Source organism: Eschrichtius robustus, chromosome 16 (genome assembly GCF_028021215.1).
Source record: "Eschrichtius robustus isolate mEscRob2 chromosome 16, mEscRob2.pri, whole genome shotgun sequence".
NCBI classification, from domain to species: Eukaryota; Metazoa; Chordata; class Mammalia; order Artiodactyla; family Eschrichtiidae; genus Eschrichtius; species Eschrichtius robustus.
The window spans coordinates 1,019,990-1,086,476 of record NC_090839.1 but is presented as its reverse complement, the minus strand read 5'-3'; the positions used below and the strand labels follow the sequence as shown (position 1 = coordinate 1,086,476).

At 62.2% G+C, this 66,487-nt stretch overlaps 5 protein-coding genes across 8 annotated transcripts in view; 3 read left to right on the top strand and 2 right to left on the bottom strand.

Moving 5' to 3' along the window:
- Positions 1-13,027, bottom strand: part of YTHDF1 (YTH N6-methyladenosine RNA binding protein F1) — a 14,943-nt gene extending 1,916 nt beyond the window's left edge. The window contains exons 1-4 of one of the 2 annotated variants that reach the window (XM_068524381.1): positions 12,917-13,027; positions 12,624-12,651; positions 11,491-11,570; positions 2,452-3,972 (exon numbers count right to left, since the gene is read on the bottom strand). In XM_068524381.1, coding sequence (XP_068380482.1) covers positions 2,452-3,972; positions 11,491-11,570; positions 12,624-12,651; positions 12,917-12,943 — 1,656 coding nt within the window. In that variant the 5' untranslated portion in view covers positions 12,944-13,027. The remainder of the gene's footprint in view (positions 1-2,451; positions 3,973-11,490; positions 11,571-12,623; positions 12,652-12,916) is intronic. The other variant, XM_068524382.1, reaches the window with a different exon arrangement.
- A 7,252-nt stretch (positions 13,028-20,279) lies between these two features.
- BIRC7 (baculoviral IAP repeat containing 7) lies at positions 20,280-26,503 on the top strand. Its single transcript, XM_068565842.1, has 9 exons — positions 20,280-20,351; positions 20,834-20,987; positions 22,569-22,667; positions 22,827-23,405; positions 24,091-24,190; positions 24,510-24,591; positions 24,697-24,742; positions 26,026-26,109; positions 26,259-26,503. Exons 1-9 carry the CDS (start codon positions 20,280-20,282, stop codon positions 26,501-26,503), a joined length of 1,461 nt encoding a protein of 486 aa, XP_068421943.1.
- A 3,041-nt stretch (positions 26,504-29,544) lies between these two features.
- NKAIN4 (sodium/potassium transporting ATPase interacting 4) lies at positions 29,545-42,434 on the bottom strand. Its single transcript, XM_068565841.1, has 6 exons — positions 42,381-42,434; positions 36,746-36,883; positions 35,688-35,768; positions 34,443-34,628; positions 30,732-30,792; positions 29,545-29,633 (listed from the first exon to the last, which is right to left on the bottom strand). Exons 1-6 carry the CDS (start codon positions 42,432-42,434, stop codon positions 29,545-29,547), a joined length of 609 nt encoding a protein of 202 aa, XP_068421942.1.
- A 69-nt stretch (positions 42,435-42,503) lies between these two features.
- On the top strand, positions 42,504-43,142 carry LOC137778650 (uncharacterized). Its single transcript, XM_068565840.1, has one exon. It carries the CDS (start codon positions 42,504-42,506, stop codon positions 43,140-43,142), a length of 639 nt encoding a protein of 212 aa, XP_068421941.1.
- Positions 43,143-53,325: 10,183 nt separating this feature from the next.
- ARFGAP1 (ARF GTPase activating protein 1) lies at positions 53,326-65,327 on the top strand. 3 transcript variants are annotated; one of them, XM_068565990.1, is made up of 14 exons: positions 53,326-53,479; positions 56,028-56,104; positions 56,250-56,313; positions 56,520-56,629; positions 56,814-56,985; positions 57,427-57,527; positions 58,306-58,392; positions 58,881-58,977; positions 59,821-59,877; positions 61,021-61,053; positions 62,481-62,537; positions 63,044-63,103; positions 63,660-63,736; positions 64,723-65,327. In XM_068565990.1, the coding sequence occupies exons 3-14, from the start codon at positions 56,254-56,256 to the stop codon at positions 65,069-65,071; spliced, it is 1,260 nt and encodes a 419-aa protein (XP_068422091.1). In that variant the 5' UTR covers positions 53,326-53,479; positions 56,028-56,104; positions 56,250-56,253; the 3' UTR covers positions 65,072-65,327. The 3 variants fall into 3 exon arrangements, with proteins under 3 accessions (XP_068422091.1, XP_068422090.1, XP_068422092.1); XM_068565989.1 differs by lacking the exon at positions 56,028-56,104; XM_068565991.1 differs by lacking the exons at positions 56,028-56,104; positions 59,821-59,877.
- The last annotated feature ends 1,160 nt before the right edge of the window (positions 65,328-66,487 follow it).

The window sequence follows — 66,487 nt, the reverse complement described above, 5'->3', positions numbered from 1 at the left end:
GCCCCAGAGCACGTGGGTGAGCCGGCCGGGCTGGGTGGGTGGATGGCCGCAGCTCCAAGAATTAACACTGCCTCCCCACCCTGCACTCTGACCTGGAAGGATTAGGAGCTCTGTGTTCTGCAGCCTCCGAGAAGGACCACAGCTACCACCCCTCCTGGAGAGCAATGCAAGCCTCTCTTTCCAGTTCCAAGTGGCTGCGGCTGGAGTGGTGCCGACGAGGGTGGGCACCTCCCAAAGCCCCGACTCCCTTCAACCATTACAAGGACCACCACCCGAGACTGTGACCGGCCTCTTCTCACAGCAAACCCAACAGAGGCGGCGCACTCCTAACCCTGTCTCTGCCCGGTTTTCCACTGAGCTGCCGTGCCTGTGCAGAGCTGACCCTGGACCGTGGCCAGTCCAGTCGTATGAGGGACTCTTCAGCTTGACTCTTACTGTCACTTAAAACCTGCACTATTTTAAGCGCCCTAAGGAGTGGCTGTTTCTACATTTAATACCCAGAGGCCTGCAGGGCTGGGTCTGACCCAGCTGCCACAGGACTTGGTGCTTCCCTAAGGAGCCAGCTGGCTTTCAGATGGACGGCTGAGGTGCAGGCCAGCCAGCACTCCTGCAGAACGGCAAGTACATCTTACCTTTCAACACGACGTGTTTCTAAGCATCATGATCATTTCAAAGCAATGGAGTCAAACTCCAGCTGATAAACAAAAGGACTTGTTGAGAGTCTCCAGGGCGGCCTTCTTGGTGACGGTGGCCTCGCCAGCAAGCTCAGGGTTTTAAGGGAGCTGCTCCCAAACTCATCTCAGTACACTTCTTTCTTAAGGACACACCCAACTCCTGCATGGAAAGCAGTGCCAGCTGCCGACTCCAGAATGAACCCTGGAGACAAGCATCCTGGTGGAAGTTTCTGGGGCCAAGTTGAGACCCACCCCCACTCCTCTACAGCCCAGCGAGCCTGAGAGAGGCCACCAGGACAGCAAGAGCTCGGGCTTCCAGAATATGAATTAATGGAACACTGACCCCTGTGGACAAAGGCTTTCAGCCCAGCTGGCTCGCGCACCTTTCCTCGCAGGCGCTCACCTGCTTCTGGAGCATTCGCTGCCCCAGGGGGAGGGAGGAGCAGCCCGGGGAAGCCTCACAGCGAAGCCGGCAAAGCGACAGAGGACACCCCGGCCGAGCCCCCTGCAGTAACACCTGGAAGCCTCGGCCCCGAGGGTCTGAGGGAGGGCTGCTCCTTCCTCCGCCCGTTCCTGACGTGCCAGCACCATCACGAGCAAGTTCTAGGTCACCAGCACCTTCAAACACCCACCGGGGCGGGGCAGAAGTTTACCCCTCAGCTCATCACAACCAGCAGAACCCCGGGCCACAGCACCTAAGACACCACACACGCAGAGCCGGCGCCCAGTCACCAGGGACGTCAAGTCTCGTGAGCATGATCTCCATCCTGTCCCCGCAAATCCAGCAACTCAGCGTTTCATTTTATACCCAATTTCGCAGCAACTGGAAACAAGCCCTTCTCCTTTCCGCCCAAGAGTGAGAGTGGGACCAACCTGCTTTCAAAGTTCTGCAAACTGTGAGCTGTTAGTTTTGTACAACTTTAAAACTGCTACCAGCACTGTGTTCTCTGTACATCCCGTTTACAAGCCTTTCTGCCGGAAAACACTCAGGACACTGAACTTCCCAGATGGGCAACGCTTTTTTTTCCTAATACAGAGGACTAAACAGGGGTTGAAAACCCATCTATTATCAACTGACGTTTCGTGAAAGAAAGAACATTTTAACACCAAACAAGCAGAAAGAATCTCAGGATGAACTCTCTTGAACAAAGTGGCTTTGCCAAGTGTGTCACAACGTCCTTATTTTTCCCATTTCCAGGCCAACTGACGGGTCTCTGAGCCCTGATCTCCTACAGAGCAGACTCACTCTGTGGGCTGTCACAGGAGGTTGGGACCCACTCAGAGACCCACCCAAGGGTTTTCGCTGTGACTCCAGATGCACACATTTCAGTTATGCACCGCCTGCATTCCAACCTCTCCCTCCCCCTGCCCTTCTACTAGACGAGCAAACTCAGGTTTCCAAAAACTGCAGGATATTGGGTTTTCGAGAGAGAAATAAGCAGCGACCCCTAGACCAGAGCGTCCCCACTGCTGAGGGCAACGCCCAGGGGGGCCCTCGGTGGGGACATCAGCCCCAGCAGCCTCGCCTGCCCACCCGGGGGCCACAGAACATTATTTCTAAGTGCTCCGGGCTGGACAAAGACGAGGAAGCGCTGTTCTAGAAAACACCGCGCTTCACAAGGAGAAGAAGAGCAAGTTACCCGCAGCTCCTTCACAGGAGCGTGTGCACCAGTGTTTCCTAACAACTGGAAAAGGACCCCGGGGTTCCGGGGTGACGACCACTCAAATGTCCCCCGTCCCCGCCAGCGACCACCCCAGCCCCGGGACCCAGGCTCACCTTGCGCACCACCTCCTCCTCCTCCTGGCGCTTCTCGTAGTGCGAGAAGTCGTCGAAGATGGAGGTGGTGTGCTTGTACGAGGCGATGATCCTCAGCACTTGCTTCGCCTTCTCCAGGGGCACCTCCTGGGTGTCACGGGAGTTGGTGACCGGCTTGTTGTCGTTGTTCTCCAGCCGGATGTGCCGGAGCTGGGTGTTGGGCACGTCCTTGACGAAGATCCACTTCACGTCGAACTTGCCCTTCCACTTGTCCTGGGACCAGACCCCGGCGCTGGTGCCGTAGTCCACGGCTGACTTCATCTCAGCCACCCCGCAGAAGTGGCCGCTGCCGTTGACGCTGAAGAGCAGGTAGACGGGCCCCTTGCTGCCCAGGGCGCGGAAGGCGCTGTCCAGGCGCCGGTTGCCGTGCTCCGTGCTGCACCAGAGGGAGTACTTGATGGAGCGGTGCACGTCGTCCTCCGAGTAGCTCTTGATGATGAACACGCGCCCGCTCTTCAGGTTCCAGTCAAACTCCCTGGGGTTGTAGCTGTGGGCGGCTTTCAGTTTTTCGAGGACGGGGTGGGACTCCGGGCTCAGGGCGGCGCTGGGCTGGGCGCTCCCGGGAGAGTTACTGTCGCCGCCGGTCCCCCCGCTCTGCCCGAACGCCGTGCTTCTGTTGCGAGGGGCGACCCAGCGGGTCTGGGGCGGCTGCTGGGGGCCCGGATGCTGTGCTGGGGCCGGAGGGGGAAGCTGGGCGGGAAGGGGCTGCACGGCCGGCTGGGGCTGGGGGGCCGCCTGGGGGGCCGGCTGGGGCTGCGGAGCCGGGGCCTTGGGCACGGGCCCCTTGTTGTCCCAGGTGCCAATGTCCATGTTATGCCTTATGGGCGGAGGAGGCAGCGCGCCCCCGACGGCGGGCCCGCTCTTCGCCTTCATCTTCGGCTGCAGTTTGGCGGGCTTGCTGGCGATGGCCGCCCACGAGGTCGGCTTCGACACCGGCATGGTCACGTTCGTCCCGCCGTTGCCGGAAAGGATGCCCGTCATCGCCACGCTGCTGACGACTGACCCCACCGTCTTGACTGCAGAGGTGGTGACATCCCCGATCTTCAGGCCCACCATGCCCTGCTCCAGGCTGTTCATTCCAGGGGCCTTGTTGAGGGTGTCGCTGTGAAAGCCCGTCTGTCCGTCCACGATCGTGCCGCCCAGGGAGCTCGGCGGGTAGGTGTAGCTGTTCCCGTAAGCTGAACTCTGAGCCTGCTGCCCCTGAGACCCACTCGTCCCCCAGGCCGAGAAGGCGGGGTTTTCGGGAAAAAAATTAAACCTGTGCTGATAGATGTTGCTCCCCAGGCCCCCAGGCTGCCCAAAAACAGCGTCGTGCATAAAATGATGGTCTCCGTTACTGAGCTGTCCGTAGGTGGTGAGGTATGGGATTGGAGGATCCCCTCCGGTAGACCATGGCGCCTCATTGAGGGAATAGGGAAATCCGATGGATGGTGGGTAATAGCTGGACAGGTAGGGGTCGGCCATTGAGGGGTAACTGTTACTCTGCGGAAACAAGCACGTGATGAGTTAGTCGTGCCCCGACACGGAGGAGGCGCTGCCACGTCAAGCGCGCCTACTTCAGCGCGGGCTGGTGGGGAACGGGCCTGTGCAGCACCGGCTCCCCTCCCAGGGGGCCCAGCCAGGACAGAGAGGGCGACGCCCAGACGACCCAGAGGCCACTCCAAACACAAAGGGTCCCTTGCAACTGATCTGGATTCAAGTTAGGCGACAGCAATCTTCTCAGCAAGCCCTCCACTGCACCTTGAAGAGTGACCCACTTCAAGAAACTCAGCCTGAGGAACAGCTCTCTGTCCCACTGGCAATAATGCTTACGCAGGACACTGACAGCAAGGGGAAGCACAGCGCAAAGTGAGAAAGCTTTAAAGAGGCAGCAGACACTTCCAACAGCAGCCACGAACTCAGGGCTACAGGCTTGCTGATGACTCACCTGGATGACCCCCAGGACTCCTGCCCCACCCCTACCCCTGAGCCCAAAGGGGTCTGGCCCCCTCAGTCCCCACCGTTTCCTGGGGCTCTCAGAGGGGAGCTGGCTACGGCAGGGAGACCCTTACTGAGAACGTGCCTCCGTGTGATGGCCGGAACCCCTGGGAGGAGTTTAAGTAGCTGCAGGGCCTCCCCTTGGAGGTGGCGGGGGGTGGGGGTGGGGGTGGGGTCTCAGGAAAGCTGCCCAGGGCCGGGTTTAGACCTGGGGTCAGCAGTTCTGGGAAGACGTCTCCTTGGAGAGAGACTCACCCAGGGGTCCTGGTCAGAACCGGGCCCGAGAGCGGAAAGGCTGTGAAGGAAAGCAAGAGCGGGGGCAAACGTGGAGTTCTCTGGTCCGATTTCTGCATAGCTCTCCCAAGTAACCAGAAAGTTCTACAAGCAGAGTGGCGGCTGGAGACCTCCTCCTCCAGCCCGCACCTGTCGTCCAGTCAGAGGACCCGCTGCCCTGGCCGGCAGAGGGTGGCTGGTGTCCCAGGTGACTGGAGGAGGCTCTGCTTCACTGGAATGAGAACAGGGAGTATCTCTGTGGAACCCTCAGAAGTCCCCGTGGAGGACAGGCCAGTTCCTCAGCACATCCCGGCCCAGCACGTGATGGTGCTGACCCAGGTACCCTCTGCCGGTCTCCACTGCCACCTCCTCCCTCCCTGTCCCATCCTAGGATTCTTGGGGCTTCAGGAATCACGTCTCCTTCCTGCTGGCTGCTCCACTTGACGGCAGACTATTCCAGAATCGCTTTTTAAATGTAGTAATAACTGTTTGCCTGTTAACACAAATCCTTGAGATTCTCAGGAGGTAGAAAAAGCCAGACAAGTGGCCGTCATCAGTGCTCTGAATGCAGGGGAGCCGCCTGAGCCACTGCCCTTGAAAGGATCTCAGTGACTCTGGCCCCCGCATTGTAGCCCCCCCCAGCCCCGCCTCCCTGCTTGCCTCCACCCACCCTGTGCCCGCGGGAGGGGCTGCTCTGAGGAGAGTAAGTCCCTGGGAGGCCAGGGTGGCGGACTTGCCCAGCGAGGTGGGGCAGCCCCAGGGGTGGAAGCCTCCAGCCTCTGACCTCGGCACCCACCGGCGCCTCAACAGCACAATGGGGACAAGCCTTCTGAAGGGAGGCCAGCACTCCCCTCCCGCATCAGCTGGGCACCCACCTCGGCAGTGCCGGGTCCACATCAACGCGTCCTCCCTCGCACACAAGGACCGCACTCGGCAGAAGAGAGGACCCAAGGGCTGCGTGGCCTCCGAACCACACAGCCACGAATCCAACCAGAGCCACGGGAGCACGGCCATGGCACACCGAGCCCACGGGGCCAGCACCTCACTTCTGACCCGCACTTCAGCCTTAAGCACAACAGGACTTCACTTAGAACACGAGACCACACGTACTATGTTAACCATGACACGTCCCTCAAGTCCACCCCAATCTCAATATTGATGGAGAAGCCCAACACCCTGGTCACACAGACCCCATCGTGCAGATGGGCAGTCCTCAGCCACCCCCAGCCAGGACTGTCCAGGGAAAGAGAAAGCGAGCCAGCCGCCACCCCTGAATCCTTCACCCAGCCACACGCAGGACCCAAGGCGGAGGCAGCCCTGGGAGGACTCCGACCTCTCCTCCCGCGACCTGTCAGTGCAGGCAGGTCACTGTGAGGAGAGCACCAGTGAGGCTGCAGCTCTTTACTGGAAAACCGTGAAGTAACCTGGGCTGCAGCCCTCCCTTGGACACTTAAATTCATACAAAAGGAACGAAGACGCCTCACTTCAAGCTCACAGGGGAAGAAGCTGTGGTTTACTAAGAAGATGCCACGTGCCACCCGCACCGCCATCCCCCGGGCTCCGAGCTGGCCCTGGCCGAGCCCTCCCGACGTCGTCTGTCCCCACCAGGCTGCGCGGTGCACGGCAGGCTGCGTGCAGTGACCTCCGGTGCTGGGAACTGAATCCATTTTCATCCCCATCTTACTGCCAACCCGTCTCCTACCACATCTGCCGGGTCTCCTTCCAAACTCCAAGAGTGAAGCACCGGAGTAACAGGCAAAGCTGCCAGGAACAGCAGGAGAACCCGTGGGGCCTTCCCTGCTGCGGTCCGCATCCCCCCCCCGCCACCGCCCCGCCACCGGGACTCCGGGCCCGCTGTCCGCAGTGCTCGGGCTGACTGTCCCAGCCCCGAGTCACAGCGAAACTGAACCGTGCCACTCCGAGAGCTGGGACACAAGGCCGCCAGTGGTGCCAGTGGTGCCGCAGGGTTTGGGCGCTGCTCGAGCTCACACCCAGCCCCTCAGAAGCCCGCCCAGCCGCGGCCTCAGGCTCTTCAGACGCCACGCTCCCCAGCTGGGCTCCTGCGACAGCAAACATGCCATCTCCTTAGTTAGCTGTGCAGCCCAGGTCAAGAGGCCCAAGTTCACCCGCCAGGGACGTGGGTGCAGAAACCAAAGGGATGACGACAAATCACGCACTTTCTCTCAGTGCGTTAATACTTCTGCGCAGAGGTATCGCAGGGCTAGTCAAAGGAGCAGCATAGAACAAACTCTTTTAAGGACGACGCAGATAAAACCATGCCCCCCGAAGACCACTTTCATGTGTGACACGTCTAACTGTAGTCTTTGTATAACTTAGGGACTCAAGAAAGGGAGGCTGACAGGTCTCCAAGGCAGAATTAGTCTAGTGACAGTAGAAAAGACACCCCCAAATGTTGGACTTTTAGGGTGCCTCCTTGTGACCAAGTCAAAAGCAATAAACAAAATGGGCACTCCAAACAAAATAAACTCAAATAGTCGTGACTGTTACCCGTAGATGACTTTCTTTGAAAAACCAAACGGGAAAACACGATAAACCCATAAACCTATTCTACAATTAAGTTTTTTATACTTAAAACAAAACTTAACCAGCCTTATAAAAAATCCTCGTGCCCAATGACCAGAACCACCTACTTGAAAGTTGGAACGTTTGATTCCTATATCCATTTTTCTGAGAAGAAGTTCTGAAATTACTCAAATGCTTTAAGTTTCACAAACAATAAAGTGACTCAGCCATTACAGTGACCACGAAGGGAGACTGGAGGGAGAGAGAGAAAGGCCAAGGCTTCAGAAGCCCAAGGCACGCGGGGCACCTCGTGTGTTGAGAAGCGTTTACGTGGGGGATGCAGGGGCTGGAATGAACTATGCAAGAGGGGAGGTACCAAGGGCAATTGTGAAAGCAGTGACAAAGTGACCCAGGGCTGAGGGCAGGCCCCCCCACGCCCACGGCTCCTGGGGAAAATCCTGGGGTGCGGCTGGCCGCTCGCTTTTCCTGGGCTTCAGGCTGCAGGTCAGGTCAGAGGAGACCACGGCTTCCGACACCCACACAATTTCTGCGCTTGTCTCCCGCCTTGAGGTGCGCGGCTCTGAGCAGCTTCACAGCGGTGAGCAGCGTGTCCCGATGCCACTCGGCGGCACCATCGCCGCGTCTGAGGACGCCCCCGGCTCCCAGACGCAGCCACAGGCAACCAGTGCCCGTGACCGAGTGCTCCCGCTGAGCCCCGCCCAGGCCCCCGGAGCCACCGTGGAGCAGCAGGAAGCCGCGGGCTGAGCTCCCCCAGGCTCTCTGCATGCGGCAGGCGCCGCGAGAAGGCGTCGATGCGTCCAGCTTTGTGCCGCTGGGTGAAAAGCCCACCCAAAACCTGACAGAAACCCTGGGTGACAGCTGAGCACCATTTTCAAGGAAGGAGCCTTCAGGGTGGCCAGACAGGAGCTTCTTGCCAAGAGAGCAGAGAGGCATACGTGTCAGCTCGAGCACGCAGGACGGACGGCATGTGAGAGACAGTGGACACAAGGTCTCGAAGAGATGCCACACTGACCCTCAAGTGGCGGAACATGCCCCAGCACTCCAGGCAGCTCTGCCCACCTCTCATCAGAGGACTCGACCAACAGCACGGCTTAAACCAACTACAAATGATCAGCCCTAGGACCTGAAACGAGTAAATTTATACAACATTCCTAAAAGGTGAATGCTTCTCATTACACTTAGAACACAGCTGAATTATTAAAGAGGAAAAACGAAAAAGGTGACTTTTCTCCTTTCTGTCTACGTCAGACGTGACCGGGCACGCTGACAAGGCTGCCGACAACTGAGCGCCTGAGTGCAGACGCAGAATCCCCGGCAACCCCTCCGTCCACACGCTCGGCCCGGCAGTCGGCCAGCAGCACCTACACCAAACTCAGAGGCGCTGTCTCCAAAACTCTGAGCAGGAACTTTCGGGGTCCTGGCAGTCTTTCCTTACCTTTCAGAGAAAAAAACAGACAACCAGAAAGCAGGCAGGCCCTTAGGAGGGCAAAGGCAGGGCAATCCAGCAGCATCAGAGCCCCACCCAGAGCCCCTGGGCCCCCCCCCTCCCCCGCCCCGTGCTTTTTCTCCCCCCATCATGTCCAAACAGCTGACTGAAGTGTACTTCAAGTCACAGAAGGGGATCCAGAGCTGCTACGTAAGCATGCTCCGGGGCGCCGCAAGGAAGGAAAACACGCCAGGAGCAAGGTCCCCAGGCCTTTCGGAGGGAAGCAGCACCCAGCCCGAGCAAAGCAGTCCTGTTAGAGTGCGGCACCAGTCAACTAACTGAAAGGCACGCTTTTAAATGCTTTCCAAGTCATCCGAAGCGTTAAGGCTTCACAGATCAGAATACCACAGTGTCTCCAACTGGCTACTACCAACCGCAGCTGGGTTAAGAAAAGGTAAGAAAGCAGCCCAGGGCTGACGGATATGCCCCCGATCTCCACGGCGGCGGCGACGGCTCCACAGGTGCGCATGCACGCCAGGGAAAGGCCCCATATAAAACCGTCCTCTTTAAACACGGGCAGTTCACCTCACGTCAACAACACCTCAGTAGAGGCTAAGCGCACAGACAGGAAGTGTGCGCTCACTGCTTCCTGCCACACCAATCTCCGCTCCGGCTTCCTCACTAGCAGTCTGGGCTGGACATCACGGCAGAGTCCACATCTAGAGGCAGTGACAATCTCAAGGGACTCTTGACTGCCTCACAGCCCATGTGAAGAAATGAGTGGCAAACACAGGGCCAAAGGACCCCGCCGCACACTTGGGTGAGAGGCACCGACCCTCAGTCCACAGCCTGGCTCTGCCACCAGGCACAGCAGAGCCTCTCTGGCCTTCAGGGTCCTCATCCGTACGACGAAAAGGCCAGGAAAACTAGGATCTAAGAGCCCTCCCGTGTTGCACGCTTCCTACACTCCGCAACAATTGGGCAGGGGCTTCCCTGGTGGCGCAGTTGTTGAGAATCTGCCTGCCAATGCAGGGGACACGGGTTCAAGCCGTGGTCTGGGAGGATCCCACATGCCGCGGAGCAACTAGGCCCGTGAGCCGCAAGTACTGAGCCCGCGCATCTGGAGCTTGTGCTCCACAACAAGAGAGGCCGCGACAGTGAGAGGCCCGCGCACCGCGATGAAGAGTGGCCCCCACTTGCTGCAACTAGAGAAAGCCCTCCACAGAAACGAAGACCCAACACAGCCAAAAATAAAATAAACAAATGAATGAATAAATAAAAACACAATTGGGCATTTCTGGAAGGTCTGTTCTCAATTAAGAGTTTTCTCAATAAGTTCACTCTTAAGTGATGTGCTGATTAATCATCTTGCTGACAAGTACACATTTTAACACACAGGATGAAGAGGCTATTTTAAGGCTGTCCACTGATAGCACCAACCCACCACGGTCCTTCCACACGGCTTCTCCAGCGTGAGCCAGCTGGGACTACTCCACTGACATCAGAAAGTCACCTACTCCATTTTTAAAGACATACTCCTGAGTAACAAAAGCTCCTACCTTACGAAAAAGTATTTCAAGTGAAGCAACCCCCTCCCTTTAATTTTTGGTTAAAATCAATACATAACACTGCTAAAACAAATCATGTAAGAGAAATAAGTAAGTCCACTTAACTTCCTGCCATCACCTCTGGCTGAAAGCCCATCACCGAGCAGTCCCTTGTCCTGCCCAGAGGAGGGGTGGGCCCTCAGGGGGCCCCTCTGAACAGGGTCTCTCAGGCTCCTCAGCTGCTGCCTTGCCAAGTGCAGCAGGAGGAGAAGAATGGAGAAAAGTTCTAAGACGTTCTACAGAAGGGCAGACTAGCTTCATTCCGCAGGGAAGAGGCAGGGCCTGATTTTGCTCTAAAGCAAACATACACTGCGCATTTTAAAAGCGGCAGATCTTTTGCTTAAACCTCAACTCCAACTAGCCCAGTGGTTTTATCCAGGACAATTTAGCCCCCCAGCAGACGTTTGCTGGGTATTTTTGGTTGTTATGCGGAGGGTGGTACGCATATACTAATGACACCTCACGGATGAAAGCCAGGGAGGCTGCTCAACATCCTACAGTGCCCCCCAAACAGAGAGTGTTTCTGTCCACAATCCCCTTAGTGCCAAAGCTGAGAAAGCCTGCAACACCTGAGAGAACAGGGGGCTACAACTCACTCAGGTACCGCCTGGAGCTCCTTGGGCACCATCTAGTCTCACCCTCCCCACAACTCTATCAGGAGCCACCTCTCCCAACTGTCCTGAGAAAAGGAAGCAAGCACAGAGAGGGCAAGCCATCGAAGAAGTACCAGTCAGCAGTGGTGTGAAGACCCTAAGGCCGGAGCCTCACTCCAGAGTCCCGCTCTAGCTGCTCCCAGACCAAAACTCCAACCACCCAGAGCTAAAAAAAGTCACCGGAAAACTTCAGAGAACTATGCGCACCGCACTCTGTCTAACGCAGGGCAGCACTCACCCACCAGCGCCGAGGCCGCGAGCATCCCGCGTGCCTGCCAGGCGCGTGGGGCGCCATTTCCTCCAGAGAGAAAACCAGCTTCCCCGCACTCAGGCCCCACCTTCAACGTGAAGCTGCTCTTCAACACAAGCCTTTGTCAGCCTCCTCCCTTATTTCTAGTACTTTATAGTCTGCTTCTCTGTTGTTTAGGATGATAAAGTCAGAAATACGCTCATAAAGGTTTACTACAAACCTCAGTCAAAATAAATATAAAAATGTTAAAGAAAAAAAGGATAAACTCACCTGGTTTGACTGTCCTGAAAGGTAGGGCTCAAAGTCATTGTCATGAACTGTATCCTTCTGATGCAAAGAACCATTTTGTACTAGAATGAGAAGTTGCAAAGTATTACCTTTGAATTTTTTAAAAATTATTTTTAATCACAGAAATTAAAAATAGTCAAGTTTATACCCATCAACTCCTACTAGAAATCACTTTTACTTAAAAAAGGGCACAGACATTACAGAACTGATACTTACACAACTAATTAGAAAGCTGATGCAAAACTTTCAATAATTTAGGTTACGTTTCTGATAAAAATTAATCGTACTTTGATAGATGTTGACAAAATAGAGGTGCAGACAAAATAATGCAAGGAACTCGTAACCAGGTTTTAGTAAAGATGATGTGGTCTGAGATCTATGTCTGCCAGACAGAGGACGGTGCTTCCCAAAGCCTGGCTACGTGGGCAGCAAAGCTGGGAAGCCTGCAACTGAACGACGCTTCCTAACTGTTATCTGGCTGTGCTCTTATTTTCCACTGTCACCACGCTCAGCCAGGAAAGGAAGGGAAAGGTAAATAAGTGCTGGGCCTTCTCCAATCTCAAAACATGATAACCGTATTTGGTTACACCCGAGTAACACACACACTAGTTCAAAACAGTCTTTGGAGTAAACATGAAGCGTCACCCGTTCTCCCAAGACGGAGTTTTGGGGGAGGACCCCAAGCCAGAGTATCCCAAGAGGCTCAAAATACACGGGCTTTACGACTGGGGTAAGGCGCCAGCGTACAGGGCCAAGGGCCAGCGGCCGCCCCAGGGCCAGTCCCACACCTGGGGCCGCAGACAGGCAGGTCGCTCGGCCCCGGGCCTCCTTCCCTTCCCCCACCCCAATCAACCAGCCTGCCGTGGGAGGGAGAGATGGAGTTACTCTCACCACCGATTTGCTTGTTTCTCCTTGAAAACTCCTTGTTTCCGACCTGTTACGTCTCCCCCAATATCACAGCCTAAAGTTTCATTTCCCCGAAGAGGAGGGAGAAAAACTCCCGCGGTTCTGGCTGCCGCTTCCAAGACCTCTCCTCCCCCCACACGCGCGCCCGGCTCTCGGCGAGCGCCGCCCCCTCCGCTCCCGGCCCGCACCGCCATCCGGACTTCGCTCACCTTTATTATCTTGTCCTTTTGTTCTCTGCTTCGCCGCAGGCCCAGACGCGCGGGCGGACAGCACCAGGGAAGAGGAGAACAAAGTTACCCATGAGAACCCCTCCCGGCGGGCGGCGCGCTCCGGCCCCAACGGGCCCGCGGTCCCGGGCGACGTCGGCCCGGCCCCGCGACGCCGACCCCCGCGACCCCGACCCGGGCCCCGCGACCCCGGCCCCCGCGACCCCGAGTTCCCGCTCCGCGAGCGGCCCCCGCGACCCCGGCACCCGGCCCCGCGACCCCGGCCCCACCGCTACCTGGGGGTCCACGCTGGTGGCCGACATGCTTCATGAACAGCCGGCGCGGTGCGGGGCCGGGGCGCCCGCCGGCTCGGGCCTCCCCGCGAGGCGGCCGGGCCTGTCACCCGCGCTCTCGCAGCCCCGGGCCCGCCGCCTCCTCCCCGGGCGCCGGCCGGGCGGCGGCGGCGGTGGCTGGGCGCGCGGGCCGCTCGCGGGCGGGCGCGGGACGGGACGCACTGACGAGGCGCAGACTCCAATGGCGGCAGCGGCGGCGGCAGCAGCTGCAGCGGCGGCGACAGCAGCGGCGACTACGGTGGCGGCGGCGGCGGCAGCGGGGACGAGGCTGCGCGACGTCAGCGAACGCGGGGCAGGCCGGGAGGTCGACGAGCCGCCACGCGCCGCGCCTGCGCGTCGCCGCCCGGCGGGACGGATCTCACGCCCGGGTCCCAGTCTCGCGCGGCAGGGCGGGGCGAGCCTGGGCCGTCACATGGGCGTGTCCAGTGGCGCCGCGGGGACCGCCCCGCAGGTGTGCATCTGTCGGACCTCGCGCCCGCAGCCGCAGCGGGGGCGGTGATGCTGCGGCCTCGTGGCGCGTGCAGGCGCAGACTGGCGCAGGTTGTGAGCCTGGTGGCACCCCCGCGCTGGTTCTTCAGATGTGAAGAAGCTTCAGCCAGCGAGTGCGGCCACCCACCGAAAGCCACTTATAGCCAGGCTGCAGTCCACTCTACCCCGAAGCTCGCCCCCAAACGCCCCTCCAACAGCCCTCGGAGGGGCGCCCAGGCCCTGAGCTTTGCGGTCCTCGGGGCAGCTCCTCCTGCGCTTCTGCAGCCTCCGTCCCCGCGGAGCCTTGGACTCGAGGTTCCCCGAGGGTGCTGCTGTGTGAGCACTCTCTTGGGTCTCCAAGGGGCTCCCCAGTTTATAATCATAGTTGCATGTTAGATTCTTGACCACAGGGAGGAAAAGAGTTCAGCCCTGCACATTGCCCTAGTCCAGGACCTGCTAGGGGCCTTTTGGTCTCTCCTCAGAGATGGACAGCCCCTTCCTGGCTCCACCTTCCTGCAGGGAGACCACTTCTCTCTCCCCACTCACTCCCAGCCCACCCCACACCAGGCCCCCAGCCTGGCTGCCCCTTCGGCCACTCCCCAACATGGCTTCCGGGTGGGTCCCTTTTCTTCTTTTCTGGCTCTGGCAGGTGTAACATCTTCACAAGGCCCAGATCTGCTGAATGTTGAAGGCCTGGAATGCTGGCTCTCTGCCTCTGTCAACACATGGCCTTCTCCCTGTGTTCTGCCTCTGAGTCTTCCTCCACTTATAAAGACACCATCATTGGATTTAGGGCCGCCCTAATCCAGTATGACCTCATCTTAACTTCATTCTATCTACAGAGATCCTATTTTCAAATAAGGTCACATTCACAGGTATCCTTTGGACAGGAATCTGGGGGGACACTATTCAACCAGTACAGGGATCACAAATAATGGCAACTGAAAAATTTGGAGGCGAGTTACAGGGGCTGAGCGGTGGAAGGAGTGGCCCCGGAAACCAGAGGCCTGCGGAGGTATGGCCACACTGGCCTGCTGGCCAGGGAAGGGGCAGGCAGGATCTGATAGCCACCACCTGGGCCCACCCCGGGCTGCCATCCTGCCAGCTGGGAAATATGGCAGTGGTCCTCACTGATCTCAGGGAGAGGGGCGTGTGAGGGCCGCTCAGAGCAGGAAGCATAGGCCCCCGGAGGCCCAATGTGGGGGCTCTGTGGGCCCAGCACAAGGGGCTGAGGCTCCCAGACCAGCCCTGGGGAAGCCTTTCCTCTGCCAGGCCTGAGGACACAGGAAGGGTGGAGTCACGGAGTCTGGAGCTGAGCTTCCTGTTACTGCAGAGGGTCACTGCCATGGTCCGGCCGTGAAGGGAGTGGGAGAAACTGCCCCGGCTCCTGGCACAGGGAGGGGGTGTGGGGCACTCAAGTGACGCTGGTCAGCTCAGGCTTTGGAACAGCACGGGGACTTCTGAGGCAGGGGCTGCCCGGCCCCGGGTCTGTGCTGGGACCAACAGGTTCTCCCCGCTGCCCAGAGCACTCCGCTCCTGCCCTCCCCCACCTGACCCCGGTCACCCTTCAGCTTTGGGGAGGAGCCAAGTCCATGCAGGCACGTAGCTCAGGGGTCGCCTGCCAGGTGTGTCCAGTGGCAGAGGGAGCCCACCCCATCCGGGGCCTTCCACCCTCAGGCACCCCCTCCCTGCCGTACGCAGCTGGGGTGGGATCGTCTAAACATTTCCAGCATTGATTTAAAGAGGTTTGATTTTCTATTTGTTTCACAGGCACGTAAGCACGTGGTGAAAAACCTCATCTAGGACTTCCCCAGCAGTCCAGTGGTTGGGACTCAGCACTTTCACTGCCATGGCCCAGGGTTCTATCCCTGGTCGGGGAACTAAGATCCCAGGAGCCACGCGGCGCGGCCAAAAAACAAACAAACCAACAAACCAAGAGCACCTCATCTACGTACTGAAAGGTACAAGGTGGGAGGCAGAAGGTCCTTCCCAGGCTGCGCCAGCCTCGCTGGCCCTGATGCACGCGCACATCTGTGCAGGGACACCTAGAGGGAGGTTCCCGCAGACAGATCACTGGGTCAGAGGGCACGCACATTGGCCACCTGCATGATGTTAGGTCTGGCAGGTCACCCCCAAGAGAGGCCTCTGGATTCACCGGCAAGGAGACCTTCTGCCGAGCTGGGGGTGGGGCTTAAAGGGTGCTGGCCCTGAGTTCAGGTGACCACCTGGCTGGAGCAAACTGCCCCCTGGGGGTTGGACAGGGCTCACCCAACAGCTGGCCTCCAGGGGCCTGCACACAAAGACACCTGGCCACCCGAGGGGTGACAGAGGTGCTCGTGCTGGCGCCAGCCACTCCCCGGTCCCTTTCTCACCTAAAGTCTCGGGGCTCATCCCTAATCAATGGCCTCCTTCCAGAAGCCACCCTCTCTGCACTTTCTCTGGAGCTGCTTCACACGCCACAAACCTGCTCACGTTCTCGGGCTCTTCCTGCGCCCCCGGCTCAGGAGTAACCTCGACGTGCCTCCGATAACTTACAGCACTTTACAGGTCTGAAACTGCCTCTCTTAAGTGTCTCATTGGGTCCCTAATTCCGTCAGTGTTAACCGAGCACGACCACGTGCCCTGCATGTGTGGGCTTCTGGGGGTACAGGCGGTCCCTGCCCCACAGAGCCCCTGAGGTGGGGGGATGCTTCACAGCCTGCAAAGTGCTGATTGCTTGATCGTTCATTGAGGGGAAGGCTCAAGGGCAGAGGATGCGCCTCATGCTGCCCCACGACCCAGAGGGGAGAGAGATGGGGGTAAACAGGGCACCTTGGATCAGAGCTCAGATGGAGCCAGGAGGGATGCCAGCCTGACCTGGGGAAGGCCTCTGGGGCCCATCCCAGAACTGAGGCTTAGGACAGGCAGACCCTCGCCAGCTAGGCCTGGGAGCCAGGGCGCAGAGCTGACTGCCCACCCACTGGAAGAGGAGCTCCCGCAGCCCGGGCCATGCCTGTGTCCACTGCTGGGTGCTGGGAAGACAGCTCGGTGTAGGGGAGGTGAACCATCTAACAGGTAGAGAGCAAACTGGTGAGATAGAAGCAGCTCTGGGTTCCTGGAGCTGCTAAGCCTCCCAGAAGGTAAAGCTTGCCCAGGCTGCACAGCTAGTCTGGGGCCGGCTGGAGGCACCCCTGGGCCCTGCCGCTTCCCTGGGGCCCCTGCAGCCCCCCCCGGCCCGTGCCGGTCATGCCCGTCAGCTCCCACCCTGCTTTTCCGGGAGCTGCACTTGTGGTGTCTGAGTTCCACTTGGTCAAGGGCACCTTCGGCCTCAGCAGCAAACCACCATCTGTCCCCAGAGACAGTGCCAGGTGGTTTGGGGCCCGGATGTCTCACAGCTGTGGGAGCGGGACGCACCCTGCTGGGTGGTTGATACAACAGCAGGGATTGAGTTGCTCTGCAGCTTCGTCCAACTCCGGGGGCATCGACCTTGGCAGTGAGAGGATGCAGGTGAGCTCCCGGCCCAGCGGGGCCGCCGCAGTGCAGGGTGAAAACCTGGGGCCTTGTTCCAGAAGCAGGAAGAGGCCTTGCCTCCCTTTCCTCCGCATCTTTCTCTGACCTGTGGTGGCGGTTATTATTTATTATTTGCTGTTTAATGTCAGGGGGCTCCCACAGAGGAACACAGACTGTCGTAGACCCCTGGGGCCCATCCCTGTCAATCAGTGTTCCTCTGTGTTCACCCCTAGACCCCTGCTGGGGCAAGGGTCAGTGATGGTCACTGGCTGGGGGACAGGGGAGTGGGCGGCCAAGAATCGGTCCTAGGGGAAGGGATATTGGGAGGCCCCAAGTCCCTGCCACGTGCCCCTTTGTCCCATTGGACGGCACTTTACAAAACGTACATTCAAAGACGAAGTATTAAGAATGTCGAGATGGTGACCACAGAGCTTTAACCGCCAAGCACCGGCTCACCTCAGTGCGGATCGAATGCCGTGAGGGCCCAGGACACCACAAGGACTCTCTGCTAGAGGTCCACAAAGATCGGGGACCACAGCAGCCAGTGTGGCCACAAAACGGGGGGGCGGCACTAGGAGAAGGAGCAGAGGGGCCAGTGTGACAAGACCGTGCAAGATGTATCAAGGGCTGCACATGGCCTGGAAAGGGAGGGGCCTCGATGGCTGGGCCGGGTGCCTGGGGAGGGTAGGTGGGTGGGGCGGGAATGAGGGTGAGCAGGGCCAGCCCTGGAGAGGGGACCGGCACCGGGAGGGGTCCTGGGGGCAGGTAAGGAGAATGGCGCCGGACAGCACAGCCCTCCTGTGGGAGGAGGGGAGCCCAGGGCCAGCAGCGACTGTCCTGGGACAGGAAAGGCTCTCCGCACGGCTCGCCCGCTGTCTCTTTGCATGCCAGCATCATCCCCCTCTGTCCGGTGACACGTCCTGCTAAACTCTGGCTGGGGTGGGCGCCTCACCTGGCCCACTCAGAGCCTGTGAGCCGCAGCCCAGGACAGCAGCTGGGTCCCCAGGGGTGCGATGCTTCCCGGGCCGCTGAGCTGTGAGTGCAGGAGCTGTCGGTGGCCACTCAGTGGACATTGTGGACCTTGCGGGTCTGAGACCAGAAGGCCACTGCTCAGCCTTCCCGCCTTTCCCTTCCCCGGGCCGTAATTCCCGTCTGCCCCCGCGCCTCCCAGCTCAGCGTCGAGGGGCACCTGGGCTTGGGGAAGGGGCAGGAAGGAGTCAGGCTAGCTGTGCTGAATCCTCTTCAGGGACCAGCCAATCATCCTGCCGGGCCTGGGGCCATGCATGCCCAGGAAATCATCTGATCTAACAAGGCCAGGTGATGCAGACTGGGGTGCAAAGGCAGCCCCGAAGCTGTGGTCCAGGCTGTGGTCCAGGCAGCCCCGAAGCTGTGGTCCAGACAACTGCACGCAGGCGGGTCCAGCCTCAGCCAGCGGGGAGACGCCCAGGAGGGGGCCGGCCGCTCTGGTGCTCGCTTTCCCCGCGCGCCCCCTTCTGGCCTCTTGTGGCTCTGCCCTCGGCTCCGGTCACAAGCCCGGAGCCAGAGCCTGGCCCAGCTGCTGGGGGTCCGCAGGCTCCAAGGCCCCCAGCAGGGGTGCCCACAGCAAGGACCCTCAGGAGCACACCCAACACCGGCACCTTGCCCACCCCCTCTGGCTGCTTCCTGCAGTGACCCCCAAATAAAGCTCTTCCACTCCAGTCTTGGTTTCAGGGTCGGCTCTGGGGGCCCCACTCCAGCCTCAGGGGTGGAGGTGGCGTAGTATAGAACATCCTTCTCTAAGGGTGAATTCAAAAAGCCATCCTTTCCCTCTCCCTCCGCCCCTCTCGCTCTCCTTTCCACAGATCTTTATGATACTCTGGCCCAGGCATCGTTCTAGGCTCTAAGGACCCCACCCCCAGAACCGCAGCAGACATGGCTCCCCCCAACCCACGTGACCGCCTTGGTCTGTCTGTGCTGACCCAGCCCAAAGGCAGTGCCGGTCGCACCCAGCTTGTACTTGTCTGACTTCCGCTGGTGGCTGGAAGGACGGGTCCACGTCATTGTCAGCAAGTGGGGTCCCAGGTGGAGCTCGGGCCGCCAGGCAGGGTCTGTCTGCAGAGGCTCTGGGGGGATGTCTCTGTGGACAGGGCAGGGAGCCAGCGCTGAGGGTAGGGTTGGGGGGTGGATCCCAGCCCCAGGTGCTCTGCCCCGCCCTCCCCAGGCCCTCAGCCCGCGCCTGCTCTGCTGTGCTCACCTGGCGCCCTGTGGTCACCTGGAGTCCTTGCTCTGCGGACACAGGTCAGGGTGTCCCTGTGCCAGCCAGGTTCCTGGCTGCCCCACGCCCCTGGGTGGGGCGCTCATGGAGCTCTTTTCTCAGCCAGAAGAGAGGTGGGGGTGTGGGATGGAGGGGGGGCCCTACTCCCCCGTCTCAGAGGAGTCTGTGGTGCCCCCAGGCCTGGGCAGCAGGTCCAGCGTCTGAGCACTGAGCCTCCTGGAAACTCAAGAGCCGGCAGGGAGACCTGAGGCCTGGACAGGACCAGAGCTTGGCGAGCACCCCTCCCCCGCTGTGTGCGGACTCAGGTCTGGGCCTCAGAAGCCTCATTCCAGGGGAACAAGTCCAGTGGGTCTAGCCACCTGCCCAGGTGGCCCTGGCCCCGCCATCCTGAAGGAAAGCCAGAGCTCCTTCGAACGGCTGCACACACAGCTTCCGTGTAAGAATTTTCTCCGGGGGGTGTGGCTCTGGGGGAGGCAGGACCTGTGATCATGCTGGTCCAGCCCCCCACCGCTCTTGTCCTGCCTTCACAGGCCAGGCCCCATCATGGTGTGGTAGGGGAGGGAGCCCTCAATTTGAGGATATTCCTGTCCAACCCCAGCTGGTTCTGAATCTTTTCGGGAGAGTGGGGATCTGGTCCGAATCCAGGAGCAAATTGTATGGGGTTCTGGGTCGTCTTTGGGCTCCTGTCTTTAAACGGATTGGGGTGACCTGGAGGCCTCTACCTGCCGTCTCCCATCTGGCATCGTCTTACCTGGGGAGATTTCATTGTAAAGACTCACAGCGAAGGTGGTCAAGGTGAGCCATCGGAGGCATCAACAGATATTCGTTCACGATTAAAAACTGACATACAAACAACAACAGCAACAAAAACCTGGTATGTGCCCATTAAAAAAAAAAAAACTGGCGCATAACATTAAGTGAGGAAAATGGGCAAATAGCAAACACACAGAGCACGTTTGGAAGGAAACAGTAAAATAGTAAGAGCAGTGCTTCTCAGTGGAGGGAAGGCTGATGGCTTTTTTCAGTTGCTTCTTTTGAAATAATTATAGATTTGCAGAGAGTTGCAAAGAAATCTGTGAGGCTCCAGTGAGCTCCATGCCCAAGCAGCTGTCGGGCAAGGTCGGTTCTGGAAAACTGGCCCTGGTGCTGCCAGAGCTGGTTCAGATGGTGACTTTTACTTTCTTTATGTTTTCAGTATTCTTGAAGTTTCTGGAATAAGCATATGATAGTTATTTTTAGCTCCTGATTTCTTTTTATTTAACTGTATAAGTAAGACACAAATAATTCCTTGTGTCAAGAATTTCAGCCATGGCTACAGACAAGCACAGAGGCCGAGGCTGGTCCTCCTCCGAGATGCCCACGGCTCTGTGGGTGATCCTCCAGCCCCTCCTCTGTGCAGCCACACGCTTGGATGTGCTCGCAGAAATACCTGCTTCCAGGTGGGGGTGGGGGCGGGGCTCCGTCAGCTCAGGCACCCGCCCTCCTTCACGGGGAGACTCCACCACGGGGTGGGGTGGTGCCTGGAGGATGCGTGTTTGGAATTTCCAGAAGTGAGGGAGCCTGCTTCTCCCCTCCCCACCCCCCGAGCTTCAGGATCCGAGGGAACAGACCTCAGATGTGCCCCCAGGGGACACCGCCCCTGCTGCCAGGGCCACCTGAGCGGGTCCTCTGAGCCAGCCAGCCCCCAGGCCCAGAGGATTCAGAGCAAGCCTGGGGGCTGCGGTTTCCCTCCTGAGATCGGAGCAGCTGGAGACCCAGTACCCGGGGACCCTTGTCCTCCTCCCCGGCCACCAAAGGGTGCGGGTAGGGCGGGGCAGAGGGCCGTCCCCAGAGAAACCTACTGAAGGGGCCCCGGGACGGGCACACCTGCCGTTTGTTGGAGTGGCAGAGGTCACGGTATTTCCGCACAGGGTGGGGAACCGGAGAAGAGAGGGCAAGGGCCGGGGATCCCAAGGCGGCTCACTGGGAGGTCCCAGCTGGGGCCCATCCATCTCCACCTGCCCCCAGGACCCTCTCCTGGGAGACCCGGCCTTCTAGTTGCCCGAGCGCCCCTCGCCCAGTGGCCCCCACAGCCCAGGACAGGCAGCTCCGGCTCAGGAGCCTGGGAGGGGCACAGACGACCGGCCACACCCTTTACCAGGATTTCCTGCAGGGAACCAGGTGGCTCCAGGCCTCTGCCGGGAGAGGACTCCAGGGACTCCATGGGACCCTGGCCATGTGGGGCAGAGGGCCAGTGCAGCCAGGATGTCAAAGGGGTCTCCCTGGGGGCGAGACTGCACCCCACTCCCAGGATTGGGGCATGGGCCTGGGCTCCAGGCTCCTCGCTCTGTGCCGGGCTCGTGCAGCTCCATGGGGGGGGTGGGAGGAGGGCCGCCGGGGGGACATGGGGGCTCCAGGCCCAGGTGGGGCCCCCCTCTGCCCATCCCCCTTTGTGACCCTCACTGGGCCTGCCTGGCCCTGGGGCCGGTGAGCCCCTCCCCCCCACTCTTGGCAGGGTCCCCACTGAGCCTGTTCCCCTTGGCTCTGCTCTTGGGGAGCAGCAAGGAGGTTTGCACTCCGGGGAGGGGCTCTGGGGGCAGGCCACCCCGTCCGGTCTTCCTCTTCGTCCCTTCCCCCCCAGAGCCCTTCTGTCTTAGGGACCCCGCTCTGCCCACTGGGGTTACAGCCCTCCACCCCCTTCCCTAACTGTTGGGTTTGGGGGCGCTGGGGCCCCTGGGCTCGGGCTGATTGGCAGACCTGTGGCTGTGAACAGGCTTGAGGGCAGCCTGTCCAGGGAAGGGGGCACCCACATGGCCAGGGGCTCGGGCTGGGGCCCCCCAGACCAGGAGCCAGGGCACCCTGGGCTGGTTGGGCTGCACACCTAGCAAGGAGGGGGTGGCAGGGGGTCCGGACCTGGGGAGGGGGGCCAGCTCTAGGCACCTGATGAAGCCGCAGGACTAGCCTGACACGGCAGGTACAGGGAGCTGGAATTGTGGACGTGCCCCACACGTCCCTGGTGTCTGGGTTACAGCGCCTCAGGGGGTCTAGTTCAAGTGGGAAGATCGACCTCACCACATGTGGCTCCACCTTCTGGGCCCCTGGGACGCTGAGGCCGAGGGAGGGGACAGAATCTTCAAGGCCGGAGGTCAGGAGCTGCTCCAGGGCCTGCTGAGGGCCTCCTGCTCCCGCCCAGCTGGACACCGGGATGACTCAAGCCCCTTTCAGCTCCAGGGTTCAGAGCGCGAGAACATCCAGGGAAACCAGTCCAGGGCATAGGCCCAGCCCTTCACTACGCACCCCTGCATCCTCGGCTGACCCGTGTCATCCCTGCAGAGGGAGCTGCCCTCCCCCCGCCGGGCAGCACTGACTGTGTAGTTTAGACCACCTGGAACCTTCTGCTTTCAGAGGACCCCTGGCACACTGCCCAGGAGCTGACGGAGAGCATGACCCACCCCTCCCCCCCACCAAGGTCCCAGAGCCAGTACCAGCCCTCTGCTGCCTTGGGTGGGTCTCCATGCTCTGGCCCCTCGCCTCGTGCCAAGGGACCCCGCCTTCCCCTGTAGAGCAGAGTGAGAGCCGCAGCCCTCACAGTGGCCCCGGAGCCCTGTGACACTCCCGCTGCAGCGAGCATGTGACACAGGCTGCTGTGCTGGCCCCTTCCAGAAAGTGGCGGGCCCCAGCGGCCCCCACCCCCAGTCCCCTGGCTGCCCCCCAACCCGGGGCATCTGGGGGGCAGGACCATGCCTGCCCGGCCACTGTTGTCCCCAGGCAGGGCCCAGGGGTCAGGATCCCTGGGGAGGCTGGCTGGGCACATTCCAGAACCGGCTGCCCAGGGGCCCATCCCTGCCACAGAGCTTGTCACGGCTGCTGTCTTCTCTATGGGGCCCGAGGACGGGACCAAGTGCTGGTGCTGTGGCCTGGAGCCCAGCCGCTGTGCAGTGGGCGGCCACCCCACTTGGGGGCACCACCGACCCCACTCTCCGTGCGGCCACCTTCAGGGCCAGTGCCCTGACAGGGCCCTGTCCTGGGGAGGCCGGGACCACATGGACGGGCAGATCCTGGGCCAGCTGCGCCCCCTGGCAGAGGAGGAGGAGGAAGATGGGGCCGGGGACGCCCCATCCGCGAGGCCCGCCTTCCCGGGTATGGGCTCTGAGGAACTACGGCTGGCCTCCTTCTACGACTGGCCGCTGAGCGCCGTGGTGCCGCCGGAGCTGCTGGCCGCCGCTGGCTTCTTCCACACCGGTGAGTCCCAGGGGCCTGGGCTGGGGGGACGGTGATGGGACGGGGGAGCCAGGAGGAGGGGGGGCATGGGGGCATCTGCAGGGCCCCCGGGAGTCCAGGGATAGGCTTTTGGAGGGCTGGTAGTGGAATGTGCCTGTAGCAGCCCCTCATCTGTGCTCTCCGCACCCAATCTGTTGATCCTAGGGGGTGAGGCAGGGGTGAGGGCCTCAGGGGTAGAGAGATGAGGGTCCGCATCCCCCAGTGGAGTCGTGAGCCCCTAAAACCAAGCCTGGCAGCAGACAGTTCCCCTTCTTTCCGTCACTGGGAATCCATCCTGAGGAGGGGGCACCTGGGGCAGAGGTGCGGGGTGGGAGGCACCAGGGCTCTGCCCCCACATTTCCATACATACTGTGGACGCCCCCTGCATCCCTTTCCCCAACATGCACCTCGATCCTGGCAAGTACCCAGACATCGTTGCCCTTATTCCACTGTCGAGAAAATGGGGTACACGTGAATTCTGAGGAGAACGCTGGGCAAAGGGGTGGCAGAGGCCAGTGGGAGCCTCCAAGGCTCACAAGTAACCCCAGAGAGCCCCTGCCCCAGAAGGAAAGGCCACCTGGGAGCGCCCAACCCTGGCCTTGGGGGACACACCAGGCCGTGCAAGGGACCAGGCGTTGTCAGGACCAGTGTCTTGGCTCCCTCCCAGGCCAGCAGGACAAGGTGAGGTGTTTCTTCTGCTACGGGGGTCTGCAGAGCTGGGAGCAAGGCGACGACCCCTGGACTGAGCATGCCAGGTGGTTCCCCAGGTACGGGCTCCGTGGGCCAGCCTCCCTTCCCCAGTCCCGGGGGTGTCGAGTCTCAGGGACCGGGGTGGGGGGGACTCTCTGGGGACGGCGCTTCTGCTATTTCTCCCTTGATGTTCAAGAGTCTGTCTCCAAAACAGCTTCCCAGCAAGCGCCCACCACCCCGGAGCCCCAGCTGCCCCCGCAGGGGCGGTGGGGGAAGCGGGGGCAGAAGGCACGACCCCGGCCCAAGGGGTCCACAGGGCCGGACCTGGCCAGTGCGGGGGGTCCTCTGACAGCCCCAGCCCACCGCCCACGGGGCTTCTGAACCCGCTTTCCTCAGGTGTGAGTTCCTGCTCCGGACAAAAGGAAGGGACTTTGTCTGCAGGATCCAGGAGTCTTGCTGCCGCGTGCCGGGCTCCTGGGTGAGCCCTGCCTGCCCTAGGGCTCTGGGGGGTGGGTGGTGAGGGTCCCCTCGACCCCTGCTCCTCCGCCTACTCGGGGCACAGGTATTCTCTGGCTCCTTCCAGGACCGTTCAGAGGAACCAGAAGACGCAGGTCCCGCCACGCCCTCAGGTGAGCCGGGACACGCAGCCTGAGCTTGGCTCCCTGGGGGCACCTCCCTCCTGCACTGTGGCCGGGCCATTTGGTATCCCCCCTACAGGACATTAGGGAGAGTGAAGGGTGCTGCCTGGGCTTGCTTCACGGGGGGCTTCACACAGGCACTGCGTGTGTGTCCGGGGCTCCAGGGAGGCCAAAGCCATCCCCTGCTACCCCTGAGCTGGCCGCTGTGCGCACAACCAACCCCGAGGCTGGCACAGGGGCATGGGGGGGGAGAGGCTGCCGTGCACCGGGCAGCCTCTGCCGGGGCGGCAGCCAACCACGCCCGAGAGCCGAGCGGCCGCCATCCCCAGCCCAGAGGGGCCGGCGGCGCGGAGCTCTGCTCTCCATCAGTGCCGGGCGGGGGGTGGGCGGGCGCAGGGTCTGAGGGGCTCCAGGGTTCAGGTCCCGACTGTGCTCTCTGAGCATCAGTGCCCTGAGCTGTGCAATGGGGCTGGTGCCAGCCTCGACTGGGATTAAACAGGGGTCTGTGTGTCGCCCCGGGAGCAGCGCCTGGCACGTAGTCAGGTTCTGTCCGTGGCTGCTTTGGTGATCAGGTTTCCATCTTCCCGGTGTGGCGGCACCTCTGACACAGGCCCTGGGAACACAGCCCTGACTCGGACATGGATGGAGTGGCTGTGATGGCCACAGGGGCCCTTGTGTTGAGGTGGCCCTGGTGACGTGCCACAGTGGCGGGCCGCTGCCTCTCTGCCAGGACCCCGAGGCCCTGGCCCCTGCCTGCCCTCGGTCCAGCACCCCTCGCCCTGCCTTTCAGATGCCGGGGGCGGCCAGGAGCGGCCCGCGTGGACCCAGTGCCCAGCAGTGCAGGCCGTGCTCCGGATGGGCTTCGGGTGGGGCCAGGTGCAAGGGCTGCTGCAGCGTAAGTACCGCCAGGTGGTGCCGACCGGCGTGTCCACGTCGCAGCTGGTGGCTGACCTGCTCCAGGAAGAGGACGGGGGCCGGGCAGCAGGGGCTGGAGGTACCTCCACCTCTCTGGACACCGCCCACCTCTCCCTGCTCATTGCCTCTGGGCACAGCCTTCCCTCGCCTCCCCCAGGGGCCCGGCCCACAGCGTCCAGGGCCACGCGCGAGGGGCTGGATGGGCCGAGCGCCCTGGTGGAGAGCGGGCTCTGGGATCCTGGCGCACCATGGGTGAGGGAGCGGGCTGGCACTAGGGCTCACCTGTGGCCTGCTGTCTCTGGGCCAGGCCTCGTGTCCCCTGGGGACCTGGGCCTCACCCCTGTTCTACCCGCCCACAGCTCCTGTCCCCCCAGGGCCCGAGCTGCCCACGCCCAGCAGAGAGGTCCAGGTGGAAGGCGCCAGGGAGGCAGGTGAGGGAGAGGGCCCACCTGGGGTGGGGGCGGGGCCGGCGCTCCTGCATCCCGCGGTGGGGGGCGGGCACCCCCGTCTGGCCCGCCTTCCCATCGGCCAGTACAGTGGGTGGAGGTCAGGGTGTGGGGCGATGTCACAGGTCCGCGCTGTGGAGACCCAGACGGAGCCCGGGCCGAGAGGGTGCCGGTGGCTCTCGAGGCCCCCGGAGCCCGGAACGCGGATGCGGAGGAGCAGCTGCAGCGCCTGCGGGAGGAGCGGACGTGCAGGGTGTGCTTGGACCGTGCCGTGGCCGTCGTCTTCGTGCCCTGCGGCCACCTGGCCTGTGCCGAGTGTGCGCCCAGCCTGCAGCTGTGCCCCATCTGCAGGGCCCCCATCCGCAGCTGCGTGCGCACCTTCCTGTCCTAGGCCAGGTGAGCATTCGGCCCGGACGGTGACCACAGCACGCCGGCTCCTGCCATCCTGTTGCGGGGCCACCTGCAGGAACCTACCACAGCGGAAGGCAGCGCTTCTTACTCCTCCTCCTCCCTGGTCCTGGCAGACATTGCTAATCAACCCCAGCACTTCTTACTCCTCCTCCTCCCTGGTCCTGGCAGACATTGCTAATCAACCCCACACCTTCCGTTGATGCTCAGATATTTGCTCTGAATCCTTCTCAACACAGCACCCTGGGGGGCCACTACCACTCTGCTTGAGCGCATCTCTGCCTTGGTTTCCCTAGTGGTCAAGGGGGGTAATTCCTCCTGTCCAGCCGGGCATACATGGCAGCAGCCAGGCCAGGGGGAGGACATCTTTGGAGGCATGTGAAGAAATGCACGATGCCCTCATTAGGAGAAAGCGCTGGGGTCTGCCTGAGCATAAGACCCTGATGGGGATCTCAGCCCGTGATCTGAGGCCTGATGGAAATGCATGGTGGGTGGGGGAGGGGTGCGTGACCCTCCAATGCTCATGTGGGGCAGGAGCCGTGGCCTTCTCAGGGTTCCCAAGGGCTCTGAGCTCCAAGGTCCCTCCAAGAATCCTCCAGGGGGAGAAGTGGCAGGGAAGGGAACTCCCTGGGGGCTGAGGGTCCCCAGCCGGGGGGAGAAGCCGACTGGAGCTGCCACTTCGGCCCTCCTCCCCAGCAGGAGCTGTGAGCACCGGCCCCACGTGGGCACCCACTCGGTGGCTTGCTGAGCACGGCTGAGCTCGCGTCCAGCACTGACCAGTCCAGCGTGGAAGATGGAGCTGCAGGCGGCTTGGCGTGCGGGTGGGAGCCATTTTCCCTGTGTGTGGGTGCTTTGGAAGAGTCAAAATAAAGTGTGGGTTTTCCCTGGATGGTGCACAGCAGCCTCTGTTCCAGAACCACCAGCCCCCTCTCCACCACCTTCCCCAAATGTCTGTCCCACCCCCACCCCCACCCCCGCCTCGCCCCCCCCACCCCCACCCCCGCCTCGCCTCACCAGTACCGCAGCACGGCCGGCGGCCAGGCCCATTCCAGGCCATTCCCACCACCCCTTCCCCTTCCGCCTTTCCCTTGTTCTTATCTTTTCAGCATTTTAAGGACTTTTAGAATGGACTAGCCTTGGGCTGCTTCTGAAACTGAACTTGTAATTGTCCACCAAGGTCCTGCATGGTAGGGAAGGTGGTCTGGAGGGCAGGTTCCTTTCTGTCCTCTACTTTTGGGCATCTTGGGATGCACTAGGACTATTGCATCCCGGGGGCTCGAACAGTGCCCTCTGCTTGTCACCAGGAAGCCCTTGCCTTGTGGGCTCCTGGGCAAGCCCAGCCCTCACCCGGGGGTCCCACCGGCCGCAGCACCTGGGGCCCTAACCCTAACTCCCACCACGCTCAGGTGGAGGTCACCACGGGCTCACTGGACCCTCGTGGTGGGGTCACTCTTTCCCCATCTCGTAGGCCCCTTGGCCAGCCGCATCCCCCCCCCCCCGCCCCGCAATGGGTGCGTGCAGCCCCTGGGGGTCTGGCTGCCCTGGGGAGGGCATCTGAGGGACGGGGCTCCTTGGCCAGCAGCCCCAGGCCTGCTGCAGATGGAGTGCATTCCCAGCGCTACCGGAGGCCAGGGGTGAGGTTTTCTCTCCTGTCACTTTTTTTTTTTTAGAAAAAGGAAACAACAAACCCTTTAGAAGTTGCAGCCGTCCCCGGCCTGGCGCTGGCCCCGCCGCCCTGGCTCACGTCCAGTCACCAGACCCTGGGGGCGCCTGCAGGGCCACGGGGGCAGGGAGGTCCGCTGCCTGGAGGCTCCTCACCGTCCGCGTGGGTCACCGAAGCTGGAGGTCGTGGGGGGGATGCGTGCTCTTCACCTATGCCGCCGGCCGGCCTGCGGGGCGAGGTGGGGGGTGGGCAGGGGCAGAGAAGCCGGAAGGAAGGCGCAGTCAGCGGTCAGCGGGGGCTGCTGTGCCCTCGTCCCTTGGAGAGCAAATGGGACAAAATCCAAGACGGGGAGGGCTTCCTGGCCTTTGGAAAAGGGCGCGGGGAGGGGCTGGGCTTCTGCGAGGCCGCGCCAGGACCGGGGCTCCCCACGCGGGCAGCTGTGGGCCTTGTCCCTGCAGAGCTGACTGTGGCCGCAGACATCTCGTTGGGGTTTGAGCCAGGGGGCTGGGAGCGGAGTGAGGGGCTCACCCTAGGTCCTTCTGGCCGCCCAGCTCCACGGCCAGGGGGAAAGCCCAGAGGCGTGTCCAGACTGGCCAGTTCTCCCAGCCTGTGTGCCCGGGTCGTCAACTCCCACATACCCTGCCCTGGCTCAGGGGTCTGAGCGAGGCCTCTCCCCCATCACGGGAGCTGGACGCCTGCTACCTCTGATGGCCCTTAGCTGACGTGGGGCCTCACTTATAGGGTAGAAGGGCTGCGGGGCTACCAAAAGGGCCAGAGTCCCCAGGGATGGCCGCAGGTGGGGCCCTGAAGGGCAGGCTTGACTCTGAGGGCCTGGGTGAGACGGAGGAAGCACAGCTCTACCAGGAGAAGGACCACAGCCACCTCTGCTGACCCCGACTTTCAGGATTCCATATGGGCCAGGGCCCGTGGCAAAGGCCGCTTCGGAGGAGGGGGCCCAGTGGCCCAGGCACCCCCACTGAGGCCTGGGGTGGTCAGGGCCATGGACACTGCTTTTCAAGAGGGAAGAAGTCTGATCCTCCAAAGGTAGGAAGCCAACTCCTCAAATTTCCTGCCACCGTGAGACCCAGAAAATCGCCCTATCGCTCTCCTGGGTGGCAGCCTCTCAGTGTCCCCTCAGCCCCGACTCCCACAGGCTCTGCTGGTCACGGGGGCAGAGCCTCTGCACCCCACACCTGGCCCAGAGCCGGCACGGAGCAAGTGCGAAAGTGGGGGATGGACAGACAGATGGATGATGGATGGACAGGCAGACAGACGCCTGGTGAGGTTTCCCCAAGGAGAGGAGCCTGGCGGCTATGCTACCCGGATTGGCCAGGCCAGCGGGGCCGGCTCTGCGGCCGTGCTTACAGGCATGCCTGCTCAAACGAGAGGCTGGAAGGCTTTTCACTGACATGGCAGAGAGGAAATGGGTCAAATCCACCAATGAAATCAACTGAAAGAAACCAAGACCCAAATAAAACAAATCCAAACAATGGACAGGACGGCAGAGTGGAGAACGCTCCCAAGTACAAACACTCAGGCGGTGACGCAGAGGTGGGAGGGGCCGCGGGCTGCCCAGACTGGAGAGCAGAGGGCGAATTCCCGCTGGGTGCAAAGCTTCAAAGGATGCTGGCGCTCTCAGCGGCGGGCTGCCCCGTGCCCTGCCGGGCTGTCCCAATCACAGCGCCTCAAAGCTGTGTCTGCACAGCACATGGGCGGCCGGGGCTTGCTGGGCAAAGCTAACGCGTTTCTGAACCCCAGGGCTGGCTCCCATCCTAAAACGTTTTAATGTAACCAATACAGGAAGCCCCTTCTGTTTCCTCCCAGCCGGCTGTGGGCTGAGCGATGGTTTGGGGCCACCCAGCACCAGGACCGAGGGTAGCTGGGGGCTGGTCCAGGACTGAGTCTGGTCTCTGAAGGACACGTGGGCCGCCTACCCCACGGCCACCTGACCTCTGGGAACAGAGGCTCTGAATTCTGATTCAGATCCCAGGGAAGGTTCTGCCCACAGGAGCTGTGGGCCCCCTGGGTGCGCCCAGCCCCGGCTTACCCTGGTAAGACCCCGTCAGAGCCTGGGGTGGTCAGGGCTGGCGAGGGCACCCGAGTGTTGATGCTGCAAATCAGAGGAAAAGTCAAGAGGGCTCACGGGAGGGGGATGTGCGAACTCCCCTCAGATGCGTCCCCGCTAGCACTGGGCCTGAAGGTGGCCGGTTCCCAGCTGCAAGGGGGCACGGGGCGGGGGCACTTTCCTCTGTAGGTCAGAGCTCAGCCTTCCGCCTGTGACACCTGTGGGGATCATGGGGGGCAGCCCCACAGCACAGGAGCCCTCAGACTGGAGGAGCTGGGGGTGCACTGACCCCTGGTGCCCACAGCCCAGGGCCTCCCCTGTCTCTGCTCAGGCCAGGACCTCCGTGGCACGGGGACCCATTTAAGAGGCCAGGTCTCAGGCCTCTGTGGCCAGCCCTCAGCTTCTCTTTCCCTCCCCCACTGCCTGATGGGGCCAGCAGGTCACTAATAGCATTCTGTGGGAGGCTGGTGGTCGCACACTTACAGCTGTCCTCCTCCTCGGTGACAACGCTGACCACGTGGCAGGCACAGACGAAGCCCACGAGCTGAAAGACATGGAGAGGTCACTGAGGGTGAGGCCCCGGGAGCCACTGAAGCATCATCGTGGGACGTGGGCCCCAGCGCGTCCTAACCACGCAGCCACTGCCCCTCCTGGCCTCGGTGTCCTTGTCTGTAACACTGATCAAGGGGAGTGATCTGCCAGCCTCCTTAGCTCTGGAGTTCCAGGCGGCGTCCACTCCCCAGTGGGGCTGACCAAGCCCCTGCTGGAAGGGGGGATGAGATGCAGAGAGAAGCCCTGGGAGACACATGACTGCAGCCTGGAGGTCCCCCAGGCTGACCATGCCCCCACAGGCTGACACCCCTGTCACAGCCAAGCCATCCTCCCCAGCACCTCTCGCCGTAAGCAGACAACTGCCAGGTTTCTCCCCCTTGGGAAGCCATGGTAGAGAAGCTTCGAGCCAGCCAAGCTCATGGTTTGCATGGCAGTGCAGGGCAGACAGACCGAGGACTTGGTGCAGCGGGCAATTCTGGGCAGAGTGGACGGGGCTGGCTGGAGTTGAGGGCTTGGCCTGGCAGACGTTCATTCGCCAGGCTCCTCAGAGGGTGCTCGGACTTCAGGGCAAAGAGGACAGGCCTGCATTAAGCCCCCACAGACGCCCGGGCGCCGGGGCCACTGCAGCAGAAAGGGCTCCCGCTGAGACGGGGCAAGGCCGGCACTGCCCACAGCCCGGGTGATGGTAAGCACGGGGGAGGCGGGAGTTACTCCATGCATGGTGTTTACTGCATCCTCTTTGATGAGAACGAGGGGCCCAGCCCTGACCCTCTGCTGGGGCTGACAGACAATGCACAGGGCGCCCGGAGTTGGCAGCAAAATGCATCTTGAAGCCACAGGGTCCCGTGGAAGGCCCACAGCCCCGTGTGCTTGCAGGACCCCTGGAGGGGCAGCCCCGCCCCAGCTCATCCGGGAGGGGCGCCTCTTCCACAGAAGCTGGAAACCTGAGAGGTGACCCAGGACTGCGAGGTCATGCCCTCTGGCCTCTCTCTGCCCTGTAGGTCAGCCCTGCATCCTCTGGGGCATCGCCTACTGTCTTTGGTCCCCCCCATAGCAGGCAGTGGTCTCGACCTTGAGGACGTAGCAGAGTGAGGTTCCAGTAGTGGTGGGTCAGAGGTGCCCCACCTGCCCCCGCAGGCGCTCCCTCCACATTCCCCACCCTGCATGGTGTGGCCGGTGTCCACCAGCGCCCTCCCACGGGGAGCCCAGCAGGAAACTGGAGGGAGGGGGGAGGGGAGAAGAAGGGCTCGTTCCCCCCAGCCCCTTCTCTGCCAGCACAGCTCCCCCCCACCTCCCTTCAGTCCGGGGTGCCGACAGCTCAGCCACGAGCCCCAGGGGAGGGGGACATCCCGTGGGGTCCCCGACGTGGCACCTACGCGTAGAACAGCCCCTTCACCTGCCCCCGGGAATTAACCTAAGCCGAGCGCATCATCTCTGGCTGGGGCCCCGACTGATCCAGGGAATAAGCAGAAAAGATGTTTCATGGGGGGAACCTGCCATGGAGGAGCTGCAGCGGGTCTTCTGAGAGAGGGTGGTGGGGTCTGTCTGTGGGGCAACCACAGCCGGGGCGGGGGACGGGAAGCCAGCCAGCGGTGCAGCTTCAGGGGCAAAGGGCCACGGGAAGGAGAGACCGGCCTCCCGTCAGCAGTGGCAAGACCTCAGGGGGGTTACTTTCACCGAAGAACAAGCCCAACAGCCTCCCTTGATGCCCCATATGCCTTGAAGGAGGAGATGGAGCCGGAAGGGCTCAGAAGCCCGTCCTGCCAGGCTGCAGGTCAGGGGCCTCCTCTGTGCCGGTCTCCTTGCCATTGAGAGGCAAACCGGAGCCGCCTCCCAACGCCTGAGAGCTGGCCAAGGTGCTGAAAACTCTCCGCAGCCCTGCTCCTCCGCGGTGGGCGGGGCGCTGGGGGAGGCCGCCCCACCTGCCACACCTCTGCCCGCCCACTGCCCCTCCCATGCCCCCTTGGGATCCGGCCCAGCTCCTCCGCGAGGCTCTCAGACCTGCCCGCCCCGCCCCTCAGCACCGGCCAACTGTGCAGGCAAGGGTCTGCTGCTCCTGGACCCTCAAAAGCAATCAGCAGAGGGCTGACGGGTATTTAGAAGCCGGCATTCCACTGAAGACCTACTGTATAGCAGAGGGAACTCTACTCGATATTGTGTAATAACCCATACGGGAAAAGAATCTGAAAAAGAATGGATATATGTATACGTATAACTGAACCACTTTGCTGTACACCTGAAACTGACACAGTGTTGTAAGTCAAATGTACCCCAATATAAAATAAAAATTATATTTAAAAAAAGAAACCCCCATCCCTGGGGATGAAGGATAAAAGTGAGGAGTCTCTGTCTCTGCCATCACGCGCAGTCAGAAACGCCCAGGAGAATCTTCCTTTGTTCTTTTCCGGCTTCCTTCCTGTTGCCTTTTCACAGATTCTGTACGTGATTTCAGAAGCTCTGACCTGTACCTTTGGCAAGCGGTTCTTTCTCCTTTCGAGGAACGCACCCAGGTTCCCAAGTATTTTAGGAAAACCAGAGCCCTCTTTTTGCCTCAGTGAATGAGCCATGGTGGGAGAGAGAATGTCCCAGCACCCGAGGGACAGGCAGCACCCAGATGCCCCAAAGTCTGGATTTCTGCAGGACCTGTGAGAGCAGGAGGGGAGGGAGCCCTGGGAGCTCGAGAGGCACCCGGACTGTCACGTTTGTTCTGCCAGGGAAGGCCCTAGACCTGGCATTCAGTTTCCAATGTCAGCTGTTGGCGCAGAGCGTCCGTGCTATAAACCCAGCATCCCCCCCGGACACGGTGCTGTTGGCCTGTGTGCACCCAAGCAGTCAGGAGCCTCCAGGTCTGACCAGCGCCCTCCAGTGGCCGCACCCATCCTGCCCGAGCCCTGGAGTCAGCCGGGGCTGCCAGGCACTGGCCCAGCCCGCTCCGGCCCTTCCCGTCTGACCACTTCTCTGGAGCTGCAGACAAAATACCCCATGCTCAACTAAGTTTGAATTTCAGATACAGAATGAAACCATTTTTAGTATAAGTATGTCCCAAACATGGCATGGAACACGCTTACACTAAAACTTGCTGTTTATCTGAAATTCAAATTTCACTGGGCATCCTGTATTTTTACTCGCGGAATCTACACCCCTCTCTATGCCGCAGGAGCAGAAAGAGGCCAGTGTGCAGGCCAGGCTGCGTCTCCCCCGCCCCGGCCCCCACGGTCGGATTGTCGGGTATGGAAACAGACCCTCTGACTTGGAGGAGGTTGTGGAGGAGCTCCCCAGGGCTCCTCCCCTGCCACGCTGCCTCCGGTGGGGGGGTGGGGGTGGGACTGCAGGAGCCTTCACCTTGATCCCCCTCACAGAGGGTCCTACCCGCCCGCCCGACCCCACTGCATCATCAGAAGCTTCAGGTTCTGTCCCCTCGGTTCATCCTCACGCCAGCCCTGGGGTTGGAATTGGTTCTGAGCCCACTTTGCGGAGCGGGTGGCCCAGGCCACACAGGTGGGGGTGGTGGTGCGGTTCCTTAACCTCTCGGCAGGGGTGGTGTGAAGAGGACCTCCTCTGCCTCCGCAGGAAAGGCTGAGACCTGGTCCCACAGCAGGATGAGCCCCTCCCCCCGCCCCCACTCCCCTCCCCCGCACTCACCGCCACCAGGGCGCTGTGCAGGGCCTCCACGTAGCCATGCTCCAGGGTGCAGCCGATGCCTGGCACCAGGGCCTGGCTGTCTGGGGGACCCAGGCTGGCCGCCGGCTCCTTGTGCACGCAGCCCGGGCCATGCTCATGCCACCAGGAGTGGTGCTGGGAGAGGCTGAAGGTCAGGAGCCCGCTGTCCTGGGGGAGGGGTGGGGGTGGGGGGACCAGGTCAGCACCAGGGACAGAGCCAAACCCCACCCACTGCATCCCAGATGGGCTCCCTGAGAAGGGCAAGGGGTACTCCGCCCTCCCGCCTCCCATGCCCCGGCCCCTTGGGCTCCAGCCGTCGGGAGCAGGGGGCACCAAGGCCCTCCCAGCCATTCCCTTGCAGGGAAGGCCTCCCTGTGCTTGCCACGGGCCCCCGGCTCACGCCCCGTCCTCCAGGAAGGCCTCCCCGCCCAGGACAGACCCCCAGGACACACTCTAACGGTGCCCTGGGCCCCTCCTTTGCATCTCAGGCCAACGCTGCCATTTCAGGTGTGTCTGAACTAACCTCTGTCTCCCCCACTGCTGCCCAGGTGTGGTCCCAGGAAGCAGGGGCCATCTGCCCCACTGCCCACCCGTGCCACCCCACTCCTGGCTCTTAGACTCCCCTCTGAGCTTTGGGCAAAGATGAAATAAAGTACTTTGTGTGAAGTGCCTGAATCAGCTGCATAGGCAGGCTTTGCTCACACTGATGCTCCCAGCAGAACATGCCTTGGATGAGGTGTCCCCTCCCCTGCAGGGGGGACCTGGGGACTTTATCAGCGTTTGAAGGAGCAGCCCAGAGGGTGGGCAGGAGGACGGCATCCCCTCTGCCTGGCCGCCCCGGCGGTGTTCCCACCTGCACCCTTCTGCAAAGGCTGGTCTCTCTGCTCCTGCTCCCCAGCCCTGACTCTCCTTCCAGGTGCTGCCCAGGTTCCAGGCCCCCTCCTCCAGGAAGCCTTCCCTGGTGCATCTACTCCCAGCTGGAGACCACCTGCCAACCAATGCCCACATCCCCTCATCCATCCATCAGATCACTGATCTTTCCCCAAAACTTTACTGAGTTGCTGCTATGGGCCGGGACTGTTCAGGGTGCGAGGGACAGAACCAAGAACAGACCCAGCCTCTGCCACCATTGGGGAGCCGCGCGATAAACAAGCAAACACATCCAGTGCCCCCGGGCCCTCGCCAAGATCCCCTCCGTTTGCGTGAATTTCCCATGACTTAACTCACCTTGGAGAGGCCCCCCACTTCCAAGTAGAAGCAGATAATGAAGACGTTCCAGGTGACCCAGGCGGCCGCCCACACTGCGTACTGTGGAGACAAGAGAGGGTGGGGGAGGGGGTGGGGGGAGGGAATGTAACTTTGCATCTCCCCCTTGGAGGACAAGGCCTCTGCAGGGTGGGGGGCTCTGCTCCCCAAGTCTGGAGCCCAGGATGCTCCGTTTGGAGGAGGGCGCCCCTGAGCCCACCGGGAAGAGGTCCCACACTGTGCCAAAAGGGTGACAGGGCTCCTGCCCCCGCGGGGCCCGGGAACACCTAGGAGATGGGGAACAGCGGGCTGGAGGGAACAGCGGGCTGGAGGGAGCCAGCACAGAGCACACTTTCCGAGCTTGGTGTCCTGGCCCAGAGGTGCCCGTGGCCCATGCCACATGAACCAATGACGAGCAAGGGCAGAGCACCCCCAAAACCCACCCCAAAGATCGCCCCCGAGAGCTGCCTGCAGCGGGGAGGGCTGCCAGCTGGCACCTGCTTTCGTCAAGTTTTACTGAGATGCAGCCCCGCCCATTGTGCGGCACTGCTCAGGCTGTGTCTGGGCCATGACAGGGCTGAGTACCTTCCACGAGACTGTGGGGCCTTTACAGGAGGGTTTGCTGCAAACCTGATCCAGACCAATTATTTTTGATCTGCACTGAACGAAAATGCTACTCTGTTTGGAGCAAAACTTTCTGCACATCGTTTGAGCTTCTCCAGAGGCAGGACGGTCGGGGGCACGGGACCACGGGCAGGGAGGGGGTGCTGAGACACGCTGGGTTCCAGTTCCGCCTCGGGCCCCTGGCAGGTGCTCTGCAGCTCAGTTTCCCAGAAGCAACCCTGAATCCACAATTTCCAGGTCAGAACTCAGATGTCCAGGCTGTGGGAAGGTCTGAGCCTGGGGGTCTGTGCGGCTGAAATCCGGGCCTTTCCAGGTTTTCTGATGGCTTCCAGGACAATCCTGTCACTGAAGTCCCCCATGCCGGTCATCCCGGCCCCCCTGCCTGCAGGAGAAGGGCCGGAGCAGAGCGGACTCACCACCACGATGTAGCGAGGCCAGTACTGGATGGTGCCGAAGAGCCCCAGGATGACCACGACAATGTGGGTGAAGGTGGCCAGGATGGGCGCCCACTGGTAGCCCAGGAAGTCGAACACCTGCCGCTCCAGGGCGGTGACCTAGGAGCAGGGCAGGCGTGTGAGGGGCGGCGGACCCCTGGGAGCCCCAGGTCCCGCTCCTGCCTGATCACCACCATCCAGCGCCCACTGCGTTCTCGGCTCTTCAACAAAAATCTCCAAACAAGTCGACGGGCCTGGAAGCATCACCATTAGGGTGCCCCTCCTGGAACAAGCCCCCGCCCTCAGCTTCCTCACCTGCAGAACGGGAACACGGGGGCTGCTCTAACTTCGGGGGCTGCAGGGCCAAACAGCAAACGTGGGGCAGGAAGGTCGAGCGGGACACTGGGCTCCTTGGGCCCCCAGATCAGCACCCTCCCCGTCTGCGGGGCTCTCTCACCGCTTTGGGGCCTCTCCTTCCAGGACGTTCCCACCCCCCCGGCTCTGTGGACACCACCCCTGCAGGCTCGGCCGACAGAGGACCAACGCCAGGGAATCAGATATGCCTAAGAAACCTGTCGTTTTATACGCAGGGGAGACGGACCAGATCTGAGCTCGGTCGTGACTTCAGAAAGCATTCCATCATTCACTCATTCATTCCCTCACACATTCATTCACTCATCATGTTTGTGGGGCCAAGCTCATCACCAGGAGAAAGTACGACCGACGCCACTGCACCCCAGATGCCATCCCATCTGTGCTCACGGCAAGGAAGGTGCAGCGAACAAGGGCAGAGAGGACCAGCACATCCCGGAAGGACGGTGGCAGAGAAAGGACAGCAAATCAGCACGGCCCATGGCTGCACTCCACAATGTCCCCGTGGGCCCACTGTGTGTCCAGCACTCATTGCCACTGGGAGGGCTGCAGAGGCGAGAGAGCCATCTGGACCCAGAGCAGGTGGGGTCGGGGGGCTGTCCACTGAGCCCTGGGGTGGGGAGGACTCCAAAGGGTGGAGGAGGGAGGGGAGCCCCTCCCCGCAGGCAGCCTCAGGCGGGCACTGGAGAAGCCAGACTTCTCACAGCCGGGCGGGCGAGGTCACCGCGTGCCCCTCCTCAGGACTGGATGGGCTGAGGCCAGCAGCAGCGGGGCTGGGACAGAGGGGAGTGGGCGGGACGGGGCAGCGAGGGGTAGCCTCCCTCCCACGTGGCCCCCGGCACTGAAGGACAGAGCCCAGCCAGGTGAGCTTCTGTGGACTGGCCCTGTGGTCACCAGGCCTGCTGGCCACAGAAGCCCCTACTGCAGCCAGGGTGCTCGGCCCTCCCCTGACCCCCTCCTCTCCGCTGCTCCAGGCCTGTGTCCTGGAGCCGTCACGGGACCCCCGCCAGCCCCCCGGAAACAGCTGCTGTGGTGCGTCCTGGGCACTGCCCAGCCACTGCGGTTGGCCCGGACCAGGTAACAGCTATTTCCAAGAGGTCTCGGGGAGGCGGCATTCCAAGCATGTCCTGCGCGGGGCTGGGGTCAGCCCTAGAAGACAGCTGGAGTGGGGAGTGGGGAGGCGAGAGCAGACCCACAACGGGGCATCATATCAGGCAATTTCCAGCGGGATGGCGTCCCACAGCAGAGTGGCCAGACAGGACCCCCAGGGAGAGGCGCCAGAATGGTCTTCCCCGACAGGAGGAAGCACACAATAGGTACAGAGCCACGGCACAGAGTGGAGACCTTGGCAGTGAACTGGGCCAGCTTCAGGGCACGAGGATGAGCAGTCAATAAGCCCCGTCCCCAGCCCGCTGGACTGTGTCCAGGGAAGCCTGTTCCCTGGCGGGTGGGCGCCAGCAGCCCCCCCAGGCCTTTGGGGACACCCCACTTCAGGGATGCCCACGCCCTTTAGACAAAGTCTGAGCTCCCCGCGTGGGCTTGGGCCCTGCCATCCGCCCCTCTCCCTCCAACAGACCCTCACTGCCGCGTCCCCGAGACCCCGCATCTCTCAACTCCCGGAGCCACACTCCTGCCTCACCTGGGTCCTCAGCGTGTAGTTGTCTCTGCGGGAGCCCCACCACACACACTTCTCCCCAGGTGCCTCGCATTCTCACACGCCTGCGACTCAGTCCACTCCCTGTCAATGTCAGCAGTGCTGACCCGGGGCAGCAGGAGGGTCTGTCTGGCCATCTGTCTACAGACGTCGCCTGGGCTAGGCCAGTGCCTAGCCCCGAACGAGCCTCCTCGCCCATCAGGGCTCAGCTGCCCCATCTCGGCGCGGCCCCCCGTGCCCAGAGGAGGCCTGCACGTTGAAGCTCCTCAGTTACACAGATTTTGGGCAAGGAGACAGGCATCTGAGGGCAGAGGGCCTGCCTCTGCTGCCTCACGAGAGCCCGGCCCTGCCTGACTGGACAGCCGCGGGCTGGTGGACTCGACCCCATGCTGGCAGTCTCCACGGAGGACAGCCACGTGGACCCTTGGCCGCAGAAGAGGGCAGGGAGGGTGGGTGGGCCAAGGTCCGAGGTGGTGCAAAAGGAGGGGGAGGGGCCCCGCGTGAACGGCCTACACCGTGGTGGGAAGCTCCGCGGAGCAGGGAAGAAGAGACGCACATCCACACGCACACACGAGCACACACTCACACGCACACACGTGCACACACGAGCACACACACACACGAGCGCACACGTGCACACACTCACGTGCACACACTCACACTCACACGCACGCACGTGCACACACTCACACACGCACACACGAGCACACACGTGCACGCACACAGCCCTCGGGGCAGAGCTGGCCAACAGCACCTGTTCTAGACACAGAATGAAATTTCAGTCTTAGCCCCAGGCCTCCCCTTGGTGCCCAGAAGCCCCTGACCAATGGGCAGGGACGCCTGCCCTGCTTGAACTCCCCCGGGGTGCCATGCACGGGGCGGGGAGGCGGAGTGAGGGTGCCCCAGATCCCCTTCCTACCCCACCCCCACCCATCACCGGCCACCGGCACTGTCCTGTGAGGCCCAGACTCAGGGCCAGCCTGGCTGTGCATCTCTGCTGAAGTCTCTCCAAGTCTGAGGGCGGCCCCCAGGGTCTGCTTGCCAGAGAGACCCCGCAGCTGGCGGGGTGGCCGGCACGGGTGGGGCTGGTGGGCGCGTCTTTTTTGTTTCTAAGCCAAGGTACCGGAAGGCTCAGCTCTCTGCAGTGCCCCCGTGGCCTGCTCACTGGTCCCAAACCCCTCGCTGGGCCCTGGCTCCCATCAGAGCCAGGGCCCAGCCTGGGAAAGGGCCTCAGGGTGCTGCAGCTGGCTCAGAGCGGGCAAAGGTCACGCTATTCTTCAGGGAGAAGGCTCTGAGATGTTCGGGCCTCTGTCCCATAGTTGGGTAACAAGAAAACTCTCACGCTTGTCAAAAAGAGAAAAGAAAGCAGAGGACTCCCCACACGGCTTCCCCCTCGGCTCCCCCACCCCGCCCCCCACAGTGACCAGAGCGGTGGGCGGCGTCAAACCTCTTCCTACTCCGCTGCCCCCTGCACCCGGCAGAGGAGGGACAGGTGCACGGCCGGGACAGAAGGCCTTTTGCAGCTGTCCGCTGCCCTTAGCTGTGGCCACTGGCCGCATGGGGACATAGCTCCGTCCCGGGCCTAGGGCTCGCCTGGCTGAGACTAAAGAGTCTGCCGGAAGCCCCCATCCAGGGAAACCCTGCTGCCCTCAAGCCTAGTAGCCCTTCCCCCACAGCTGCAGCCAGACCTCCAGAGGCCTGTGGCGGGCCCTGTGTACCGTCCACCAAACGACAGTGAGTGACACCGCTGCTCCAAGGCCCGGGATAGCTCCCTATGGCCAGTGGAGCAGCCCCTGGGCCCTCATGCCTTCCGCAGGCCCGGGCTCTCTCTCAGCCGTATCTGTCCAGCAGAACCCCCAGACCGCCCACCTTCCTCCTCACTCCCTGCCAGCCCTGCCCCTCGCTGCCACAGCACTGAGCTTGTTCCACAGGGAAGCTCCAGCAGCTCCTTCCTTCCTCCAGGTGGGCCTGTGTATCTCTGCCCGCTGCCAGCCTGGACAGAAGCCCTGCCCCCAGGCAAAGGACAGGACCCGCATCCGTGCATGGCCATGGGTGCAGGAGGACTTCCTACTCACAGCCTCTTTTTTTTTTTTTTTTATAGTTACCAGGCATTGCCCTAATTGCTTTTTTATTTATTTATTTATTTATTTATTTATTTTTGGCCGTGTTGGGTCTTTGTTGCTGCGCGCAGGCTTTCTCTAGTTGCAGCGAGCGGGGGCACTCTTTGTTGTGGTGTGTGGGCCTCTCATTGCGGTGGCTTCCCTTGTTGTGGAGCACGGGCTCCAGGAGCGCGGGCTTCAGTAGTTGTGGCTCGCGGGCTCTAGAGCGTGGGCTCAGTAGTTGTGGCTCACGGGCTTAGTTGCTCCACGGCATGCGGGATCTTCCCAGACCAGAGCTCGAACCCGTGTCCCCTGCGTTGGCAAGTGGATTCCTAACCACTGCGCCACCAGGGAAGCCCCTCACAGCCTCTTTGAAGCAAGCCCCTTCCTCCTCCGTGGCCCTCTAGCTCCAGAGAAAGCGCTTTGCCAGCTGAGCTACGAGCACACCCAGGGATCTTGGACAAAGCAGCATTTCCCTTTTAAGACCAGAGACCCAGGGGCTCACCAGCATCTCCTCCCCAGCCCAGGGGCCTCCACCTTTGTTTAGCGCCCTCCCCTTAGGCAGCAGGAGCTCCTGAAGCTCCAAAGGCAGAACTGAAACTTGGCGGAGGGATGCGCAAGTCCTCCAACAAAGCTCTGCATCCAGAGGGCCCGGCTCTGCATCCTGGCCCGGACACAAAAGACGGGGAAGCACAGCCCTGTGCGCAGGCTCAACCCTCTTCTCCGCTCCGGACTCTCCAGGCCAGGGCAAAGGGGAGGGGCCTCCTCCTCCAGCTCGGGGGCGTCAGGGGTGGGCACGGCGGGGCTCACACACCCCTACACAGACACACCGGCAGACATGCAGACAGACACACACTCCCAAATTCACAAGCACCCTGGCCGCCAGGGGCTGTCAGGTCTCAGAAACTGGACTCCGCGGCTCACTCATTGCCTAGTGCTGCCTTCGGAAAGGGAGCACACACAAACACACACACACACACACACACACACACACGCACACACCCTCGCAACGCTTCTTGCGCGCGCACCCGGGGCCACACATACCTTCCGACACGCGTGGACACCGCGCGCAGCGGCGCCCCTTCCCCGCCGCGCGCACGGGACTTGGCGATCGCGGGGCCCGGCGCTCCCGCGGGGAGGGTTTTGTTCCGCGACAGGCACTTCCAGCGGCTCCCCAGTACCCGCCCCGTCGCTCCGGACCCCGCGGCCGCCCCGCACTGCGCCCGCAGCCCGGACTCCGCGCGCGCACACACGGCGGGGCGCGCCGGGGCGCACGGAGGGGCCGTAGGGGTCGCACATAGGGCGCTGGCTTCCCACCCCACCCGGACGGCGGGGAACTTCGGCCGCAGAAGCGCGCGGGTCCGAGCCATGCCCAGTCGGGAGCCGCCAGAGGCTATCGCGGACCCAGTGGGCAGGGCTGAGTGTGGGGGACGGCGTCCGGCTCCCCCAGTGCGCTGGGACTACCGGGCCCGAGGAGGGGGTCGCCGCTCACCAGCTGGAAAGTGCAGAGGAAGATGAGCGCGCAGCGGCCGAAGCAGCAGCCCATGGTTCCGGCCCGGCCCGGCCCGCGGGCGCCGCCTCTGCGAGTCTGGACCAGGTGCCACCAGCGCGCGGGATGCCCGGCGCCTGGGCCCGCAGCCCCCGCCCTGCACTTCCCCCCATTCCCGCCCCCCCAGCCCCCGGCCCCGGCCCCGCCCCACTCTGCAGCGTCCCTCCCCCCCATTGCCGGGCTCCGCCCTGCCCGGCCAGCGATCCCAGGTCCCCGAAGTCCCTGCGCCCCTCCCTGCGCCCCCCGCTGCAGCCCCGCCCCCGCCCCACAGACTCGAGATCGCGGCCGGCCAGTTCCCACCCCGAAGCCCCAGCCAGTCCTCTGTCCCGCCCTGCTCGGCAGCCCCCGGTCCCCCAGCCCAGCCCCGTCCCTCCGAGTAACAGCTGCGCAGCGTCTCTCTCCCTCTCCAGCCCGACTCGCAGCCGCTGGGGGCTTGGGCCAGCTGGGGAGGGGGCGCGGGACCCCTTCTTAAAGGGGCGATGGCGCGGCTTGTCAGGCGGTGTGGAGCTGGAGGGGCCGCGCGGTGGCCCCAGGGCAGACCCGGAGCTGCTGCAGACCTGCCCCATAGAGTCCAGGATAACCCCCAGGATATCCTACCCCCGACCCCGCACCCCGCACCTCCTGCGCTTGCCCCGGGCTCTCTCTCGTGGGACCCACCCACCCAACCTCCTTCCTAATGGGGCCCCAGGCGCACTCCATCCCTGAGGCATCCTGGACTAGGTCAGGAGCGCAGAGTTCCCCCTGCTGGGGGTGAGGACTCCGGAGTAGGAGGAGGGGCGGACGAGCCTACCAGGAGCTCACCTGCCCAGGCACTGCGGAGGGGCGGGGCGGGGGGCGGGTCCTGCAGGCCAGGCCAGGGTCAGGCCTGAGGGGGAGGGTCCCTGGGAGACCCTGGGTCATAGGCAGCCTTGGGGCACGGGACCTGTGCTTGGTGGAGGGAGGACTAGATGAAGACCTCCATGCGCAGAGGTGTGGAGGTGGCACTGAGCAAGACGTAGGGCAGATGGTGGGAGCGAGGCAGGTAAGGTGGGGGCCAGAGCTGTGGGCACAGGCTGGGTTGGGCTTTACCCCACTGCTCATAGGGAGTCGCTGGGTTCTATATCAGGGTGAGCCATGGTCAGGTGAGTCTCGTGCTGGGATGCAGGCTGTGGCCCTGGTCAGACCCCGGGGGGAGCAGGACCCAAACAGAGTGGCCAGTGAGGGGCAGCCCAGCACGTGGCACTTCAGCCTTGGGCCGCGGGTCTTGGCTCCAGCAGTCCAGAACCAGAGGGTCCCAGCCCCGTGGTGACAGAGCGCCTCGTGACTAAGCAGCACCTCCAGGCAAGGGCACTTGCAGAGAGGTTGCTGGACATTGGGTCCTTGGAGCTCTGGCCGCCCCATCATCACCAGCCCCCTTCCCAGAGGAGGGACCTGAGACCAATTTCCCAAGGCAACCTCAATTCCTGACTCCACTCATGTGAGTTCACAAACTACCCAGAGTTTTCCCCTACGTGATTTTGGTTCCCCCGCATGCATTTGCCCACCTGTGCCAGGATGCATGGGCAATGGCTGTCACCGCGCTGTCTGCAGACAGAAGCCAGACAAGCACCTGAAAAGAGAAAAGCCATTCAGAACCACGAGAGACCACTTCACACCCACCAGGATGGCTGGAATCCACAGACAGACACAGCAAGTGCTGGCCAGGACTCAGAGAAACCAGAACCTGCACACACTGCTGGTAGGGGTGTAAAACGGTGCAGCCGCCATGGAAAACAGTCTGGCAGGTCCTCAGAGGTTAAATATGAAGTTACCATGGGACCCAGCAATTCTACTCCTAGATATTTACCCAAAAGAAACCAAAATGTCCACACAAGTGTTCCAGTGGCATTATTTATAAGGGCCCAGAGTGGAAACAACCCAAGCATCCCTGAATGGATGGATACATTTTAACATGTGGTCCAGCCATACAATGGAGTGTATCCAGCTATAACAAGGTATCTAGTTACTGATACCTGCTGTGCCAGGAACAAACATTGAAAACATTATGCTGGGTGAAATAAGTCGTTGCAGGCCAGCCTCTCCTCCTCTTCAAAGCTGACGCCAGGTGGGGGTGGGACGGGGCTAGCCTCCCCTGCTGGCACCTCCTGGAGGCCTCCTGGGCATCACCCGTTCCAGAAGGACGGGTCCTGGTGGAGGGGTCGGGGGTCAACCAGAGCCGCTCGGACACTGACCTGACGTGTGGGGCTCTGCACAGGGTCAATGGCGTCCGTACACCTGGGGCGTGCACGCTGTGTGGCCAGGAGGGACCCCCGGGTGCAGCGCCACCCGTTTTACAGATGACAAGGCTATGACTCTCCCTAGGTCCCCTCTGGACTGTGAGATTTTACGTAACACTGCACTTCATATTCCTTCTGGCTGAGGGTTACGGTTCTTGGAAGCTGAATGTGGCCAGTTGTGCATTTTACATAGACCCCCAGATGGAACTCAAGTGATCAGAAGCCCCCTTGCCTGAGCCAGATCGGGGCAGCAGGAGACTGCAGTGCCATGTGAGTCATGAGCAGAGAACAGAGGTGGGCTATCTCCAGGCCCCCAGCAGGCCGTCCCAGGAGCTGGGGGACAGACGGCAGCCTGACACCTGGGCAACGCTGCCGGGTCACCAAGGTGAGGCCGGGAATGTCCACACTGCCCACAGCTGAGCACAGACAGCGAATCTGGAGGAAAGCCTGCCCCTGGGGTCTGCGGGCCGAGGTGGCACGGTCGGGGGAGGTGCCCCTGGTTTCCAGAGGGTGAAAGCTGGACGCTCCGAGTGTGGGACTGAGTCTTCCTGGGGGAAGAGCAGTCTCGCCCAGAGAAGGCCTCCAGGCAATTTGTTGTGGCAGCTGTAAGTTTACTACAAACTGGGGGGGGGGGGGGGGGGCGGAGCTTAAAACAGCAGAAATTTATTCTCTCCCAGTTCTGGAGGCCAGAAGTCCAAACTCAAGGTGTCGGCAGGGTCACGTTCCCTCTGGAGGCTCCAGGGCGGGACCCATCCTTGAGCCCAGCTCTCATGGCCCAGGCGTCCCTGGGCTTGTGGCACATCACTCACATCTCTGCCTCCATCTTCACACGGCCTTTTCCTCTGTCTGTCCCTCCTCTTCTGTCTCTTGTAAGGACACATTGCGGCCTCACCCAGGTAATCCAGGAGAATCTCATGCGAGATCCTTAACTCAATCCCTGCCGAGACCCTTTTCCCAAAATAGGTCTTGTTCACAGGTTCCAAGCAGTAGGGACGTATCCTCCGGAGGCCACCATTCAGCACTACACTTGGAGAAGCCAGATAGAGGTTTTGGGGGGCCCCCTGCACCCCTCTGCCACCCCCATCCACCCTGCAGAGCTCAGCCTTCCCTGTGGCAGAAACAACAGCCGGCCGCGGGGCCTGTGAGGGGTCAGCTCACAGCGGGCCTAGAGGAATTTCAGCTCTGTCAAAACCTCTCGCCGTCTCTGTTCACCCAGATCGATGGAAACTGCCATGTGCACAGATGTTTTCAGATGAATCTGGGAGAGATTTCTAACTATCAACAAACACTCCCAGAAAGATAGTGGCTGAGCCCCAGAACTGCATGGGGTGGGGGGCCTGACCCCTTAATCCGGACCAGATAAAAGGCAGCCCAATGGGAGGCACTGTTGATCCTGTCCTTCCTTTGAAAGAGCAACAGAGCTGGGCAACCTGCAGATGCAAAGGACGGAGAGCGGCCTCAGGCTCCCCGGGGTGCCTGACACAGGCGCAAACTCCCGAGGCCCAGGTGGAGGCCCCGCGTGCAGACACCCCACTGGGTCTCCCAGACGGGCCACAGACCCTGTGAGGGTGCCGGTCGTCAGGCTGGGGTACAGACGAGGCATTAAATCCCGGAGCCCTCCTGCGGGCCTTTGAGAGCTGGAAGCGCTGGGCGGGAGACGGCTCGCTGCCGTGCCCCAGACACGGCCCAGGTGTCATCTCTGGCCCGTCCACCGGCGCGTCGGCCCGGGCCTCCTGAGACCCGGTCCAGGAGAGCCCAGAGGACGCGTCCGCAGCTCTCACTGGGACCTCGTCATCACTCTCAGCGGTTCAGGGATTAAAGAGGAAAGCGGGGTAGCGGCGGAGTTGCTTAAACATTTGGCTCATTAAGCAAACTGGAAACAAAGGAGAAGGGAAGCTGGTCTGCAGGCCTGCGTGTGTCCTCTGCTGAGGTCAGCGGCTGCCCCCCTGCCTGGCTCTGGGTTCTCGCTCTCCCTCTGTCTCTGTCTGTCTCTCGATGGAGGGCTGGCATGGGGTACAATCCCCGAGTGGCAAAGGACCGCCCACATCAAGCCACGTTTACCGAGTCCCCAGGAAGGACTCCTGGGCTTTGGGAGCAAAGGGAACGGCAGGTGACAGACTCTTCCAACCCTGCTGACACCCCCTCCGCCACTCCCGAAGGCTGTGCTTCTGTCTTCGCGCGGGTGGGGGTGGGGTGTGAAGTGACCAGGAGCCCAGGGCCCCTCCCGGGGCCCAGAGGCCGCACCTCCTTTCACCTCCCTCGAAGTCACGGGGACCGTGGGGGAGGAGCAATGATGATCCCGCTTCACAGCTTCACAGAGGCTGAGGCTCCGCCAGGTCCAGAGACCTGGTCGCCCGCAGCTCAAGGCGAGACTGGGTCCAGGTCTGGGTAAGTCCAGAGCCGGGGCGCGGGGGCAGGGGCTTTGGGAGGAGCAGCAGAGGGAGCCGGGGGCAGGATCGCAGCACGGTGGCTCCCCTTGCCCTGTGATTTCACAGCTGGCAGGTGCCTGGGAGGTAAGAGCGCGGGATGAGGGATGCTGTGGGCCCCCCGGGGCCACAGGCTCTCAGGCCTCCTGGCTGGCCGACCAGGAGCGCTCAGCCCAAAACGTGACTGGCTGCGTTTGTGGTCCTTCAAGGCCTGATTTCCGACCGCCCGGCCCCCCCTCCCCCCTCCGCCCCACCCTCACACCCCCCCGTCGTGTTGGCCTTGGGGTCAGTGTGTCAGTGGCTGTTCCCAGTTGCCTCCCACCCCCTGGCCGGCCCTTCTCAGCCTCCCCGTGGCGCCAGGTCCTGTGTCCACCGAAACCCCTCTTCCCTCCTGCCTCCAGGCCGAGTTCCTGCCTCTCCGGAGAGACGATCCGCCTGTCCACCTACATGCATTCCCTCCCTCCTTCTAGCAGCAGCTCCCCCGAAGAGAAGAGGAGACAGGCAGAGCCCCACCCAGGCCTCCCCAGTGTTCGTACCATGCTGGCTGGGCTCATGCTGGGCCCCGGGGACACAGAGGGGAGCCACAAAATGCCCACCTCAACCTCGGCCACAAGGAGAGCTCACCTGACCCTCAGACTTCTGTTTGGGGTCCTTGCAGTCCTGGGAACCTGCCTCCCCTCTGGGGCTCCAGGGCTGGAGCTCGGGTCTTAGATGCCACAGATCAGCACATTCCATCCCCTTGGCCTGTTATTGGTTTAGGAGTGGACACATGACCGAAGCTAGTGAATCTTGGGCTTTTAGCTGGGATGTGAACAGGGAGCTTACAGCCTTAGGAGCTGCATTTTGGGACCTTCGGATGAAAATGGAACAGCAGAGCAAAGATACAGAGAGAAACCTGGCTCTCAGTGATATTGTTGAGCTGCTGGATCAAGCCTCACCTGAAAGCCAACTTACCACTGGAACTTTCACCACATGAGCCAATAACATCCCTTTGTTGTTTAAGCCATGTGGGGTTGGGTTTTCTGTCTCTAACAACTAGAATCTGGATAGGCATGGGAGGGGCTAAGGCAGGGGGTGTGTGGGTCTTTCTGTCATAGCCCCGGGATCTGAGCCCTCAGGCCTGCAGTCTGAGAAGCTGGCCCTGTCTCAATACATTCCTGGCCGTGACTCGTTAGCCTGTGTGACCGAGTGTCATTCGGCACAGCTGCAAGTTCCTGGGTGTTTTAGGAGGAACGACAGCTCTGGTTCAGGAGCAGTTGTGCTCCGTAGTGATGCACGGCCTCGTGAATTAGCAGGACCACATTCTGACATTCCTTCCATTTCCTTCATCCTGGGGCCCAGTTCTTCCTGTGCGTCATTTAGAGGCAGCAACAGGGGTCAGATGGGGCTGAGGCTGACCAGGCCTTTCTCCGTGTGGGGCCGAGTCCCCTCACCTGGCAAGCCAGAGGCCAGGAGTGTGACAGCCTCAGCCTGAGCCAGCCCCACGCCCTTCTATCAGCTGCAGGACGGAGCCACTTCAGGGAGGCCCTGGCCATGGAAGGTGATCACTGGAGGACAGAAATGGGCAGGGCGCAGACACGGGGGGATGTCCACCGGCCAATGTGCGTGCGCTCAGCTCCAGCACCGTTAAGGCAATGAAAACCATGGCAGCAGTGACAACACGTGTGTTCATGGCGTGGCAGAGACGAGCTGCCAGTAACACTCAGCCGCGAGGGGTCGTAAGAAACGGGCACACTCGCATCAGGGCGTTTGGTACAAAGTCTCTGGGAACGATCTGGTCGAATCCACCAGAGCTTACCCAGCACGTCCACTTTGAGAGTCTACACCATGTGAGCATTTCTGAGTGCACCCTACAGGCCCACACCTGAGGGGGGTGCATCTTGTGGTAGGGGACCCGGGGGGCATTGCGGCACCCTCTGTGCGCCAGAGCCCGGCATCGGGACCAACGCTGACCGGCAGGGGCCCCTCCATCTCTTTGATTTCCTGCATCAGGAAAGGCACACGCTATTGGGGAACGAAAAACAGGAGGTCAGTGATAGGAACTAAGGATTTCGTGTCCCTTTATTTCTGTGGGCTTCCAAGGACCCGTCGTGAGGGCTGGCACCCAGGAGGGGCTCAATTCCTCCCTCGGATCTGGCTCAAAAGTCTGCCTCAGCAGCACCTGAGCCCACACCGGGCCCTGCAGCACTGCTCCCCTCAGAAGGTCAGCCCTTCCCTTCATCACAGATGCTCCAGTGCCACCCGGGTCCATCTGGTCCTCTTCCCACCAGCACCCAGCAAACCGTCGGCTCCATCCGCATCTCTGGGACAGAGCGAATGATCCTGACCTCGAGCCCTCCTGCTGGGAAACTGGGGCTGTTTCCATGTACCTGAGACCCTGTCAGCCTCAAGGTGGGTCTAACTGCCCCCTGGAGCCCCGTGGGGGCTGGGTGGCATAGGCATATCCCTTAAACACTGGGAGAAACACCACTGCCCCCGAGCTGAGCCCAAGATGGGAGAGATTTCAAGAGGAGTTAAGAGTCCAGAGGGAGACCGACGGCTCTGGCGACATCCATGGCCAGCGTCCACCTCTCCAGGCGGCCCTGGAGCGCTGGCCAGTCAATGGGATTAGATAGTCATTTCAAGATGCCCCCAAGGTCCTGCCATGCCCCAGGCTCCTGGAGGCCCACAGAATGGCTGATCTTTAAATATAGGCAGTGAGACTTCCTGAGAGCCACCCTCCCAGGCAGGGAAGGAGCCTTGTCCTCACGGGGCCCCACACGGCCCCTCCTCAGCCCACACTGGTTTCAGGAACACAGACCTGTGGGCCATGCCCGGGGTGCGGGGTGGAGCAGTGCTCCTGGGGGCGAGGCGGACACAGCCCTGGCTTCATTTCTACCCGCGCGCAGCTCCGGACGAGCGCTGCTGGGGTGCCTCTGGGGTCTGAGTAGCCTGGGCCCGCGTCTGTGTGCTACTGCCACTGGCCGGGGCCAGGGCGGTCTCTCCGACTCCAAGCTGCAGCCTCTGCCGCTGTGCAAAGTGGGTATGGCAGACCCTGCTTCTCTGGGAAGCCCTGTGGGCGGCACCTCTTCTGGGGCACACCCCAAAGCCACACCTGTTGTCTCTGTGTGTGGGGGGGACTCAGTACCACGACCTTGAGCCTAACGAGCCTTAAGGCACAGACCACACATGCAATACCATGCGCACATGTATACACACACGCACCACTCACATGCACACTGCACACATGTGCAAACCCAAACATGCTCACAGATGTGTACACTTACACACAGGTACACACATGGCCCTCACCAGTCCTGCGTAGCTTCAGCTGTTTCTTTAGGCTCTGCCACCCCTGATGGCAGCTGGCTGGACCCCTGGGACCTGGCTGTGAGACCCTGACAGGGTCACGGTTGACCAGTGCTCACGGCCCAACCCAATTTCTCCGTCACTTGCACATGTTTGGAATGAAACTGACCTTTGAGACTGGTGCTGGGTCATATCAGAGGACACAACTGCGCCCCCAGTGGACGCTCGCCCCACATGCCCTCCTTCTACTCTGAGGAAGATGTTACACAGGCTGGGTACCAACCTCGGCTCCACCACTTACTGCCTTTTCGACCTGGGGCAAATTGCTTACTTGTTCTGCGCCTCTGTTTCTTCACCTGAACAACAGGTTCACATCGGAAAGAGCTGCACTGCTGTGCAGTTTACACAAGATCTTCCTTATCAAGCCCAGGGCCTGACTTCTGGCAAGCGGGCAGGAAGTGTGGGCCCCTGGCCTGGAAGGGGAATTGGGGTCCTCCTTTCACAGACGGGGAAATTGAGTCCAGGAGGCAGCAGTGATGTGTCCCAGGTCCCACGGTGACTTCACAGGTGAACTTGTGTGGCCCAGGCCAGCCCCAGCCTTGCGTAGCCATTTATGCTGAGGTTTTCATGTTGCTGCCCTCGTATTCCCTTCAGTTTTATTCATATCATATCGAGAGCTTCAGCAGCCCTGGGGAGGAAACCACAAAGATGATCACGTTACTCTAACTGGAAATTAATGTACTGCCAGCAGTTCTAGAAGAAAAACAGATTATCTAAATATTTCAGGTGGGGTAATAAAATATTTCCAGCTTGCAGCTGCATGTTCTGCTCCGTTCATCACTTCAATGCCCAGATTGACCCTCTGTTACTTGGTCACTGAGCCAGCCTTGAGATGGCAGAGAGAGGCAGGGGCACCACGGATGCTGTGAGGAGGCAGGCTTGCCCTGTCCTTGCAACGGCCACCTCCCTGCTCTTGGCTCTGGGGACGAGCGTAGCCCCAGGCCTCCAGAGCCAGGGGTGGAGTAGGGGTTGACCTTTCAGCTTTATGATCAGAAAACTGAAAGTTCAGCCTCTGCTCGTTGTTTGCACTAGCCAGCGCCAAATGTTGGCTTCCGCTGTGCCCTTTCAGGGACCGCCTTCCCTTTTCCTCTCCTCCCTTTCAACATCCTTCATAGCCCGCTTCCTCCAGGGAGCCCACGTAAGAAATCCAGCACGTGGCTCTTGCTCTCTGAACTTGTGGAACCCACACAGTCCCAGCCCCAGGGTCTCGTGCCGAAATCTACACCGTCTCACATTGTCCCTGGGTAGACCCTATGGGTGCCCCGTGCACATCACCTCAGTCCTCTTGTTTCTGTGACGCCAGTGGCTTCTCACTGCAAGGCCTGCTGGCTCCTTCCTGAGGGCTTCCCCTGGCTGCACGAGGTGCTCATGCTAAGCTGGGCGCAGGGTGGGCTGGCAGGGCCAGGAAGCTAAGATAATCCTCCAGGGCAGCTTTCAACCAGCAACGGAGGGAAATGCAAATGAGATAACCCAGCGTACCCGCCAGACACTGGCGCTCTCACACTGCTGGTGGGGTGTGAGATGGTACAGCCATTTTGGAAGACTGCTTCACAATTTCTTATGAAGTTCAACATACACCTCCCCGATCACCCAGCAACTTAACTTCTAGGTAATTATGCAAAAGAAATGTTAAAATATACCCATGTGAATTTCGGGGCAGCTTTATTCACAATACCCAAGACTCAGAAATGACTCCACTGTCCAACATGTGAATGGATAAACAAAGAGTTATATTCATTTAACGGAATAGTATTCAGCAATAAAAAGGAATGAAGTGCTGACATGCTACGACACGGATGAACCTTGAAAACATTATGCTAAGTGAAAGAAGCCATTCAAAAGAGCACTTATTGCATGATTCTATTTATGTGACGTTCTAGAACAGGCAAATTAAGAAATGGGGATAAAAGTAAGAACAGTGGTTGCCTGTGATGGAAATGTGCTATAATTGATCATGGTGGAGGTTACATTGGAGTATGCATTTCTCAAAACTCATTGAAGGTAAATTATTGAATGTAAATTATACCTCAGTAAAAATGTTCATACTTGATCACTCCAAAAGTTACATAGCTCAATGAAGAATATGTGGAATACACATAAGAGCACAGAGTAAAAACAAAACCAAAAATCACTTGCAGTTGCACTCCCCAGAGATCATCACTCTGGACAGTTTTCTTTCCACAGTCATATTTCCCATATTTGGGATTCTACTATTCACACTGCTTTGCAGCCTGCTTGCAACGTCTCCAGCTGCCCTCCGTGCCCACTCCCTACCCTTCTCCACCTCAGACTGCACCGGTGGGCCCGGCCAGTGGGAGGCAAAATCGGGAGACCAGAGGGTGAGAGGCCAGAGAGGCCGGTATTTATTCCTGTGGCTTCTTCTACTAGGTCACCTTAGGCTGGCCATGCCCTCAACAAAAGATGACAGCTCCTCTTGGGCAGCGGCCCTGAGGACACTGCCCTTCCCGAGCCCGGGAACCCCTCCTTCCCCCTTTTCCTTGGAGTCTGCTGACGTCACAGCTCTGCTGCTCCAGGCCTGGGTTCCCGCAGAATTCCTGCGGTGCCCTAAACCCGCGCATCCCCTCCTAACCAGCCCCCTTGTGAGTAAACGCCCATGAATCGTTCTAATTTGAGCAGGCCATCAGTTTCCCGTCTGATCCTGACGGCGCACCGCTGGTGAGCACGGCTGTCGGTCCCCAGGCTACCGCGGTCCCCGCTGGACTAGCAGCTCTGACACAGCAGCCCGGAGGAGGACGCGTCCCCATAGCGACGGGGTGAGGCAGCGCTTCCGGCCAAGCAGGCAGGGAGGAAGGCCCGCCCCCGCCGGCCCGTCCCCGGCTTCCCGTGAGGCCTTGCGAGGCGCGACGTAGCCGGAAGCGGGTGGCGGTGGGGTGGGTGGCCGGCGCTCGTCCTCGGTGAGGTTCGCGGCGCGGCCGACCCCGGCCAGGACCCCGGCCCTTGACCCCGGCCTGACCCGGCCCGACCCGGCGCGCAGGATCGAGCCCTCTGCCCGGTAAGCGCGCGGCAGAGGCCCCGAGGCCCCGAGGCCCCGGCTCCCCTCGGGCTGGTCCACGACCCCTCCCGGCGGCCGCCTCCGCCCAGACCCCCACCCGCCCCGAGGCCGCTGTCCGCAGGACCTGGAAGCGCCCACCCCGCCCTCCCCCGGCCACCCCGGGGCTGGTCCACGGGCCCCCGGCCGTCCCCCGTCCTCTGGCCGCCCCCGCCTGGACCCACACCCCCCCGCAGCTCGCCCCCGGCCCCCAGCCTTCTTTCCTCTGAGGCTGTCACGGGCCGCTGCCCACCAACACCCCCTCCGTGGGGCGAGCCGGCCCTGCCCCGTCCCTTCCTTCGGAACCAGGAGCTGGTTTGGACACAGGGTCCCGTCAGGCCGGGTCTGAGTTCTGAAGGGGCTTCCACTCCTAAGAAGGAAGGGTCCTTCCCCTCGGTGTTGGAGAGGCCGGTATAATCGGAAATGGCAGCCTCACCCTTGGCGGCCGTGGGTGATCGTCTTGGGGGAGGGAGAGGAAACCAAGAAGGGACTTTGGAATTCTCTGTCCGCGGCCGTGCGTTTAGGTAGAAGAACTGTGCTTCTCGTCTGCCCTGTTAAACAGCTTCATCGCTGACCACCCACGTGAGAGTTAATTGTGTCATTTAGTGCAGGCCTAAGGGCTCCGCCATCCTCTGTATCTGTGCCAGGTGGGGCTGTGATAATGGCCCAGGGGATAATTAGCGTTTAAGTTGGCTTTGGCATCCCTTCCTGGGACCACACCCTGCAGAAGTTCAGAAGTAATGGTGTTTTAAGGTGAGAAACGGTTGTTCTTCGGCGTAGGTGCTTCGGGGGCCTCAGGTGGTTTCTGAGAAAGCTGAGCAGGATTTCTGCCCGTCGCCTGTGTAAGAGCCCCAAGCGGTGTCCCTAAGTCATCCCTTTTCATCTCAGACATTGAGGAAGTCCCAACTTAAGGAACAGCGTTCTGCCGTCTGTCAAGTGGCTTCTTCCGTAAACTGAGAAGTGTTATTTGGTTCACCGTTAGTATACTGAGGCCACGTTCACTTGCAGAGAGCTATGTTTGGTTTCAAGCATTAATGCAGGAGTTCTTGGATTATTTTTCAAGACAAACTATAGTTTTGAAAGTTAGGAAGTATTTGTTTTTTATGTATTAAAGTTAGCATTTCACAGAAGTAAAGGATTCTCACGTCCAAAAAAAGTTCCTTTTAAATCCGAGCCAAGTCATTTACTTTCCACGTATTTTCCTTGCAGTAGTTCTGCGGACGCTCTCTCTGCCTTCTTTTACGCGGTTAGAAATTCAGGGCAGGCTCACCCCAGTTCTGACTTTTGTTTGCCTGGGTTCTGTTGGCCAGAACGGGAGCCTCTGGGCAGGCACAGTTCTCTGGAAAGAGCTCCCAGGGGCCACCCATTTCTGCCTTCGCTCTGTGGGTGACTGGAGCTCAGCGTGAGGACAGGGTCCCACCTGGATGGGTCGGGCCGGGTGCTGGGTGCTGGGCAGGATTGTGGGTTCAGGTGTTTGCCTTCGAGACCGTCATGCACAGCACAGAGAAATACAGAGCAGAAAGGCGCCTCTGGCGAGCCCTTGGCTTTGTTTCCCTCGGTTACAGAAAGCAGACATTTGTCTCCTAATCTCAGCTGGCTCAGAAGTGGGCGTTGTGGGCGTTAGGCATCCCGGGGCTCAGGATTCAGGAGGCCTGGGTGTGGGGAGAGGCAGGGTCCCCTTGGGGAGTAACCGAAGGTGACTGCCGCTCCTGGGATTTTCACGCTGAAGCATCGGCAGGGAAGCTGGTCGGAGCAGTCCCTCACAGACAGTGGGGTGCAGGGTCGGAGGCTGGAGACCCCACCCACAGCCCAGGTGGCCCTTAAGCGGCCCGTGTGTCCTGAGAGGACACATGCTGCCGGGGGAGCTGGAGGGACAGCCTGCAGGTCCTGGTCACAAGGGAAGGGCCAGCCTGAGACTCAGGCTGGGCATCCATGGGGTTACTTCACTGCCGACACCACGCTGGGCTCCCTCCCCATCCCCTGCCTGAAACTTACCGGGCCACCCGTTGAACTTGAACTTTGCCGAAGCTAGGAGATCTATCAAGAGGTAAATGGGTTTTCTCTTCAGCCCAGGCTGTGTGGCTGCTGTTCCCCGGCAGTGTCCCCCTGAGGCGCGGTGGCAGGTCTGCTGGCCCATAGGCCCCTGTCCTTGCCCTGCTGTGGCCATGCTGTCTGTCACCTCCATCCTTCAGATGGTCCCAGGGAGGCCAGCCTCTTCCCGTGTCACTCGGGGCCACCGCTTCCGCCCCAGGCCAGGAGCCTCCCTGCGCTGGTAGGAAGGTAGAGGGGCTGCGGGGGCCGAGAATGTGGGGCTCCCTGTCTTCGGATACTGTCAGCCCAAGTCTGGTGTGTCGCCCTGGAAAGGGGAAATGAGATTTAACAGCCAGTCTGAGCACGCTTTGTGAAGACCACCCCTTGCCGTGAACTTCACCAGAAGACCGATGTTTTTATAAATCGTGTGGTCTTGATGGTACGTGATGAGCGGCCTCCAGTAACTGCGCGTTGCCCCCAGTAATCCCGCTGCGGTTGGCCCGGGAGCGTCCAGACTGATCTCGGCTTTTCTTAGCACGTGGAGAGCAGGTTCCTGCAGTAAGTAGCCCTGTTGCCCTGCAGCTTCCAAGCAGCTTCACGGAATTTCTTGAAGTCATACTTTGTAGTGTGTTTGCACCAAAGGTTGATCTTCTTGTGAAGTGACCTATTTGGAAGTTGAAAAGTTTGTTTTTCTCTTTCACAGCGCCATGGCCAGCCCGAGAACCAGGAAAGTTCTTAAGGAAGTTCGGGTGCAAGATGAAAACAATGTAAGTGTGCGCTTTTCCTTGACACTTGGCTTAGGTTTCGGGGTCCTCTCAGGGTTGCTCGCGGCCTCAGAGTCCTCCCTCCCTGTCACCGTTGGCCTCCCAGCCAGCCTCCCTCTGCCCCCTCTCGGGGCCCCCCGTTGGGTCTTCGGGGTCCCTGGGCCCTGCCCCGCCCCGCCCCGGGTGAGTCGCCTGGGCGCTTTTCGCAGGTGTGTTTTGAGTGCGGCGCCTTCAACCCTCAGTGGGTGAGCGTGACCTACGGCATCTGGATCTGCCTGGAGTGCTCAGGGAAGCACCGCGGGCTCGGGGTGCATCTCAGGTCAGTGCCCTTTGCTCCTGGCCTGCCACCTGGCGGGTGACGGGAAGGTGCGGGCCACCTCACAGGCCAGCTCCTACCCCCTCCGGTGCTCTGGCACAGGAGGTGCATGTGTCTAGTTCGAGACTGTTTGGGGTGGGCTCTTGGATGCTGGTACTGGTGGCGAGGTCGGCCCTCTGGTGTGTAGCTTTGTCCGTTCCGTCACTATGGACAAGTGGAAGGACGCGGAGCTGGAGAAGATGAAGGCCGGCGGGAACGCTAAGTTCCGGGAGTTCCTGGAGTGTCAAGAGGATTACGACCCCTGCTGGTCCCTGCAGGAGAAGTACAGCAGCAAGGCCGCCGCCCTCTTCAGGGACAAGGTGAGGACAGGCCGCCCGGCCGTGTGCAGGCTGCTTTGTGGGTTCAGGTGTTCAGTAAGCGCTGAAGATCGGCTGCTGTAGTGGTTCCAGGAGCTGAGATCTCCTGTGGGTTCTGACACGACACGGAGGCCACGTGCAGTCCACACACAGACAGGACGCCTGGCCCCAGCTCGCCCCACCCAAGGGGAAGCAGGTGGCCTGTGGTTAGGAGGGCTGAGGGATGGGCCCTCCTCGCAGCCTCTGGGGAGCGCTGCATCCATTCGGGGGGTTCAGAGGGGGCCCGGGCGCCACACCGACCAAGAGCTTGCTCACTCTGCCCATCGTGAGAGCCAGTCTCGGTGTCGGCACCCGCAGAGCCCCGGCCCGTGGCAGCTGAGCCCGAGGGGCTGTGTGGGGGGCAGGCGGCATCCACGCTGCCTGACACCCCGGCTCCCTCTGCAGGTGGCCACTCTGGCCGAAGGCAGAGAATGGTCTCTGGAGTCATCGCCCGCCCAGAACTGGACCCCACCTCAGCCCAAGACGCTGCCGTCCTCTGCCCACCGGTAGCTACTCGTCTGGCCTGCGGGCCGGGCTCTGGGCCGGGTTTGCCCGGCTCTGACCTTAACTGTGGCTCAGGGTCCCTGTGCTGTTGTGGTAACAGCTCCGGTTGTGAGCCGTTTCTGAAAGTCAGTGGGAAAAACAACTTTTTAAGTTACAATTCAAACTTTTAGTAGAAATTCAACCAGTAAAGGTACGTCTGAAGTAGAAGCACCATTCCCCGTTCCTCAGATCTGTGCCTACAGCACACGGCATCTCTGTAGGACCCAGTGCTGTGTACGTCTCCTGTCCTGCCTGAGGGCTGCCCACATCCCCAGGGTGACCCATCCCCCTGGCGGGCATCCTGTGTCCTCTTGTGGGTTGGAGGGTGGTGTTCCGGGGTGACCGGTCTCAGAGAGAGCTCCCTGTTGACACCAGGGGTGCCCAGTGGCCCTCCCCTCCTCCTCCCCCCTTGTGTGGCGAGATTCCGGTCGGAAGGGCTCCAGACCCCTGCCGAGCGCTTGCTTTGGCCTCGACCCCTGCGGCCTCCCTGCAGGCGTGGGCAGGCGAGGAGCTGCTGTGGCCCCCCCTCCCCACCAGGCTGCAGCGCCCCCCCCCCCCCCCCCCCCCCCGCCTCTTGCCGGCTTCAGCCGCTGAGCCTAAGCCTGGGCCACTCTGCTCCAAGCTTTGGAGGAGCCGGGTGTGAGCAGGTGGGCGTGACGGCACCTCCCAGAGACCCCCGTGGTCCTGTGGGCGTGTGCCCACCCCCTGTCGGCCTCTCTGACTTCTCACCCTCCATTGCAGAGCCTCTGGCCAGCTGCGGAACTCCACCACCTCCGCGGACAAAGCTTTTGAAGACTGGCTGAACGATGACCTTGGCTCCTATCAAGGGTAAGGCCCCCGGAGGGCTCGGGGAAGCTGGGGGAGGCCCAGGCAGACCTGGCCCCCGGGGGCTTGGCCCCTGCGAGGGTCGGGGGAGGCTGCTGTCCGCGTCTGCCAGGGGTGCAGAGTCGGCAGGCCTCCTGCGGTGCTGTCTGGCAGCCCAGGTTCGGGTGGGGGGCTCGAGTGGAGAGAAAACCACTTAGAGAAAGTCACTGCTAAGAATGCTTGGGAGCAGAAAGGACGTGTTTCCTCCCTGGAACCTGCCTGACCTGTGGTCGAGCCTGTCCCACTCCCTGCAGTGACCGGCTGTCGCTTTGGGTCTCGCCAGGTCCTCTGGCAGGTGCAGCGGGAGGGCCTCATCCCACGGACAGAGGAGAGCCTGACCCCAGACTGGGGTGTGGGAGCCGCACGTCCTCCGGGGTGCCCGTCCCAGGTCTGGGCACCTCCGCACCCCCAGCTGTCGGGAGCAGCAGGGCTGTTGCTTGTGTCCCCGCCAGGGCCCAGGAGAACCGCTACGTGGGGTTTGGGAACACGGTACCGCCTCCGAAGAGGGAAGACGACTTCCTCAACAGCGCCATGTCGTCCCTGTACTCGGTGAGGACGCCCGTCCTGCCCGTCCCCCGCCCCCCAGGGGCCTCCCGGAGCCCGGAGCCCGGAGCCTGGAGCCTGGAGCCTGGCCGTCCTGGGATCGCGCGCTGGCCCATCCCACAGAGGCCCCCCTCCCTTTCCTTCACTGACGTCCTTTTCTTAAAGCGCCGCTTACGGCGTTGGATCCCACGCGTATTTTGTCGATTGTTTACTTTGGCGACAAAACGCGTCCCTCAGATTGAGCAAGGCTCGTTTCCTCTGAGCGGAGCCCGCCTGGCCGCCCGCTCCTGGCGGAGCCTGCCAAGCACGCGGGTTCTGGGCCGGCCGGGGCTGCCCCGGGGAAGAAAGGGCTGTCGGCCTGGCCCGCCGTGCGGGAGCCGGCTCTCCGGAAGCGCCTCCCAGGCTGTAGTGTTTGTGTCTGCGTGTCAGCCCGCCCGCCCGCCCGCCCGCCCGCCCGCCACGGGCAAGAGGCCGCACGCACTTGCCTTCTCAGTTCCTCGCGAGGGTCCCTCCGCGTCTCGCTCAGGAGGAAGAGGCTGAGTTGGGATTTAAACGAAGAATTTCCATTTCCAAATTGCTTTCCTCTATCTCGGAGGCTTGGGGGCGACAACCTTGGACTTGGAGGCAGGGGGAGAGCTTCCGGGGGCCCCCGCGCCCCGTGGTCTGTCTGGAGGGGCGGCGGGGCGCCTCGGGGGCCGGCGTGTCCCTAGGGAGCCGGGCCGGGAGCTGCTTCCGGCCCGGGGCCCGGCTGCATCCGTCCCGCAGAGCGTGGGTGCGAGGCGGCCGGCGCGCGTCCGAGGAGCGCCCCCTGGTGGCCACGCGTGGAGCCGCCGTGTCGCTTCCTTTCAGGGCTGGAGCCGGTTCGCCACTGGAGCGAGCAGCTTTGCGGCAGCGGCTAAGGAGGGGGTACGTAGCCTGGCCCGTCACGCGGCCGCGCAGGCCAGGTGGCTCTGGGGGACCAGGGGGTCCTGACGGGCTCGGGCCACGCGTCCATCTGCCCTGAGGGGCTTTCGGCGAGCGGCCTCTCGCCCCCTCGCCCTGGCGAGTCCTCCAGGCCCCGCGGACGTTCGTCGCCCTGACAGCTGGTGGTGTAGCGGCCAGGGCGGAGCTGCCGGCGGGGGCTGGGCTGGCTCCAGAAGGCGGCTGCCGGCGGGGGCTCAGGGTGTCCCAGGTCTCCCTGCCTGCCCCCCCCCCCCCCCCGGCCCCAGCAAAGCCTCGGGCGTCTGCTGCTGGGCCTCCGGGGCACAGATCGCCCGGCCTTCCCCTTGCCCTCGCCTGCCCCCGGGCTCGAGACGAGGCAGGATTTGGGGCTTCTGTCAGGACAGGCCGCCGGGTCACGGGCACGTGCTCGGCTCCTGGCGGCGACCGGGTGGGAGCCAGGCAGGAAGGGACAGGACAGAGGTGTGTGCGAGGATTCGGGCCCGGCGGGGAGACCGTGCCGTGGTGGTGACAGGAACGCCCAGAGCAGGGACGAGAGGCTGCCTGGCAGGCTGACCCAGAGCGCAGAGGCCTGGAGAGGCCAGGCCAGGAGCTTCTGAGGGCCAGAGCCCGGGGAGGAGCCGGGCGCCGCCGGGGCACCAGCGCTTTGCCACGTGGCCTCTGCCGATTCTCTCCGGGGCTTTGCGGGGCTGCGCTGGGGATCCAGGCCTTTCCCTCTTTACTTACCACGAGAGCGGCTGGGGTGCTGGGCAGAGGTGAGAGGTGTGACCAGACTGCGCGCGGCAGGGAGGGGGAGCGCTCGCTGGAGAGGGACCTGCCCCACCTGTGGGCCCGTGCACGCACGCCCTGCATTCCAGAGCTCCAGAGCGGGGAGCTCGGTGTCAGCTCTGCTCCCTCATCCTGGGTGCCCCTCCCCTGACGGCCTCCCTCCAGGGGGAACGGGTGTGCTGGGCAGCTTTGCGGGGCCCCTTAGAGCTGCTGTGGGGTGAGCACCAGTGCCTCGCGGCCGTCAGGAGACCAGCGCGGGTGTCTGGGCCCCAAGGACCTGCAGCCCTGGTGGCCGGCGTCAGGCGGCTGACCAGAAAGCCCTCTTTCTGTGTTTCCTTTCAGGCGACAAAGTTTGGATCCCAGGCAAGTCAAAAGGTAACAAAGGAAGCCTCTGCATTCGTGCTCCCGAGGTTTCTAGGCCGGTCGCCTGCTTCGTGCCCCGCGCTCAGGGGCAGGGCGCTTCCGCGGGCAGCTCGGGCGCTGACAGGCCCGTGCGTGCATTTGCCTCCCAGGCTCACGTGTCCATGTGCCACTTTGGGCGCCTGCGGGTTAGCAGGTGGAGGAGGCTTAGGTCCTGCCCCGTCCCTGGTAGCCGGGCAGCCATAGGCCCCTGTGCCCTTCGCCTCGTGGGGAAGGAGGCTCTGTGCCATGTCTGGGCAGCCGCCCACCGGAGGCCCAGCGCCCCCCAGGGGACCGGGGTCCGCATCCTGTGGCAACAGCATGCCTCTGTCCCTGGTTAGCGCCCTCTCTTCTCGCGGGCGGCATCTCGGGCCCCGGTGTTCGTCTTTTCCTCACACCTTGGCTGGCAGCCCCGGCGGTCCCGGCGTGCTGCCGGGCCGTCCAAGGAGCCTCTGGGGCCACGCGGGCCCCCTCACGCCCCGAGGGCTGATCTCTCTGAGCCCCCACCTCAACTCCCTAACGGCTTGCTCCTACCGTGCTGGAAAGATCCCAGGCGGGAGGTGCCGGGTCTAGCGAGCGTGCGGCGCCCACGGGACCCTGTCCTGGTTCTTGCCGAACACCGCTCCCACCGCCTCGCTCTCTTCTCCCACCCCCACCCCCCGTCTCCCCATGCTGTCTGGGTAAAGTTCTGGGGTTCCAAGCAGCAGCCAGAGCTGGTAAGGCCGCATCCGTGCTCGTGCATGCCGCCCCCCACTTGTGTGTCCGGCGCGTGCCCTGCTCCGGGTGGCCCGCATGTCGGCTCCCTGTCCTCACGCTCGGAGCTGCTCCCCAGCCCGACGGGCTCCCGCGTGGCCCGTCCACGGTGCTCGGGCGTCCACGTCACAGGCAGGAGGCGCGGGATCCGGAACCCGAGGCCGCTGCTGCAGGGGTGCTGGGGAGTCCTGTGCCAGGGGCGAGGGCCCCGCTCCGTGGTTGCCTCCCCTCTGTCCTGCCTGCCCCCCACCTGAGCTGCTGGCCTGGGCTCGCTCCCCGGCTCCAGCCCCTTCTGTCCGAACTCCCGCAGGGCCCCTGGAGGGCAGGTGGGGCTTGGGATCCACCCGTCTGTGTCGGGGGGCTGCCAGGGGCTGTTCTCCTGGGGTGGCTCCTGTGGGCTCCGATGGGGAGAGCCTGATGGTGGCCACCGGATGGGGTGGACCTCCAAGAGCGTGCGGCTGTCCCGAGTCCCTTCCCAGGGCGCGTAGGCCGGGGCAGCGGTCTCCCGCCTCCGCGACAGCGTGGCGCATCGGGTGCTGGTGGGCTGCTCGCCGTCTGCGGCCTTCCCTCCGCGGGCAGAGCTCGCAGTCCTGGGGTGAGCGTGCTGCCGCGTACGTGGCTTGTTCTCATCGCGTCTTTCCTTCCAACAGGCATCAGAGTTGGGCCACAGTCTGAACGAGGGTGTCCTCAAACCTGCCCAGGAGAAGGTAACGCGGGGACTCCGGTACTCGGCTGCGTGCGGCTCCCGTGGGCCTCGTTCGGGGGGCAGGTGGTGCTGGGAGGCTCTGTTCGGGCTTCCGGCTCCCGTGCTCACGCCCCGTGGCCTCACGCGTGCGCTGCGCCTGTGGCTCTCGTCCTGCAGCCCAGCAAGGCCTGGCCTTGTACTCTGCTCCCGCGGGGCCGGGTGTGTGCCCGGCCCCTCACCCCGGAGGAGGCCAGGGCGGCAAGATAAGCTCCCGGGGGTGGGGGGCGTGCGGGTTGCGGCCAGTGCCAGCCTGTGCTCGGGAGACCGCCGGGGGAGGGTCCGAGCGAGGCCGCGAGACCGGCCCGGGCTGCGGTGTGGTCGGCTTGCTCCTCCCCTTCGCTTCTGGGGAGGGGGGCGACGCGGCGCGGAGGCAGGTCCCCTGACAGGTGTCGGTGGGCGTTGTCCTTTGTCCGTAACGGGCAGCGGGGCACCTGCCTCGGCTATGACGATGCCGTTTCGATCCACCAGGTGAAGGAGGGAAAGATTTTTGATGATGTGTCCAGTGGGTTCTCTGAGTTGGCGGCCAAGGTAGGGAAGCCCCGCCTGGCAGGCGGGCTCGGCTGAAAGCGTCTCCATATTCCAAGGAGCCCGGAACCGCGAGCAGGAAGGGCCGGGCGCTTCATGCCCCGTACGGCTTCTTGGCCCGAGGGGCCTGTAGGACGTGAGGAGGGTCAGGTAGACGCTCCGGTGCCGACAGCTTGAGGAATATGGAAACAGCTTGACAGGCGCCCGTCACAGCCGCTAACCTGTTGCTTCTTTTCTTTCTGCCCTTGTCTTGCTGCTGCCGACCTCCCCTGGTGAGTGCGCTGGGGGCGGCCGTCTGCTCTGCCTTAGCGCCGCTGGGGGCGGGGCGGAGGGGTGGGTTGGCGTTTGTCCTGCTTCCCACCCAGGAGCTTCTCCGCTGAGCTCCTGGGGCCACAGCCTCTGCGTCCACACGGCGGGCATCCCGCTGTCCCCGGCAGAGCCTGCCCGGGGCGAACCGGCCCGAGCCCCGTGGTGTCACCGTGTTCCTAAGCTTCACCCAGGTCTCCCAACTCTGCACTTGGCGTCAGAGCCCAGGCTGAGCGCCTCCGTCTCCTTCCAGGTCCAGGGAGTTGGTAGCAGGGGATGGAGGGACGTCGCCACCTTTTTTTCTGGGAGAGCGGAGGACCCGTTGGACAGGTATACCGGCCCCCCTTCCCGAAGTGGGCCCCCTTCCGTGGCATTCTCCCCTGGGGTCTCTGGGAGGCAGGTGTGTCTCCCCCAGGGGCTCAGGGGTCACAGTGCAGAAACCCCTGGAGCCCTGGGGGTGCAGAGAGGCACGTCGGCCCCCTGACCTCTTGACCTGAAGCCCTGCCTTCGACCTCGTGGGAGCTGCCACCATCAAGGGCTGGGGAGGGAGAGAGTCTCAGCCTCGCCTCTGTGGGACAGGCTGAGGGAGACGGGGTGCGGCTGGGCTCTGACCCACCTCCCAGGACTCCGGAGCACTCAGGGCTCCCGCCCGGGGCTTTCTGCTGTGAGCCCAGACTGGTCAGCCGCCTTCTCTGACCCCAGGTGGGACCCTGGGGATCTGGTGGGGGGATGGGTGGTCTCGGGCCGGGCCTGGAGCAGCGGCCACCCCGGCCGTGGCGCGTGCTGTCCGTCTGCCCGAGGCTGGGCGCGTTTCCCGCGCTCACGGGCGGGATGCCTCAGCGCTTCCCCCACGGCGTGCTGTCCGCTGTGCTCAGTGGTGCGACTGCGGTTTGGGTGAGGGACTCCACGGTGCAGAGGAGGGTCTGGGGTTTTTTTCCCCTTAATCGCTGCAGGAAGCCAGCGCTTTACATTTTCCTTCAAAACATCCTGTGTTTTGGGTGGGACTGGCGGAGAGTGGGCTCTGGTGGCAGGAGACCTGAGTCCCTCCCGCAGGTTCCACGGCCTCAGCTCCATGGCGGAGCCGCCCTGAGACTGGGTTTCTCTGCCCTAGAGCGAGAACAGTGGCTCTGGGACCCTGAGTGGCACTGGCTGAGCGCCCTGGTTGGGGATGGGGCTCTGGCTGGGGGCTTGGACTCGGCCTTGACCCCCGTTCTCTGGGGAGGAGCCTGGGGAAGACCCGGTGGCTCAGGGCCATGACGGTGACCTTCTGGACCTTCTGGTTCTGGGAGCCGCTCAGAGACCGCTCTCTGTCCCAGAGCCCCGGAGGGCCGGAGCTGTCAGAACAGCGGCGGGGACAGCTCCCACGGCACCACCGACCGGAACTTCTGGGAGACCTTCGGGAGCACCGACCCTGCTAGGGCCCACAGGTCCCCGAGCGGCAACAGCTGGACGTGTGCGGACCCCTCAGCCGACAAGAGGAGCTCGGACGGCTGGGACGCGTGGGGCTCGGGCCCCGCGTCTGCGTCCAGCAACAGGGACGGCGACGACATGGGTGGTGGGGAGGCCTGGGGGCGCGGGGCGGAGGGCAGGACCAGGGCCAGGGCCGTCAAGGAGGCGGCACCGCCGGCCGCCGTGGACGACGGCTGGGACAACCAGGACTGGTAGGGCGCTGCGGCCACGCCGCCTCCTCGCTCCTTCCTTTCCACCCAAGAAGCACTGGCTGCGTGGGAAGACGGCCTCGGCCGGGACCCCAGGGGTGTGTGCCTCCCTGTCGCCGCTCTCCGGGGCCCCCGGGCCGGGCGCTGTCGAAGGAGGGGCTCCCTGCTGCTGCGGGGGCCGGCCACACCCAGCCCCTTAACCCCAGTGCGCTCGGTAATAAACGCCCTCCCCAGCGGCGCACGCGGCTGCCCAGTGACCGTGACTGAGGTCTTGTCTCCTTGAAGCAACTTTCACTTCTTGCTCGCTCTCGTTCTTTCTTCCTTTGGAAGAGATTGCCTGGCGTTTGAGAGCCGCCACCTGCCCCCTGCCCTCCGCTCCCCAGTCCGTCTCTGCACCGGTGCTGGCCTGCATCCGCCCGACCCGAGCACCGCCTTCCTGGCCTTGCCGTCACCCTAGAGCCCGTCATCAGCTTGGGGGGTCATGCAGTGATGCCCTGGCACCCTGGCCTTCCTCGCGGCCCCTCCTCCAGCCTCCTTGCACTGTGGTTTGGATCTCACTGTCGCCCGAGCTCACTTGACTTTTGACGGCTGTGTGCCGGCCACCCCGTTCTTACGGTCCGGCGCTGACAACCACGTGACGTGACGCCGTGCTCGGTCCTCTGTCCCCGCACTTGTTTCTGCCGGCCCTCAGGCCGGTCAGCCGGGCTTCCCCAGGCCTCCTGTATGATTTGTGTGCGACGTCCCTGCTCCCTGCCCCGCGGGACGGGCCCTCCCCGTGTGGACAGCCGGATTGCAGTGGCTCGTGTGGCAGGTCTGCAGCACGTCCCTGAGTGGGGAGTGGCAGCCCTGCCACCCACAGTTCTCCCTAAGGAAGATACCCACGGGGGACGGGACACCCAGTGGCCAGCACCTGTGCCTTTGGCTGACCCTGAAGGTCTGTCACTGAGCCAGTAGTCTGCCACGCTCGGATCTGAGGCCAGAGATGAGGCTCAGGGTGATGAGAAGACCCAGGTCAGCCCAAGAGCCAGGGTCAAACGGGGTCTGCCAGCCCGGGACCAGGTGCCCCAGAGCAGAGGCGTTCAGGAGGGCCAGCCAGGTGTGAGGTGTGGGTCCTCACCAGGGCCGGTGGGCTGCACTGCAGGCGGCCCTCAGGTCAGCACCGGGCTGGACAACGGGGTGCGGTCTGTCCTGACACTCCTGTTTCCGTGCTGGAACCCCAGCCTGTTGGGATCGGGACTCCGGGCTCCTGCCCCAGCCCTGAAGGCTTCGGGGGCACTTAGTTCCTGTCGATTCTGGTCCAGGAGGCCCTGCCCCGGAGGCCATGTTCAGCTGGAGTAAGTCGCCCTCTGCCCGGGAGCCCCCCACGCTGACGCGCGTGGCCCTGAGGCTGACTGGCCTGAGATGAGCTCTGCTCTCAGGCATC

Coding starts and splice junctions, on each gene's coding strand:
- ARFGAP1 (XM_068565989.1), top strand. CDS start 56,254: ATGGCCAGCCCGAGAACCAGGAAAGTTCTTAAGGAAGTTCGGGTGCAA. Junction 56,630..56,813: donor GGGCTCGGGGTGCATCTCAG/GTCAGTGCCCTT, acceptor TCTGGTGTGTAG/CTTTGTCCGTTCCGTCACTA. Junction 58,978..59,820: donor CCATGTCGTCCCTGTACTCG/GTGAGGACGCCC, acceptor GCTTCCTTTCAG/GGCTGGAGCCGGTTCGCCAC.
- LOC137778650 (XM_068565840.1), top strand. CDS start 42,504: ATGCCCGGCGCCTGGGCCCGCAGCCCCCGCCCTGCACTTCCCCCCATT.
- BIRC7 (XM_068565842.1), top strand. CDS start 20,280: ATGCCCAAGCAGCTGTCGGGCAAGGTCGGTTCTGGAAAACTGGCCCTG. Junction 24,592..24,696: donor GCCGCGTGCCGGGCTCCTGG/GTGAGCCCTGCC, acceptor GGCTCCTTCCAG/GACCGTTCAGAGGAACCAGA. Junction 26,110..26,258: donor GGAGGCAGGTGAGGGAGAGG/GCCCACCTGGGG, acceptor GTGGAGACCCAG/ACGGAGCCCGGGCCGAGAGG.
- NKAIN4 (XM_068565841.1), bottom strand. CDS start 42,434: ATGGGCTGCTGCTTCGGCCGCTGCGCGCTCATCTTCCTCTGCACTTTC. Junction 35,769..36,745: donor GGCCTCGCTACATCGTGGTG/GTGAGTCCGCTC, acceptor TTGTCTCCACAG/TACGCAGTGTGGGCGGCCGC. Junction 30,793..34,442: donor TGCACAGCGCCCTGGTGGCG/GTGAGTGCGGGG, acceptor CATGTCTTTCAG/CTCGTGGGCTTCGTCTGTGC.